This window comes from Haplochromis burtoni, unplaced genomic scaffold, assembly GCF_018398535.1.
Source record: "Haplochromis burtoni strain Fernald_Lab_line unplaced genomic scaffold, NCSU_Asbu1 Contig_30, whole genome shotgun sequence".
Lineage (NCBI taxonomy): Eukaryota > Metazoa > Chordata > Actinopteri > Cichliformes > Cichlidae > Haplochromis > Haplochromis burtoni.
In genome coordinates, this window is record NW_024582391.1 from 2,849,216 (window position 1) to 2,920,770 (window position 71,555).

Here is a 71,555-nt window from a genome sequence, read left to right on the forward strand (position 1 = left end):
AAGCTTTACCAAAAAAAGCAAAAAGAAAAGCCCGAGCCTAATCGTCTCTCTCTGCTTTTAGGAGCCTAATCTTAAAAGTAGACAGGGTATCAGTCCCAAATCCAAACTGGGAGCTGGTTCCACAGCAGAGGCCTCTGCCTCCCATTCTACTTTTAGAGACTCTAAGGACCACAAAAAACCCACAGCCTGAAAGCAAAGTGCTCTATTAGAGTAATATGCTGCAAGATATTTAAAATACTGTATGATGAGGATGATTATTTAGGAATTTGTATGTGAGAAGAAGGATTTTAAATCGAATTCTCAATCTAAGAGGAGGCCAAACGTAAGGTAAATATGACCTTGTTTCCTAGTTCCTCTCAGTACAATTGATGGCATCAATTCAATTTCCAGCTGCAGCATGTTCTAAAAGTGTCACAACCTGCCAAAGACCAAACAATAGTAAAAAATAAATAAATAAATTAAAAACTAGCACATCAACTTAGTGAAACATTCAGCATCTTAAAATCCAGATGTTTCCCTCAAGAGTTGGTCACAATCAAGACAGATTCAATAGATTATGAAAAATAAAGAATGAGCACTGAATTTATCAGAAAATATAACGCAATACTATTGCATAAGATGTGTGTGACAGAACATTAGGCATTCAGGAGTAGACACAGGGTCCTACAACTAGAATAAGATGAGGAGTGGAGGGAAGTCGAAAGTACGCACACTGCAGCCACTAAATGACAATCCTACATAACATGCATTTTTAATGCTAGGAGCAGATCACATTAAAAACTTATGCTCAAGATGAAGCTTTATAAAGTCTTAAAAAATGGACGTCAGCAAGGTGCCCCACTCTGCCCCCTTCCCATCCAATAAAGCTATTTCAGTCTAAAAGTAGGCCATAGTTGATATAGCTTGACTTGCTTGACTTGCTTTTAATGCAGTCTTAAACTAATGTTAAACTAATCTTACACTGATGTATACCTACATAGTTTTCAGGCATCTGTATTAACTGATGGTCCCACTTTGAAACCAGCTCAACCCTGTAGTCAATTGGAATTGACTCTTACAGCAGTACTGCATTTTGTATGTATGCATGTAGATGTTGAAACCAACACCACTGACATTGCATTTTATTTACTAGCAAACGCCTGCCCATAGCATGAGTGATAGGAAACACAGAAATATACTTACATATGCCATGATCATTATAGTATGTGAGTAAACTCAATTGGGTTCTCTTAAAATGTAAATTGGGCCATCCACTGCTTAAATCACTGTGGCTCTTTTGAACTATTATAATTCGTTATTCCCAAGTTGTTCCAAAAGTTCCTTTAAAAGACTTTAATTAGTCCAAAATGCCACAGTGAGAGTACTGTTAGGGACTAGAAAGAGAGAGCAGATTTCTCCCACATTAGCTTTGCTAGAATGGGAGACAGAACCCTCAGCTTTTAGGCCCCCTTACGTGGAACCAGCTTACACAGTTTGGTTTTGAGAGAGAAGACACAGTCTCTACTTTTAAGACTAGGCTTAAAACTTTTCTGTTTGATAAAACTTATAGTTAGAACCATCCCTTAGTTATGCTCCAATAGGCCTCCTGGGGGCTTCCAAGGGTGCAATGAGGGTTCCTTCTTTTCCACAGTGTGTCTTTTATCCTGTCTTTGTCCCTTTACCACCAACTGGTTGTGGCAAATAACTGTCCCTTCCCTGAGCCTGGTTCAGTAGGAGGTTTCTTCCTGTTAAAAGGGATTTTTTTTCCTTCCTTCTGTCACCAAATGGTTGCTCCTGATTGTTGGGGGTTTTCTCTGTAATGTTGTAAGGTCTTCCAACTGCAATTTACCGTAGTTTGAAAACCCTACTATAACTGTTGCCTCAGGTGCCTTGAACTGAAAGTTGTTTCGATTTGGCACTAAATTAAACTGACTGAAACTGACAGGGATAATATACCGAACGGGTGCAGTTCAGCGCAAATGAGCTATTAGCATTGTTTGGATGTTCTTGTTCTACCTATAAAATTTAAGTACACAATTAAACTTTCTCCTCATCAAGAACAGAAAAAGAGCAGGTTTCACACCCACTACCATCACACAAACATCCCCCATCCACTTCTCCTCCAGTGACGTCTAAAGCGGTTATTGATATTGACTGTTGAAGAGGGAGATGGCAGTGTCACCTCCATGTTTCTGAGTTCAGGGAGAGGACACAGACTCTCAATGAGCTGCTAGCTGACCCAGACAACCCGCTGTACCACTGCTCACCTCTCCTTCCTGCAAACAGTATATCAGAAGTCTATTTCTTGACTCATCGAGTTTGTAACTATTTTCCCATTTCCCTTCCTTTCTCACTAACTCTCTCACAGTTTTTTCTTTTCTTTTTGTAGATATCCTCAATTGACAGAAAAGAGATGGCAGTTCTTCCTCTGTTTTCCTCCTACTCCAGCGCACACCCTTTGCTTTCATTTGAAGCACAGGGTGGAGAGCAGGAGTTGGCTAGACTTTATGGGTGGGTTTCATGTAACTGAAACTGGTGCAAAGGGCTCAGAGTTGCACTCGTTTCAGTTCTGCTAATAGCTCATTGCAGCGTAGTCATGCATTTTCCCTGATACAGATGACAGAAAAATATGACTGACTTCCAAAGTTTTGCTGGACCCTGAGGATCCCATTCCTGTTTGTAATATATATATAAAAGCCAGAAAAGTGTTTTTTATAGCTCTGAAATATTTTAGAGCTTTTCCAAGATTATAACCTGGACAAATGGAAACTAGACCAAGGCCTCAGCATAGCCTCTACTTCATATGATACTGATTTGCACAGAGTGAATGCTCTTTTTAGCGGTGCAGCTGGCTTTGTGCCATTAACTGAGAGAGACAAGAAGAAGAAGCTGGTCATTACATTCAATATCAATTAGTGTTTGAAAAGGAGGTTTTCAGATTTTGTGTGCGAGAGAAAAAGAAGCTCTGAAGTCACTTTGGAATAAAGCCTTTTCTGAACATCAGTGTGGTTATTATTCAGGAGAATGGGGATTTTTCTTCCTCTCCTCCCTATTGCAGCACTGAGAATAGGAGACTTGAATGTGTGCTCCCAGTTTTCAAAGTATCAAAGCGTTAGCATAATTACTATTTCAAGTAGAGGAGACCCAACTGTTTCCCCCACTCCTCTCCACAATTTCTCGCGGAAAACTTCAAAGGCCTTTCGTCAGTATTCTTTTTATAACCCAGTTTTTCCTTTGCCAGTTAGACAAAAGGAGCAGACACCAAACCGAGGATGTGAGTACAAAAACAGGCCAGGCGGTCAATCGCCGAGCCACGGATCTAACATATCTGTAAGATCCATCACACTGATTGGGTTACTCAGACCCCACAAATTCCCCCCGAGGAGGCCAAGTGAGACGGAAGAGGAGACGATTTAAAAATGTTGTCTTTTCCGTCTTTTATGTAACGGCGGTCACTACTCTGTCGGGGAGGGTTGGGAAGCGTATTGAAAGCCATGACTCAGTTCAGATTCAGTCCATCATGTGAAGGGTAACATTTTCTGAACGAGTGAGTTGAGAAAGTGAGATAACGAGCTGGGGTCAACGGGGCCAAGATAAATGTTCTTCCTCCCATCTTCTCCCAATTCATTCTCAGAGCACGTGGACTGTTAGTGCCAAGGACAGCAGCGTTTATCCCCCTGTCACCTCCCACCCCCTAATCGTTATCTCTCCATCCTGCCTCTCTCGCTGGCACTGCCCGGTAAACACAGGCCCGAGCAAACAGAAGCAAGTGTTACCTTCGATTTCTCTCACGGACAGCCATCGCCCCCTTCTCCAATCCGATAATAAACCCCACTCCTCCTTTTGCTTAATTGCTTCTGGGCTCATGTCAGAGGCAAGAGTGGAAAATTCCACAGCGGTAAGATAACTTCACTCCTGAGCTGCGTCATTCCAAATTAAAGGCATGTGTGGAATTTTGTGCCAGAGCCCTGGGAAAGAAGTAGATGATGGAAGCAGAGGGTGAAGATGTCACAGCGAATAAAGGAGAAGGAGTGACAAAAAGAAGCAGTTCACCGCCACTTGTCCCTGCGCTCCTGCTTTCCCTCCCTGACTCCTCTCTCACCTCGCCTTCCACCGCTTTCAATCCCCCGGCAAGTTCCTGGAGAATAAAGGCATTATAGAGTCTCAAACCCAACTGCACATGCCCCAAATGCCTATTTAATCAAAAGAAAATAAACGCAGCCAAACGCACACACTGGTGTCTGCATAAGTGAACCTGCCTCGCCGGTCGAAAAATTAAAACCTGCTGTTGGCGTGTGGAGGTTTCTGGCTCGTATCTCTTTACCCTTACGTCTGCTACCTAAACACAGCAGAGGAAGGCACGCCCTGCTCCGACTTCAACTTTGAGAAAAATGGAACCAAAAGTAAATATCTCCCTCGAATCGAATTTTTATCATTTAAAATTTCGATTGTGTTACATAATGCCGCCTTGTTTCGCATATTGAAATGTGATTTTAAAAAATCATCTGTTTTGGCTGCCTAAAATATGCTAAATGTTTCTCAGCACACTTCAGCTTCCCAGCACAAACTGATTTTCCAAAGATTCCTGACTGCTACATTTGTACAAACCCTCCATCTCTGGCAACAATGACTTCTGGGGCATTCTTTGAACCACAGTGTGCCTCTTGATCCAGAGTTTTTGGGGCTAAATTTTTGTGGAGAACAGCCTCCATCGAGGAAAAAAGCATTAACATCGTGCTGCTCTCTGCCCATATGGCTTCTTCTTCTACTTTGCATTATCCCAGACAGGGCTATCATTTTACCAAATGAATCCCCTTAGAGGAAGGGTCTGTCTCTTGCGGCCCCTAGTCAAGCTCAAGTCCCTCCTCTTACTTCTTTTCCAAGCCTGTCTCTCCTTTTTTTTTTTTCCAGCCACAGTAAACTCATAATTAACCTTCTTCATACAAATGGGAAGATGTGTCTTCATTTAAAAGACTCCTGGGTCAGAAAGTATAATATTAGATATGCAAAGCGTAAACATCATTACGCTTAAGACTGAAATGACAAATTATAGGAGCTTGACCCTTTGTTGCAGCCTATTGACATTGCTATAGGGCAGGATACAAGAGCAAATCATGCATAAGCTTGATCACTGCTAATAAACCGAGACATGAAAGTATATTGACTTTATTGCAATTTTTAAGCGTTTAGAGTTATTACTCTTATTGCAATAAAGTCAATGATTATGTCGTAGTAATGAATCACTCCATGTTTTAGGTGCCTCAGTGTTATTGCACTGAGGCACCTAAAACATGGAGTGATTCATTACTACGACATAATCATTAAACAGCAATGAGCCTACGCAACACATTTTAAAACTGCTCGTTATTGCGTCGCATCTTTCCCTAAAGACACTTAAAATGTTCAAAATTGTAAAAAAAAAAAAAAAAAAAAGAAAGAAAGAAAGAAATGCAGTTAGGCTGCAGAGTGTTACACTGCAGGGCCGCACTGTAGGTTGTAGTTTCTCAAGGGATGCTCATCAGTATTTTGTCACAGAAAGCCAAAGACAATAATGACAAGACTGATGAAAGTTTGCGTTCACGCTTCTGCATGGGACTGTTTAAAGTGTAGCTTATAGGTAGTTTCTGATACTTAGTTCTGATTGGAATGGATATCAATAAATGTGCACAGAAATATCACCAAATCTGTGTGTTAATGTGCGCCCCTCCTCCTGCACACAAAATATCTGTAACTGAACTTTTTTTTCTATCAAATTTGACAGAATTTACTGTCATTTTTAAAAACATGAAATACCAATAAAATTAGAAAAGTAGACTGCGAATTAACATGTCAAATGTATGTCTGCATTATTGTAGGGTCTACCTTACAATATAAAGAGCCTCAAGGTGACCGTTGTTGTGATTTGGCACTGTATAAATAAAACTGAATTGAATTGAAATGTAAAATAAAACCTCAGAAAGCCAGGCCGTCATCAAACTTGGAACATTTGCAGCTGAGAATTTAGTAAAGATTTATTTACCAAATATTTGGAACCATTAGAAATGCAACAGGAATGTATAACTTTAAAAAAAAGAAAGATAGAATGCCAAAGGCCCATCCTGCATGAGTTAATATCATCGTTGATATATAATGTTAACTGTTCAAAATATTTTTTCTGTTATTTGTAAAGTTTTCTCTACCTCATACATAGGCTTGTGATGGGTAGGCACTCCTAAATGTGATTTTGAGCAGTGTTCAACATTTAGCGCTGTTCTCAGTCTGTTTCCTAGAATACTTTAAGACTTTAAGAAGTTTGACCCTGTGGAAAAAAACAATATTCCATCTGCTCTGTGATATAAAGGATTTTCAGCCCATTTCTGTACTTTTGAATATATTGCAAAGCAATCGATTGTAGGCGAAATTAAGCAGAACTTTAGATTAGGAACAGATACGGCTTTGAGAAATGGGTTAAAAATCCTTTTCATCACAAAGCCTGCAGACTATTTTATTATCCAGATGGCAGAGAAGGCTTGAGATATCTGGAAATAAGTGTTGACTAAGTTTCAATATGTAACATATTTCAAGAAAGACCCTGTTTAACCCTGCTATCATCAAGGCTTTTCATTCTGTCCAAAAAATAATTCAAGATACAAGTTCATAAGCTGCCTAAGGCCGACACTTTTTCCCCCTCAGAGTCTTCTTTAATTTATTTCCAACTAAGTGTGAGTTCTTATCTGGTCCTGTCCTCTGGATTCTTACTAATGTTTAAATGTTTTAATTTACCGTCTAGGATCAAGAACCTTTGATTTTCCATATCAGGCCCTTAATTTCATGTCACAGAGGAAGTTCTTAGCTACCAAAATACCGTTGATCAAATAGGATAATTTTAATCAAACATGATAGGCCGGATCATCTTATTGTACTTCTCTAAACTTGCTGAATAACAGAGAGCTTAATAACTTCACACCGTTCTGCGAAAACAAATTAGAAAAATGAGAACTGTTTGCTTTTTTTGTTTTGTTTTGTTTTTAACAAAAAAATACAAGACTTCATCTCATCCTCAAATTCCCTCCATGTGGCGTTCTCCAGGATTCACTTCTTGGTACTATTTTATTCTTTATTCATACTCCCTGTTGGTCAGATGACCAGTGGGTAAAATACATATTTCCTCCATTTATCTGGCTTATCTTTCTCATATTAAATGCTGTGTATTGTACAGTTTTGACTTATTGAGTCCAAATTTTAGATCTTTTTATTCAGATACCCAAACATGAGTCAACGCTTGGACAAAAGTCTTAATAACCTGTGCCACAGTGTCAGCTTTATGTTGGCATACAAATCACCAGCGTGGTACATGATGCTTTCTCCGGCTCAGGAAATCAAAAAACCTTAAAATGTGTCAAAAAATTAAAGTGTGCCTGTAAAAGGCCTCTGGAGAACTTGGCTTAGCCAAAAGGACATCTCCTTCCAGCTTGTTCAAAACTATAATACATGAGATACTTTGTGTAGGATTTGAGTCTAATTTTGCTAAATAGCAGTAGGATCAACACCTCTAGATCAGTCCACTGATCCAAACAGGGACATTAGGAAATTACATTTCTGATTATTAACTGATTATAAAGATTGTGTGGTCTGCAAAATGTTTATCGTAATGGTTCTTTAATGCATTAACATCAGCGTTATCTGGTTGTTGACCTTCTGCCTGACAAAACTATTATTAGGATCCATCCCTCCATCCATCCCTGGTCACAGTCCACTAAAGGAATCAAAATTAAACAAAATACGTCAAAACAAAGTGGACAGATTAAACAAAGCATAGGTCAATCATTCTGGTCAGCCAGCCAGACTATCACCCAATCAGCCAGCCAGTCTCCCATGTCAGTGGGCTGTTACAGATGCTCACTAATGAGCTGGGAGTCTGTGATCCAGTGGGCCTTACTGCATTCCACTAGCTCTAATAAGACCTCGTCCTGCTTTGAGAGCTGATAGCGGCTTTATTAACCACACCATGAACCTGCACAGGAAGCCGATGGGGGGTTTTATTTGGATTTTATTACGCAATAGGAACTAGGGCCAGTTTAATTGGAGCCAACGAGGAAAGTGGGAGGAGGGGGAGAGGAGAGGCAGCAGTCCGTGTTTCATCTCTGTCTTTTTCCGCTGTTGCTCCTGATTTTGAGGAAATCAGAGGTGGAGGCGAATGGAGAGATGAATAAAAATATGCCTCAAAAATAGGATAATACTCCCGAGGATGACTTTCTGTTTGTTCCGTTTCTCTCATTCCTGCACAGCAAACCTCAATCTTGCTGTGCCGATGGCAGACATCACGAGCTGTTTCAGGCAAAAAGACTTGATGTGTGACACAAGCGGGCTCCTGTGATACTTTTCAGATGTTTTAGGAATTTGGGTTGATTCTAAGTATGGATACCTCCAAAGTTAGTCAGGGCCTATATTTATCCAACCTCTTGGAGTAGACTTTTCATCACCTCAGAGTGCAAGAGGTGATACAAGATCTGCAGTTCTAATTTTAGCAGCAGAGATAAATGTGAGGTGACGGCTCTGTATCCAGATGCTAGCATTGATGCTGCGATGACAAAGATACAGTATTATTGTCCTAGTTTTGTACTCTCTCAGAATAAAAGATTGATTTCTGTCTCTTGATGCACACTCAACACATCTGGATAGGTTCATGTGACACTGTGGGGGTGTGACTTTTTATTCTGGATTCCCTTTGGACAATCCATAGACACAATACTGGTCTATGTGTAGCTGCCAGCAGAGCCACTCGGCGCTAAAGCTGAAATACAAAGCTGTCTTTGTGGCTTTCGCCCTCACATATTGTCCTGAACTGAGCCCACCGAGTTAAGTGCTTGTTTCCGTCTTTTTCTCGGAGCTTCTCCACCTTCCAGGGAAAATACTCTGATTTACAAAGTCACAATGTAGCAATTAGTCAAAATGTGATTAAGAACAGAAACTGATTTGGCATGCTGTATAAATATACAATTTCAATGAAATTACAAATCAGCAAAATACAGTGAAGCTAACGTAAGAGAGCATTTTGGATGGAATTATCTGACAAATATTAAGACTTGTTGTGTGTTCAACAAGTTTGTGCTTCAGTTTTGGTGAGTACAAATCTCTGGCTCTTCCACAGTGTGGCTTTTGTTCTGTCTCTCTCCCCTCTCCTCCCACTGGTCACGGCACATGGATGCCTCTCCCCAAAGCAAGTTCTGCCAGAGGTTTCTTCCTGTGAAAAGGGAGTTTTTCCTTCCCACTGTCACCAAAGTGCTTGCTCATAGGGGGTCGTCTGATTGTTGGGGTTTCTCTGTATTATTGTAGGGTCTTTACCTTACAATACTGACACCTTTGAGGTGACTGTTGTTGTGATTTGGCACTATATAAATAAATAATAACTATTCATAACTACTACTGCTAGTTTGCAATAATTAGCAGATATCTGTTTCAGTTTGTCCAACTATTGCTTCCTAGTATTAGCTGATACTCCAACTTAACATAACACTCCACCCGCTTGTCCAAATATGGTATCTTCTGCCAACATCCCAAATTGATGGCCAGAACAATAACATTGAAGCGTAAAGATTCAGAATCCAAAAAGCAAGGTGAAAGGTTAGAGTTGGAATTTTGTTTTTGCTCAGGTTTTAAGTTAAAAAACAGTGTGCCTGCTTTCCTGTTTAATCCCCTATTTTCTGTACTTGAAATCTTTAAGTGTTTTTCAAAGAGACCACAAAATCCAAATTTTTCAGTACATTTTGTAGCTTTATAAACCACAAACGGGGATTTTTCTTAGCATAAATAAAGATATGTGCCAAGTTAAATGTAAGTTTTCAAGCTTTCTGAAGATAAGATTGCATGGACCTCCAATCATGAATGGGAAAGCAACCTTAAAACGTCAAATGTAGCCTTAAATAGTCATTAGGTTCCGTGTGGCATCCGCATGGTTATCCTTCCTCTAATACCGGGGCCCTTCCCTACTCACAGCTCCTACCAGCAGCCTGATGGTGAGTTTGAACAAGCCTTTCTCTGTGGGGTGCTGGGACAAGCCTTGTTTTTAGTCTGTCTCATTTCATTTCCGTTGCTTTTTCTTAAGCACAGATCTCCAATTTGTTCTTACTGAAATACAGTGAGGCAGAAAGAAAAAAAAAACACTCCAGTATTTCAAGAATTTACTAGCCACCTACCAGGGACATCTGAAGTTAATTGTGCATGAAGGAGTAGAATTTTAAAATGTTTTCCATAGAAGTGAGACACGCAGAAGCCTCGTGGTCTGCACTGCCAGAGTAATACCGCTTAAGGAAAACAATCTTTTTACAGTAAGAATGAATGAAATACAGAGCCTTTGATTGGAAAAACAATCGAAGAAAGAGGAGCCCCCAGTTTGAGATTATAAAAACAGAGCTGCTGAATTGTATCTTTATGATTTCCTGGAATGAATGCCATTATGTCTGAAGGTCTAGAATCCAGAGGAACCAAAAAAGGTTGAGAGTTTGACATGAAAAGCTTTTTTAAGGGTTATAATATACTGTCTATTTAGGATTGTACATACAGATTTCTTTGTGTTCAGATTATTAAATTGTACTTTTGTGAATACACCCATTTGCTTCCAGATTTTTTTCCCCTCACCTCCCTAAAAGGTAGCAGCAGCTTTGTTCCAAAGCTGAAAGCAAATATTTCAAGAACAATACTGCTGCCCAGAAGTTAAGCCCAACCAATTTGTCTCCAAATCTGTCACACAATCTGTTACTTACATCTAATGTTGCACCAAACAGTTAGCCTCAAGTAATAAGCAGTATCAATCGTGTGCTTTTATATGATTTTGTGCAGCTCCCTTTGGAGCCACGAGTCTTTATATAACTTTGTTCACACATATGCAACAGTCCTCCCAGCACCTGTAAACAGACTTTGATGTGTAAAATACGTTGCATTCCCCTTTATTGTTGATGCTGAGCATAGCTAAGCTGCTTCCATATTTTTAAATGCCCAAAAACAAAGCTATTAAAAAGACGTGTGATTATTAGGCTATAAAGAATCACAAGCCTTAAACTGATCATGTTTCTTGAACTGATGCTGCAAATCGTTAAAGTGAAACTGATATAGTTTTGTTCTACAGCCTCATACTCGTAAGCTTTATAGACTGCTATTTAGATACTGCTATTGCTCTCAGAGTAAACCATGAGCTTGAACTTGTGACTGTATCTGTATGGAGTGTGTATCTATTCAGCCAGGTTTGACCAGTGAAACGGAGCCAAGGCCGAAGCGAACATGCCGGCCCTCTGATAAGGCCCTCGCTGGCTGTGGTACAGACTGTAGATTAAGCTCTTATAGGAAAGGAGGAGAAATGTGGCTCATGAGGACAAAACGGGGGGCTCTGTGATCACAGCAGCGGTCCAACATTATTATCTCCACAACCCCACCACTGTACTCTCAGTCCCATCTCCACACCCACTATCTTTGGAATAGCTGTGTCTATACCCTCCTCTGGGGGCCACCCATAGCTGGCCAAACTATCTGGACAGAGTCCCAATGTTCAGTTCAGAGGAAATATCCCACACCAGGCTCTGCTGATGTGAAGATCCAGCATATTAATATATTTAGATTAAAACTGACAATTTATTTCACTTTGAATTTGTTTGTTTTTATTCAAACCACTAATAATTATTTCTTACAAGCTGTAGGCTAGTGATTGAAGAGACTTCAATATGGGTGTAAAGGATGTTAAAGCTAGACTGATGATGTTGATAATTAAGACATAATCACAAAAAAATATTTAAATTGTTAAACTAGCATTTGGAATTCCCTGTTTTCTTTATAACTACAATAATATAGGGGACAGAAACAGCTATTACACATTGTTGCCACTCTTGGTAAATCTAAGAGCTACACGCCAGAGCAACACCACCCAGGTGTTTTATTCTGTATGCAGCAGCTCAACTGAAGATGAAAAACCTAAGGAAATATGACAGCCAAGTATTCCCATCACATCCAAGTCACTGACCTCATGTGCTCGTCTACAGTTGAGGCATATCTACAAGCCACTTTGCAACCCACCTCCATGCTTCTGAGTATAAAATACTGCAGCTCAGTATTATGAATGCTGCAGGAATAACTAAAGTATATACCTCTAAATACAATTCTGCATTTAGTAACTTCTGCTCGAGCTTTTTCCTGACACAACAGCAAACATCATGTGATAAGCTCTGGGAACTTCACTGATCACATGTATTTTATGTGGCATCTCACACGCATTCTCCAGTCATGGGGCAAAGGCACCCAGGAGAGCCTAGTGGGTTGTGTTTCCATGGATGCCCGCCTATGTCCTGTTGCCATGCATGCATTGTGTGTTTTGTGTACCCGCGCAACAATTCATTTTTGGTCATAGCATGCAGCCACTGATCCGACCACTGCTGAATGGATGTAGCCACTCTACTGTCCAGTGAGAGAAAGAATGTGCAAACAACCACGGTCTCTGACACTCAGAGGCTTCGACTGCCAGAAACTCTGTGCCAGGCTCCAATTAGGCAGCCCTGTGTCCTGCACTCAAACAATGGTTGTGTTGGTGGGTACAGTAAGTCCCAGCCATTCCCATACACCGTAACGACCAAACGTAAGTTACTCAGTTGGTGGCCAGTATTTTAACTCATATTATCAGTGTGGGTGATAGCCAGAGTGTACAGACAAAGTAGCAAAGTGCATTCCAGTGCTCCTTGCTCGCTCTCACCGTGTCCCATATGCAAAGCCATTCGTAGGGGTGCTGAGGAGTGCAAAAGCTGGGAGTAAAAGGGGGCTGCTAGAACACTCGTTCCTCGAACACGGAAACTGGTGTAATGGCTTCTCACAATGTTGCAGGGACAATTCATGGAACTGCGAGGGGAAGTGGTCTGGAGAGTACTTTCTCCACGAGTCTCCAAAGGCCCTTTGTGCAGACCGTGGAGGTAAGGGGAAGGAGTGGTGCAGTGACTCTGATGGCTTGATAAAATAACTTCTGAAAGTGCTCCGAGCGATAAGACTTCCACATCAAACAGCTTGCAGTAGCACTGTGTGTTTTGGGCCTTTTCCTCTTCCAGAACTCACTGGAAGGGGCTGCTCGAGATGTTTGAGGGGTATATATTAACCCTCCTCCTCACACAAGCATGTACACAACATACTTACTTACACTTGTATTTTTTAAACCCTCAAGACACTGTTTTACATTCTTTCAGGCCCTGAAGGTGCATTAGGAGCCAAGAAAAAGGCAGCAACATAAACCCTGGCCAGCGCCCCGAGTACCTCAGGACTTCTTGTGACGGGGCCAATCCATCTTTGATTTTTCACAAGTTATCCTATTAAAGCAAAGCCCACCATGTGCCACTTGCAAAAGCCTCAGAGGAAGGTCACTGCTGGGCAGGTTACCCAAACACAGTCTCAGTCCTTTACAAGCCAAAGCAGTCTATTACAGGGAGATGGTCACATAAAACCTGTATTTTTTTGCTGGTTGGGATGAGAAAAAAATATGATTAACCTTGACAATGGCCCGTTACAACCTTTTGGCTAGTACCCACACCTTCTATCTATCCGTGTAATTACCTCATAAAGTGTTCAATAAATGGAGGGAGTGCCATCAAAGAGAGATCTATAAATTTGAAAAAACAGTACTGTGGGTTTTATACCACCATCTGCAAATCAGAATATCCATGGCACTGACATCACACTCCTTTAAAATGAACCCCACAACACCCAGCAGTCACATTTCATCAGATTCCCCCAAGCTGTTGATTTCCCCACCCCATGCTTTTCTGACTACCACATTTCATAACCACTCTGTTGCTCCACTAGAGCACATCCATCAGTCAGAAACTCACTCATGGAAATAAACAAACTCCTCAAACCTCAAAGAACTCTGCTAGTCTGTGAGGAGAGGAAAACAGATGACCGAGATAGAGAGAGGGAGGCGTGCTGAATTTGAAAGAGGAGGCAGGGACAATGAGTGGAGTTCAAAGCAGCTTTGCTCCTTTCCTCCTGTCCATCCCGTGCCCCCCAATGGTAAAAGGGTGGACTGGTGGCAGAAGGGGAGGGGGAGGTAGTTAAAAGTCCATCCGCTCACCCCTCCGACCTCAGACGGCAATGAGCAGAAAAACAGCTGTGGGCCACTCACTCCCCACTCCTCCAACCTTGTCCCATGGGCCCGAGACACACATATACAAACACAGTCAGGCACTCTCATAGGATGTGAACCTGTAGATGCACTCCTAACACATGCACCCTACAGCGTTTTCTCTTTCCTCAAACTCACTTACACACACTCAGGTTATATAATAAGAAAGAAATATATAAATTGTGAATAACATTTACCAATTCAAGCTTAGAAAACATTTCAAGGGATGTGATTGGCAGACGTGGCACTGTAAATGGAAAACCAAAGGAAATGTTTAAGTTTTATGTCTCTTTTTGGATATTTAGTATGACAAATCAGTCAGTGGGGTTTTAATCAAGGTCAATCTATTCAGCAGACCTCACCACAGAGCTGGCTGAGTTTAGCTCCAGTAAACTGGGGAACCAAGCTGGTGGGCTGTCTTGGACATCCCACGCTAGCACCACTATGCCACCGTTTTCATCTAAAATCTTTAATTTTGACAAACGTTTTAAGAAAAATGTGGTATTCTTTGTTCAATCGCAACCATAATTTCTATCTAAATAAACAGCTATATAGAGAGAACTAAAGTGAAACTTGGAATTTTCTGCGAGTATGAAAAAAAAATACTCCCAAATTGCCACTGGCTGTCTTAACTAAAATCAAAGCCTAAAAGTATGTATGCAATTCTTCAGCGGTATGTATTGTCTTTCACTTTATCTTTACATTTATTTAGATTCTAAATACATTTTCCAATAGTTTTTCATTTTCATTTTCAAATTAGTTTCTAGCATTAATTTATTACCTTTGTGCTTCCCATTAACTATGTATGGATGCTGATTCCACATCTCAAAAGTGAAGACAATGTTAAAGTGGCTCAAAGCTACTTCTTTCCAATGACCAGCAAGGGCCAGCTTCATTGTGTGCAGAAAAGTCTGATTATATAAATGCCCATGGGAAAAACAACTCTTCAGTTCCTGTGATCTATGACCTGAGTGAACACTCAGCGTCACTTCCATGTTTTTTTAAATAAAGTATAGCCCCTATTCGAGTTAAAATGCACAAGAAAGCAGGGGATGTTTCAGGGTGGGCCAAACTTGTCATTAATAAGTCACAATATGAGCCTATGGTATCAGTCAAAGCCAACCGCAGACTTTGAAACTGGGACCTCACTAATCATTGGGTGATGGGATTTTAGCCTAACCCCCAAGAACAAGGCTAATTTCTTCCCACACAGAAAAAGATACAGATAGAATAAAAGAAATTACTCTGACCAAATCAAGCCAGTGGTAATGACAATGGTGATTTTATTTATATAGCACACTTTGTTATATATAAACTCAATCTTCTTAACACAGATGACCAAATCATAAAAAGCTGTGTAGGTTCATTGCCTTAAGATAGCAGAATAAAAAAAATTCAACATGTGAAACACAGGAACTGAAAATTTTATTACATGTCTCTATATATTTCATCCCAAACACAAAAAAGTACAACTTGTTCAATTTAATCAGATCTCTGTGGGATAAAACGAAGTGTAAAAATAAATATATATAGCCACCTATTATCCTTTAACCTCTGTTTAGTTGGTTAAAAATATCTATTACATTAACTGCTAGCAAGATGGATAAAAAAAAAAGATCAACCACTCAATGTTCTCCAAATTATTTTACTTCCCAGATGTTTTGGTTTTAGCATAACTTTAGCTTACTGCAGCTGACTAGCTTGATGCTATCAATGGCAGCCATTGATAGCATTCAAGCTAACCAGCAATAAAGGCAATCACTGTACAGTCATTGATTAAAGCTATTAAATAATGCAGGTTATTGTAATCAATACATAAACTATACTACTTAGCTTCCCTGTGTGATCTCTCACAGCAGTAGATACTATGTTTTATCCAGCTAGCTTCCACAAAACTGTAGATAGCTATTGAGAAAATGCCCAAGTCAAGAAAAAACTCAACTAAATGCACATCACTACAAAATTGCAAAGATATCATATTAGAGTTCCATCGTAGTCTGTTATACATATGGAAAATGCATCCCATTTTTGTAGTTGTTTTACAATTCAGTTTTTAGCACTTCAAATCAAGTTGTGTAAAATCAAAAAATAAGTGAAAGAAAGACATAAAAGTTTTATAGAGGATTATGTTTTTATAGGTTAAGAACTGGTTAACTTACAGCTTTCCTGAAGTGGAAGTAGATTCAGGTTCCCCAACTTTTGCTGATTATGAAATTCTCTGTATGAAAGTGAGATCAAACTGTCCCTGAACTTCTTGTATAAACCACTCCAAAAGATGAAGGGAACCGTAGATAATCACAGTATTGAACAAAGGCCAAAGTTATCTGGCGATGCTCTTCCTGTTCTTTCTCACAAAAAGCAGAAGATACTGGTTCTGCCAAGTTGACCTTGAATCCATCTTGCCTTATGCAACAGTCCATCTCTTGGTATGTTTTTCACACTCACACACTAAAATACCTGTTCCACCTGAATGGACTACAGGTATCGGGTCTTGCTAATAGAACTTCATCAATCACATGAGACAAGGACAGCTGTCATCTGTGTGTGTGGGAAGATGCCATCCGGCAAACACGGCCCTTATTACCAAACAGAAACAGAAAAATTAGTCAGGAGGGATAAGAAGACAGCAATGGTCTGTAGTCACCACTTGCAGAACCATTCCCTTTTGGGGGATTGCCTTGTTGTTGCCTCTCGAGTGCACCTGTTGTCACTGTCACTTGCACCAAAGCAGATGAAACTGATTCACAGTGGGTTATGCTTCCTAACAGAACAGATTGATATCCCTTAAGTTTAAGTGACTTTGTGTTATACTGTGATAATTGAGGGTTCCTTTATATTTAAGCTGGGTGTCTTACAACAATACTGTCCTAAAAGTTGTGCTTTATGTTGCTGTCAGAATGACATAAAGTACACTTCAGTAACAACTCAAAGTTGAAGTGTTCCAAAATTGTGTTTACTGGTTATGTAGTGTTAGAGAAAGAATAGCATGAACTTTTTTTAGCATTACCTGCAGTTACAAAGTAAATAGGAAGAAGAGCTATTATTACTCAAGGGTTATTAGCTGTAATACAATATTTGCAGTAAAAGCACACAAAGTAGATCAAATTTTACTGTTATAACTCTGTATCAGATAAATCGGATAGTTTTTACCACTAAACCTGTAAAAATCAGATATAAAAGCTGTTTATATAAAGTTTATTCTTTCTCCAACTACCAATGGTACTACTTCTGTAACAGTTCTAACAGAGTCAAGTTTTTGTCCCACTTTGCTGCTTTAATTACACTTGAAATGATATATTTTCAGATAAAAACACACACACAAACACACACACACCTCTTCTCATGTCTCAAAAAAAAAAAAAAAAAAAAAGATCATACTGCCTGGAAAAACTGAAATTTTAGAATTTATTTTATCAGACAATGATAATTTTAAAAAGTATGAAATTTCTTTCCATGGTTATTTAGTATTTATGATTCTGATGTATTTTGCTACACTTCTGCTGCCTTTACTCGTGTTGGGGCTCCATAAGTGTAACAAGTGTATACAGTTTTCAGTAAAACCTTAATTATTCCGTCCATATTGTAACTGTATGCATAATGATTTAGCCTGAAGTGTAAACAGATGGTGTCTGTGCTGATGCTGTTAACAGTGATGCACATGATAATGAATCAAATTAACCTGTTAAACACTGAGCTACGAAACAAGCATCAGGCCAGACTGAATTACACAGTATTGTCTTTAATCACAACAGAGTGGGAAAGTCTACAGCCTACATGGCCAAGACTCCCTTATTTCAGGTCCCAAAACATATGCACTTATAGGTCTCACTAACACCCTCCAGTGTCCATGTTTGGAACTACAGTCTAGTTCCTGGAGCCTCTTCTCTCACCTTCACAGTGAAGCATCACAAAGCAACACTGAGGAGGTTGAAGTCCTGACAAGAGAGTGGAGACATGGAAGAGTCCTTCTAGCTCTTCTTTAGTTGATTTTTATTTTTTAATGATTCTAGCAAGCCCTTGATCCTTTCACTGGCCGGCTCCCTCCTCCTTTTCTTGCGACTTTTGATCCCTGCGACCTGCGAAGGCAGAAGGAGGGTAGCGAGTCCCCAAGGTGTGGGTGCACCTTCGCCTCCCGCACCACCACCTCTTGGTGTGCTGGTTTCACTCTGCTGGAGCAGCCAGGCGCTCTCCTGACACAAAGCCACGAATCGGTCGAGTTGGCTGGCGTTGACGTTCTTGCTGACGTTTAAAGAGGTTTCAAACGGGTTCTGGATGTGCAGCGGGGCCACCTCTGGTTTGTTCTGCTCCTTGCCCTGGAGGGAGAGGGAAGGGGACAAGGCAGGTTGAAAACACATTCGTGAGCAGCAGCAGCTGTAAGTGTAGACCTTCGTTTCCTGTGCGTCATGGTCCATCAATTTCGTTGGTCATGGACTCAGCCCTTTGCTGCTCTATCTGGGGCACACATAGCTGAGTAGAACACCTCTCTGCAGGGTAGCAGATAAAGAAGGGAAATGGACATGTCTTTTTTGACTTGGGGAAATGAGCAGGGTTTTTTGAATTTACCCAAAAAAAGAAGGAAAAAAATTAGCTTAGCCTGAAATAAAAAAAAAACATATATGGTCTGTATCTGTCCAAATGCCGTGGCCATCAAATAAAGTATCAAAATGTGGGTCAGAGGGAAGTCAAGAAGCTTCCGTGGTACTTTGCATGCTGTATCCTGCATAATGCCTGACAGTAAAGGCACAGGGGGATAAAGGACGGGCAGGAAGGATTAAAGATGGCAACATAAAGCCATCAGTCAGAAAAGGGGAGTGAAGCGGTGAATTGTAGCACAGTAAAGCAGATTTATGGTGGTTGCTCCACTGTTGAAAGCCGATAGGCAAGGGTCACAACCACAGTCTACCTGAAAGCTTCCTGTGCTGTAGGGAGGCTATGTCAAACTTCACATTAGTCTCATTTATTAAGCTGGGGTCTCTCTTTCCCACGGGTATCGATTCATTAAACTCTAAGCTCTAGCAAAATCCCTGCATCTCATATACTGTGCCATCAAAGCATGAAGAGCTACTTTATCAACAAAATTTCTACTGGGAAGAGTAATAGGGAGTAAGAGGCATATTATTCAGCACTGAACATTTTAAGCAGTAGGTTAATTAACTATCGCGTATAGACAGAGAGGAAAAATTAGCCCCAAAAACTCCCAACGATGAAACACTGTGACTTCCATCGAGGATGTTCCCTGGTTGCCAGTAGAAAGTATTACGCAGGCATAAACAGCCACATCAGGATAAATGTGGGTATAAAAAGAACAAATATGCATTTGTTTGCAGTTAATGTGACAGACCTCCTAATTGGGATCTAAAGCTCAAGGGCGCCAGGCTCCTGTGGGGCCGGCATCAATCACATGAGACGAGGACAGCTGTCATCTGTGTGTGTGGGAAGACGCCATCCAGCAAACACGGTCTTTATTACCAACAGATTTCCCTGCCGGAGCTCAGCTGGGTGAAAGAGTTGAAAGAAGGCTGAACTTCTCTCTGTGTGCGTTTTAAGTTTTATTCCAGTTCCTTAGGTGTGAGGATTTGGACTAACACAGACACTGGACTGACTTTAAAACCATATTAATTTTTTGTCACATTAGCATGTAGATGTGGGAATCCCCCGACATCACATGATATGATATTGTCAAAATACTTCACACACAATATTATTGTATTGCAATAACTACAAATGATGCCCTTAAAGCTAAACTTTGTCACTATCTATTTTATCCACTAAGATACTCCTCTGCTTGGAGAATGCACTCCTACTGTGGTAATAACTACCCACTGACATGGTTTTTATGCTTTTGTGTTGAGAAAGAAGATAAAGAAGGACTCTGTAGCATAGTAGTAGAGATGAGGACTGCTGAAGGAGCATAGCCGTCTGTCTGATGGATGCATGCGTAGTGCATCAGTTGCTAAAACAAAACAAAAAAAACCCCAAAACCCGGCAGATGCTACAGAATTTACATCACAATCAGAAACTGACAAAATCACGGAAACTGTAACACTGGAATAAATGACTGCGAGGATGCACAGCTCAATTAAACGATGTTAAAACTACCTGCATACAGTTGTGCCAAATGTTTATGTATGTGTGTGCCCCACCATAACTCTGCAACGACTATGCAGTACTGCAGAGGTCAGATCCACTAATAAATCCAAGCCCACACTGAAGGACCCCAGTTGAGCCTTTTTACGACATATGCAGCAATGCTGACAGTATATCAGAACACTCGGAGCCATCGCGGCTGTTTTTCAGTTTAACAGTCCAGCTCCGTTCAAACGTTCCTTTAGACAGGAGCCTCAGTGTGTTTAGAAAACTTGATTTGAAGTCTAAATGGCAGCTTTGAAGTAGAGGGCTATTTGCCTTGTCCGAAATGTTTTACAAGCGTTTGTCAGTCTAAAAGTTTTGCTGTAGCTTTGGCTGCTCGTTGCCGATTTTAGATTTTAAACTGGAGCTCCCACTTAATTCACATTTGCTCCCTTTTGAATGTGAGGAATTTTCGGGATATCTATTTATTTATTCATGCAGTTGGCATGGAGAGAAAAAAAAGCACAGGAAGCGATTGTTGGTCTCATTATTATTTCATTAGCAGAGGGAGAAATCCTTTGTACTGACTGATACAACATGAGTAGAACTTCCTAAGCAACTCAAAAATCAGCTTGTTTGCAGCACAAAATGATGCTTATGATACTTTTCTCTTTGTAGAATATGGGGGGGGTTTTTTTCCAGCTCTCAGAAGTGGACATATACATGGATCTGTTATGCCTGCTAATCACTGGCCATTGGGGCAGACAAAGATGGATCTTTGTCTGCCCCTCCCAGACAAGAGGTTTAAACATCAGGAGGCGGGGCTTGTTCTCCCAGATGACCATGTCATATCCACTCTCTATAAGACCACACAGACCACACAGCAGAAAATCTGTGGTGCCAGTTGAATCTCCCTTCAACTGGCACCAAACCTGAGGCAGTTCTGGATAATCATGCTCACCTTTCTGATATTTATGGACATCCGGCTGAATGGGAAGGTGGCGTAGAACTCGAAGAACTCACCCAGCAGTTGCTCTAAACCAAAGATAGAAAACTGGAATTAGCACAAAAGCCCGCTAACACAAATGTCACCGACATATCAAACTGTGGGGGGGCGGTCTCTTGTGCTCACCTAGCGTCTCTGTGTTGCTCTGAAGCTGGATCTTGTTGAAGTCACTGACAAATGTGCAGTCGTTCCCCTCAATCACGCTCTTGTCCCCGGGGCCTTGTGGAGACGAGAGCAGGGATACAAGGTAAAACGTCTGCCTTTACACGCCTGCGACAGCCATAAACAACACACAGATGGATGGAGTCACGCGCTCGTGGCCAGAAAACAAGAAAGCAAGGGGAGAGCAGGCGCACGTGATAAACAAAAAAAGAACAAAGACAGCATGTATCATGTCCTTCCTTGGCTGGTTTACATCTTTAACTGTGCCCTTGTCGAGTCTCCTTCACCACCATGAGGCTGGTATGTGTGTGTGTGTGTGTGTTAGTGTGTTATACTGCTGTTTAAATAACTGCCTGGAAGCGCACATGTGTGTGTGTGTGTCTAGAGGAGGTGGGTCATTGACCTTCCCAGAGTGATGGGCCTTTTATTGTCCTGTAAGCACTCTGTGTGATAGAGTCCGCGCTAAATGGTGTGCCGAGGAGGAAGAGGAAGGAGAGGAGGGGAGGAGGTGAGGTTAGATTGCTTTTGGAAGGCAATTATCAGGCAGCCAAGGTGACAGAAAGAGGGGCAGAGGGAGGCGAGTGGACTTGCGGGCAGATTGGTGTGACGGCAGTTCTATTAGAAAAGGACACTGGGTTAAACATTCCTAACACATATATACATGGTAATAAGATGGATGGCTGGAAGGCTTTCCCAGGATGCTGAGTATTAAATAAAACAAGTGAACAGTCTCCAGGGCTGTAGATGAAGGATGTGTGTTGTACTCAGTGTTGCAGGGTCACACCTGACATTGAAATGCTGCTCTTGGCTACAGTTAAATTTGAAAGTCATGGACACAGCAAAGGTGCATTGAACACAATTATGCTGCATGGCAATGGCACCTATGCTCAGGCTGAGGACCCCACAAGGACAACGCCTCTCTTTATCTGAAGTGGGCATAGCAGGTGGACCAATACTTAACAAGTCATCAAGCTTGGTTTACCAGATCAACTTGATTGTGATATGGTTGTGCCCTGTCTGCTAAAGAATACATACATTAGCAGATAACTGGGCTTTGTCTATGACCTGGAAAACGCAAGTGTTTTAGCACATCTTGCAAAGGCAGCTGCTGGTCCCTGCCAGGCCGAGGGGGCCTCTGCCATGGGAGAAGAGGCCCGGAAAGCAATGGGTCTGCATGCTGCAGAATCCAACACACACCTCAGTCACTGAAAGCAGCAGTAACAGGACACCATTAATTATCCCCCCACAAGTTCAAAAGGTCCAATCTAGACCACTGGGTGGCTTCACGAGTGTGAAAGCTGCAATAAAGATATTAGGACCCTCAGTGGTGAGTGGATGCCCGGATTACTACAAAGGCATAAAAACGTGTGGAAAGAAAAAATCGTTTGAATTGTTTGATGTCATTTAAAAGACACTGTTTAAACTGCAGTTGTTTCAACAACATCTCGTGTTGTTCATCACTTCTTTTGTAAATAGATGGTTCATTAGAGGTGAACAAATAGTCACTGGAGATGTTATGAGAGAAGGATCCGGAATTCCATGACAGCAAAAATGGTGCTAGAAGTACAACGTCCGTGAATGAAGTCAGTGAATTTTTCAAGCTGTTTTCATCCAATTTAACTGGAGATTCCATGTATGTATTTCTATAAACAAATAAAGCTCAAAGTGTCCAGAGGTGCTTAAACATGGTTACAGACAGAAAAGACTTTCCCCTTGCTTTCCCAGAGAAAATCACCCCAACCAGCTGTAAATGAGAATTCTTGTTACTTCCAAAATGTGTTATTTGCTTCCTGAATTCAGCAAAATTTTACAATTTGGTGCTTTTCTTGCCTTTATTTGCCAGGAAACACAATATTCATGGAGTGGGGACAGCTGCTCTTACTTTGTTCACCTCCTGCCTGCTGCGTGAATTTTACTCTGACTCAGTTAATTGGAACCTTTTCACACGTGCACTGGGACTGTCCTCAAAGCAGGTATCTTACACTGAAAATCTAACTTCCTTAACACCAAAAGTTTTTGTTGAATCATTTATGACATTTTTCATTTCTAAGTAACTAATTGACCAAGGTATATTTGTGAGTGTGACTACAGCTGTACAGAGAAAACCCCCACCCCACACTGCCACTAGTGTACTCGGTGGTTGCATTTATATTTTAGGGAACAGTTAGTAAGCAACGTGTGAAGAAAAAAAAGGCATTATTAATTTATGAACTTCTTGTTTTTTGCCTGACACTTAAATAAGAAAAATGTTTTCTAGTGAACGCGTGTTTGCTTAAGATTGGAAAGTACACTGTTTTTGAAGCATGAAGAACGAGACTGTTGTGTTGGGCTGTGAAATGCTACACTTAGAGTGATTGTTAAGAATAGAAAAAAGCAAAACTCTTAATGTTATTAACTAAAACACTACTGAAACTTTGAAACTTATTAACAAATTCTCAGAGGTCCGCTGTGTGAGTGCTGGATGGTACCTGCGAGGTCCCGCAGGTGGTCCAGTGTGGGGATGATGGGAGGAGTCCTCTTCTGCAGGAAGAACAGCACCATGACAGTGAGGGAGAAGTTGGTGATCCAGGCCCCGGGGATGCTGCTGGTGACTCCGTGAGCTCGGGCCCAGCAGCGTACAGTGAACACCAGGCTGCGCACCCGAGGGTCCAGCTCTCCATACAGGTAGAGCAACTCTGTGCTCTTCATCGCCACCCTGTGGAGAACACAAAGAGTGACATCTGAGCATACGGTGCATCCAGATAGATGCAGTTTTCACAATCTGAGGTTCGGAGCGCTAGAGTAGGTTATCATCAAGGATGTGTCTGTGTATTTCTGCATTCATCCCTCCTTGGACCCAGATGAGTATCCCAGTTCCTGATGCTGGGAAACATTCCCACAATGATGCAGCCACCATCGTGCTTCACTGTAGGGGTGATTTTGACTACTTTTGTTTACTCCAGACATGACGCTCGGTATTCAGGCCAGAGAGTCAGAGATCTGAGAGTCCTTTAGCTGATTTCTGGCAAACTCCAGGCGGGCTGTTATGTACCTTTCACTGTCTGATTTTGGAGATTTCAAATGGAAATTTAGTAATATGGAATGGCTTTTGAAAATAAATGACACTATGTTCAATTATAAAATGCCTGCATTTTGCCTTAAATATAGAACTTGGAGATGTGTTAACAGCATTAACAGTTCAGAGAAATGGTGCAAGGGCCGACCATTACAGGTCAGAGAAACTAAATGTACCGCTGGAGAGCAGCATTCAGCTGACTCGGCTGCTGTTCGTCTGTTTTTCTTGAATGCACGCATTCACACCTCAGGCAGGAAGGTGCTATGCTTCAATGATCTGTGAGCACGATTTAAGAAAAGTCCCCCCTCTCACAGCCACCCACAGATGCTGGTTCAACTCCATTTCCTTAGAAACTGCAGAGTGGTTTTCTGTACGTTAGCAGGTGTGTGTGTGTGTGTGTGTGTGTGTGTGTGTGTGTGTGTGTGTGTGTGTGTGTGTGTGTGTGTGTGTGTGCGTGCGTACTTGTGTCACACACCAGCAGAGACCACAAGTCAATAACGTTGGAAGGAAAAGAAGTGAAACACAAACAAGCCCACACTTCGTGTTCAGTTTCACAGCGGAAAAATGCAAGACTGACCCATCGTAGCACTTCCTGCCAGAGTCTGGTTTCTGTCTGGGAGCTTTTATAATGCAAGCGTGGTCAAAAATGGTATTATGGGTAACGTAAAAAGAGCATTTACTGTGAAGCAAGAGAACTGTGACCAAGTCAAATCTGACATTTTACTCGTTCCACTGACGTCAGAACATCTGCGCTGACTGAGTACCTGTTGTTGGCTGTGAGGTCACACTGAAAGCCAGACGGCTGGTGGGCGAAACGGACCAGAGGGCACCGTGCGTTGAGAATTTTCTGTACCCCCACGCAGCCGGGCCCAAACTGGTCGACGCACTCCCCGATCACAGACAGGATGCTCTGAGTAACGGCTCGCTCTGAATTGGCCCGCTTCATCTGGTACTCCAGGGAGAGGCCTGACTTAGGCTGCACACACAGGGAGGAATATACAGAATAACAGATATATTTACACTTTAATTTTTCAATTGTTTTGTCCTAAGAAACCATGAGGCATACAGTGGTTATTTTCCATTTGATCCTATAGTATCTCCACACCTTTCTGTCTTATGACATGTAAATAAAATATTCACCTAATACATGTTTCAGGGTGACTCTCTTCTATGTCAAGTTGATATCTGTGGTCATTCTAGTTGAGCTGCCAGTTAACCGTTACATTACTGCAAGTGCATTCATAGCTTTCAAACAAACTAAAGACAGACACATGCACATCAGCTGTCTGAAAGTCAGACCAACACATCAGCATTTTTAGTTTGGAGATAGTGGGGATCTAGCAGATGGCAAAAAGAAAGAAGCAACCACTTTTGCACCACTTTGTTTGGTTTTATGCAAAGGATTTCTGGGTAGTGCGTCGCTGTGGGGTGATATCAGGAGATAAATCAATATGTGAGGGCAATTTTTATATACATGTATAGGTGGTTTCAAACATATGTGCCATGAGCCAAACATACCCTGCAAAAGGGTTCAATGCAGGCCACTGGATGCATTTCTAAGTAAGACCTACACAACAAGAACCCCTGCTGCACAGAAGCATTCTTCTGGAATAAAAACAACCATAAAGAGGATAAACTGCGGCATATTTTTCAAATTGCTCCTACTTTTTATGAGCCATCTGTGATGTTTCATTATATGAATATACTTCAAAAAGTGCTTCACGGGAATTTTTTTATATGCCGCTATTTAATGGGTTTACTGGTCTAGCTCATTTGAGATCAACTTGGACAGCATGTTGCCCATTAACTTAAATAAGTTTGATAACTCTGTCACATGTTTTATTGCTCCCTCAGTGCCACTGGATAATAAAATGAAATTGGTTCATATGTGATTGTGGTGGAAAATCCGCAATTGCTGGCAGAGGCACTTAAAAAAGTCTAAAAATACTAACCTAATTTCCTATAACGGTGAAGGTAGACAAGTGCAAATGCCTGCAGCCAAGCATTCAAAGCAATGGAAAGTGAACAAGAGAGGTGAAGAGCAGAGTACAGGCAGGGTGAGTGGGTGGAAATGAGTGTCAGGGGCGACTTATGACAGTAAGAAAGCAAGACTGAAAGGGAAGGTTTATGAGCGGGTCGTGAAACCATCTATGTGTGGCTTGAAGACAGTAGCACTGACAATAAACACAGAAGGCAGAGCTTACAGGTGGTGGAGATGGTGATGCTAAGATTTTCAATATATTAGAAATGAGTACATCAGAGAGACAGCTATGATTAAGCATTTTAGAGACAAAGTCAACAGAAAAAGAGAAAGACCACAGACAGGATTCATGGATGACAGAGGAGGACGTTAAGGTCACAAAGAAGCGGATGATCTGCTGTGTCGACCCCCAAAGGGAGCCGAAAGAAGCAAAAGAAGAACGTGGTTCTTTCATATGCCTTTTTTTGTGTCAGAGACAACAAAACAAACCAAAGGAGTAGTTAGTTTAGATGCAGATAAAATGCTTAAAAGGAAAGCTACCTCACAACTCACAAGGAAATCACTGCAAACTGTTTGCCAATAAATCTAATATTTTCTAAAGAAACCTAGAAAGCCTCATTACCAGTTTCACATTGCGTCCAGTGATGCTGTCCAGATCCAGCAACATGTCCAGGTCACAGCCAAGCTTTCCAAAGCCATTCACTGATGAGCCAAAGGGTTTGATGGTGCATTCTGGAAAATAAGCGGTAGCAATATCCTTGAGCAGGGAACAGACGAGGAAACGCAGCCTGCTGTTCTCCTCTGTGAGTTGATAGGCTTCAGTCAAGGAGCTTATCTGCTTGTCTATCTGAGGGAAACCAGGAAATGGGAAACATCCAAATCAATCAACTTCAAACAAGACTTAAAATGTAAGTATAACTTTTGATGTGATAAGTCAACGTACACTCTCTTCTCTGGAAAGTCTCTTTATTAGCTCATTGATGGGAATAGTGGTCTGAGGTTGGCACTGCCGGCCTGACAGTTGGTTTGATGAGTCCACTGAGCCGAGGTTTCTGAGTGACAACAGTCTGGATTTGAAAGGCACTGCGGATTCGTGGCTGCCACCAGGAATTGCCACCCCTTCAAGTAAAGACGTAACACTTTCCTGGTTGGCAAACTCCACTACAGCATACACTCCCTGGAGAATTACACAATATCATAATTGTAACATAATTCCAACAGGGTGGTGAGGTAGCAGTACTTGCTTATCAGAAGAGGTTGGTCTTTTACTCACATAGCTTTCATAAAAGAAGTATTTATTGATTTCTCCATGTTTTGATAAATACTTGAGGAACTTTTTCTCATTGGTACTGGACTGACAGCTGATGAGAACGGACCTCTCTGCTTGTTCTTGTCTCTCCATGTGGAGAGTGTGCAGAGACTTCCTTCCATTCTTTTCATCTGACAACAGAGAAGAAGCCATCCAACAAGTCAAGTTTTTTTCTCTGAGAGTAAGACATTTAAAACTGTGTAATAAGCACACTGTTGTTAACAGACAGACGGGACAATATTAGCTGTATAAGACCTTTGGGACGGGTTGGGGGTGCACAAATATATGGGCCTAACATTAGTTTCAACTTGGGTGAGTGATATCAGCTTACTGGGAAATAATATGACATTTACCGGTGACAGCAGGCAATAATTCTGTGGTGTGTCACGTCAGTTTTGCACTGATAAACGTTCAAAGACTGGGATGCACCAAATTGATAATAAAATGCAAAAAATGTGATGTATCGTCGGTTAAGTTCTAGTTTTCATTGTTCAATTGTCCCAGAACATGTCAACAAACCTCATTTACAAAACTGTCAGTTTTACAGTGGGGCTTTCTATGTAAATATACAAGTCCCACAAATGACAGGTACAAGTTCTATATAATAAAATTTTAGCCGTAAAAGAGTTATCGCGTTGTTATCGTTAACAGCCACAGTGCCGAATTTTACGTATGACCCAGTGATTTCTTACAGGTCACATATTGTGTAAAACGCACAACGCAATCATAGTTACGGCCTTCACCAACAAAAATATAACGTTTCTCAGGGGAGTTTGGAATGGTGCACACTCGACATCACACGGCGGTGTATTAAGGCTAGCCTAAAGGCCAGCTTCTTTTCTAGGCTTAATTACTAACCACTTTCGTCACTTCGAGTGGCCTCAGCTCGGGCAATAACGACGTCTGTTCCTATACTTCTGTGAAGAAACGCGTCGGTTTTCTGTAGGCACTTCGCCAGGCTGGCCCTTCCTCTCATATGTAACCTGCACACAGCAAAGGAGGACGCCATTGTTTTTCGGAATGAAGCGCAAATGCGCATGCGGCTGGTCCTGTCTACGGCAACCTAGAGATACCAGAAAAGACACTTTCTAGTGTTTAAAAAACTATCATCCGATTTCTTTGGGCTGACTCTGTAACGTCTTTTAAAGGTATCAAATTTGAAATTGAATTGAAATTTGTTTTTATTTTATTTACTACGAATAAGCTTCAGTGTTGGTGATATATTATGCATCGTACATTAAACGAGACACGTCTCCCGATAGGAAAGCACCCAACAGTCCTGAAAGCTTTTCGTTTTTTTTATTTTTTATTTTTTATTTTTTTGTTGTGTTTTTTCATTTGAGGAAACAAGAAAAGGGAAAACGAAACCTACAAAGACAGCGAGAGAGAGCTGCTGGCAGCTGACACTAAAGAGGTACTCCACCTCCACAGCCACGCCACACTTCCTGTGTTTACTTCGTTCTAAACACAATCCACGAAGCTTCATACATCAGACAGTCTGCGGGGCGCCGCAATGAAGACACGACGGTGCGCTTAAGCTTCCGACTCAATTTCATAAGGCAGGTAACGCGTGGTTTCTGTCACTCAAAGAAGTAACTCCTGTTATTCAGCGAAACTCTATTTTTCTTTAAGCAGCGGAATATTTGGCAGATAGCTAGTTATAGTTCTACAGCTACTGTTTTTTGTTTGTTTGTTTGTTTGTTTTATTTTTCTAGGCACCTATTCTAAGTTTGCATGTTTGGATCGTAATACGGTTTATTTTTTATGTATTTATTTCAAATGTTGCATGGGGTTTGCATTAATGCACATGTGTATGATTTGCATCGAATAATGTGAGCTGAACTCTTTATCGCAGCATCATAATGCTAATAATAGTTATAATAATGGGCAGTTGTTGTTTTATAAATGTATAATAAGGTTCAAGCTTTCCTGGGGGGGCTTCCCAGCTTTACTGCGAAACTCCCTTCTTTTGCTTGGAAAACAGCCCTGTGAAGCCCCTCCCAGCTGTGTGTTCAGCCAGCTGTATCAAAGCTTCACTTCTTAAGTGTAGTTTCACTGCACGTCCTGCTCCCCACGTGAAACTTCCCAGTCATGAACGATCCGCTTGCTTATACAATTCAAGTCAGCACGGAAACAGTCCCCACACTGACCTCCTGATGTTTGATTTTAGATGGAGCTGGACAAACGGAGCATTAACATGGATTACAAATATGACTCGGGAATAGAACTGCTCTTGACTCACATGAATTTAGAGGACATTATTAACGCTGCAGAGACTCTATATCGGCTCGAGGAAGAGGAGGAAGAAGAAATCTTGTCGTTAGAAGACGAAGAAGGACTTTCCCAGGAGGAGATGGATGAGAATGAGGAGGCAGGGGAGGTGGTGGTTTTGGGGAGTGAGCAGAAGGACTACGCTAATGGAGTTCGATATGGGACTGTGACAGAGGTCCTGTCCTTTGTCAACCTCCTGTCCAGCATGCAGACGGCAGCCTTGCCAAACCTGCCAGAGGAAATGGGAGTCCTCCTAAATAAGGTGAGAATCTTGTTGTTTTTTCTTTTTTAAATCTTCAACACAACCTGAATGTTTAGTTGATGTGGTCAGCCTAGAAAAACTTGCATAATTTTCTTTCTTTTTTTTCCTTCCTAAAAACAAATAGAAGGACATGGCTGTGAAAAAAGGCCGCTACCAGATTAACATGGACGTTCTCCTGTTTCCATGGAAATTGACCTACAAGAATCATGGGTCTGGCCTCGTGCCTAAGGGCTCATTTGGGAAAGTCCACTTGGCTCAGGACACCACCACCAGGAAGAGAATGGCCTGCAAACTGGTGAGTCTTCCTGATCGGTGACTAGAAATCCCGCCTGTGCTTGACTTCTCGACAGCTCTTGACCTGCGTGCCAAATATTTAACCTGCCAAATACTGCTTGTTCACAGTCCAATTACTCCTCTGTTTGTACAAAGATTGTTGGTGCCAGCGTGACATTTGCTATGTTTACTGAGTGAAAGAGGAACAGGGTTGCTGAACGAAGAACTATTTGTTCTTGTAACAAACTTACAACATGGGCTGGGATTAATGTAAGACTGGAATTTCAACAATAACTTCCCACAGCTCCTCTGGATGTTTGTGACAGGGTCAGATTCATTAAAGACACATGTAAAAACCACACATGCTGCTTCTATCTGGGCAGATCTATGCTTGAGAAAGAGGAGGGAGGGAGGCAGCGTGCTTACGCTGTTGTATGGAAAATATTGACAAATGAGGAAGGAGTACTTTCCTCTCTAGTCAGGTGTTATCGTCAGAATACTATGTTGACACAGTGCTGTTTTTTTCACGCTGCTGTGAAGGATTTACTGGAAATAGTTTGCAATAAGGGCTTGGAGTTAGGATGTCCTTATCTGCTTAAAACAATGCCATCATCAGATAATAATTACTGAGAAATTATTTCTTTAAAGAAACAACTTTAAAATTATCACTGACAAACTAATAACAATAGATTTCTTAAAGCACAAAAAACAGGATAACAGTATCTATATCTATTACTATGTCAGCTAATCTGTTAAATACAGAAAGAGTCAGTGTCCTTGTGAAGTATTTATTAAATGTATATTTTATTTGCAGAACTAACTGAGCTGAACTACCCGATTAGGCTGTCAGGGTAAAAAAAACAATAATTATAATAAAAATGAACCATTAATTGTAGTTCCTTAAATCGCCACTTGAGGCAGGGTCCAAAACTTCAGCATTTTATATGTAAGTAGCACATTTTGCTCTCACACTGTGTGGTGGTTAGCACTGTGGATTCCTGGGTTCAAATCCACCGGCCGGCTGGGGCCTTTCTGTGTAGAGTTGGGATAGGCTCCAGATAAACCACAATACAGAAGTGGAAGAAAATATATGGACAGATCTAAGTATGCATTTTCCCGAGCTAGCTAGCTCTACCAATAACTGATAAATCCTCTGTGCACTGTTAAATAAAGCCACCCTTGCCAATAAAAATGCAAAATGTGAAAAGTCAGTTTGTTGTCACTGTAAGCAAACACGGATCCATTTGGCCAGCAGTCCCCAGGATGTCTCATTTAGCTCATTGGCTTCATATTTAACAGTCAAATGCAATGGTGTCACCGAGCCTTTTAACTCACTCCAAGAAATAAGATGAACATGTTTCCCAAAACGGTGGGCTATTTGTGATCATGCGTCTTATCTCCCTCGCTAGATCCCCATGGAGAACTTCAAAGCCGCTGATGTAGAGTTTCAGGCCCGCTTTCGCCATGAGAACATCGCCGAGCTGTACGGCGTTCTGCTCTGGAACCAGAGCATCCACCTGTTCATGGAGGCCGGCGAAGGCGGCTCTGTGCTGGAGAAACTGGACAGCTGCGGACCGATGAGAGAGTTCGAAATCATCTGGGTGACCAAGCAAGTCCTGCGGGGCTTGGAGTACCTGCACTCACACAACGTCATTCACCATGACATCAAACGTAAGCATAAAAGATGTGTGTCACTTACTCTTGATGGATGTGCTCCATGGTATTGAACAAGTACATAGGTTACAGGAAATTATGCAATTACAGTTTGTATCTTCTATGCGTCAAATTCAAGCCACAGACGGATATTGCTCTTGTAAATAACCCAATTCGCTGAAAAGAATGAATCAGTGAACAGCCACAAACCAAGCAGATCATAGGAATCTGATAGATTGACTAATGCTTTTTCAGTAATTCTTCAAAGGTAGCCTGGTCACAGTGACTGGTAGCTATCATGACAGATCAGACAAATACGCCCTGGTTACTGCAGGTGGAGCTCAGCTGAGGAACCACAGCAGTGCTGCTGGGATCAAAGCATTCTGCAGAGCTGTCTGTCAGCCTCACTGCTTAAAGGCTCGCTGGCAGTCTGGAAATTCCAGCCTGCTTCTCATGCTCAGTCAGGGTTACAATTATGGTCCAGAGAGGCAAGTGACTTATTAAAATGACCATTCAGGCCCTCTGACAAGCTGTGGTTCTTAGCATTTCCTGCCTGCAGTCAAAATATGTAATTAAACCTTGGTGACATTTTAGGGACAAGGATGAGTCTCTTCGTGGCAATTTCCTTTGTCAAAGCCTGTGACCTACTTATCGTTTTCATGCTTAAGATCAATACAGACTCAGTGGACCTGAAACTGAAATCTTATCAGTTCAAGCACCAACTTGAATCACACCTCCTTCCTTTTCATCTCTCCACAGCCAGCAACATTGTCCTGATGTCAGACAAAGCAGTCCTAGTGGACTTTGGGCTGACAGTGCAGATGACAGATGATGTATACATTCCCAGAGATCTGAGAGGAACAGAGGTAAGGAAATAAGCCGCTCCGCCTTAAAAGATGTAAGTGTAGCCCTGTAATGAATGCGGGCCTTCTGTTTTGAGTAATTGCTCTCTCCGATCAATGCTTGCTTTTCTTTTGCTGATCTGGAGCGTGTGTTGACACGTGACTCACACTAGACTTCCCTAGGGATTTTAGCAAATTAGTCCCACGACTTGTCAGCACTTGTGTGCTTTTCCAAAATGATTACAGAGTCAGTGACTGGCAAGCATTAATTTAGAGCAGTCAGTGCACTCATTGGCCTCACAGCCACTATTAATAGCTTGCTGATGCTCAGGGCTTTCAGCTCTTTAAGTTGTTTTGTTTTTTAGGATGAAGATTTTGCACACACCTTCTCACCCACTGGTCCTTGCTTTCCCAGGCTTGTGTGACAGTCTATATAGTTCTGTGTACATGCACCCCCGGGCCTCTCAAGTGCTTGTGGAAAGTCCCAGGGCAGACACCCAGGAGTAATAATAAGAGAGGCACAGCCTGTGCGTATTTACAGGCACAGCCTGTAAATATGCTGGGCTGCTCAGGGTTACATGAACATGGGAGTGCAAGCTGGAATTTCCAGCAGAAAGACACAAAGAGATGAACTCTGGTGTGTTTACCTTTCACCCTCCAAAGGCCAACACACTTCTGCACTTCCCTTACCTTTTTTCATGCGCAGCGTGGGTCTGCAGGTTGCTTGTTTGGTTGCAGGCAGAAAACCCCTTTTACACTAACAACAGGTCACTTCCTGTTTGTTGTGTCTCGCTGACACGGAGAATTTGACTGTCGCACTGAATAAAAAGGGAACTTGTTTCTCTCTCTCTCTCTCTGCCATTCTGATCTGCAGCCATGTTAAAAGTCACCCACTAAACATCCCCCGTCTTTCTTTCAGATGTATATGAGTCCAGAGTTGGTTCTGTGTCGAGGACACAGCACCAAGACAGACATCTACAGCCTGGGCACCACCATCATTCACATGCAGACCGGTAGTCCTCCCTGGGTCAGGAGATACCCACGCACTGCATATCCATCCTACCTGTACATTGTAAGTACTGCACATGAAAATCACATCATAGGGAAATGAACGCAACCAGAATGGTTGGTGCAGATATTTGTGGTCCTCACAGGATGAATTTGTGATATTGGGAGGAAAAGGGCATGTTTGAATTTGCGCACCAGAGACGTCTGATGACCCTAAAGTTGGATGCTGATGTTTGCCTTATTTGGGAACGTCGGTATCTCTTAAGTTTCAGTGCTCTGATTTATGACCAAGTACTTTCCCATCAGCATGAGCTGACCTTTATGCTTAATGCTAGATTGCATGATAGTAAATCAGTTTGTAGATAAACTGTGAAAGGTTTCCCATGAAATAGTTATTACACAGCAAATTAGTACATCACTTAATTTTGTTTTTGTTTGTTTTCATTTCTTGATTTTTCTTTTTTCCTAAAATTGTTCTTAAAAAACAACAACAACCCCACTGTATGCTACCTGCACCTCAGTGGCTGGTGCACACTGAATAGCATGAAAGCACTGAGTATGTTGGGCCAACACAGACCTAAAAGGAAAGAGACAATTAGGAAAAACAAGTCCTTTAGTGTTAATGTTGCTCTTTCCTAGCTGCAGGTATAAATCCTCCTTGGTTACCAATTACCATTGGAGACATATGCCTCTGTTACATGCCTCAGCAGAGACAGTCCTGTGTTGTTAGTATCCTGCGAGTCAAATAGTGACACAGTTACCGCACACAACATGCTCACGCCCTTCGCAGTCAAGATTGCCAGGCGATAAAGAGGATGTTTGCAGTGGGTGACCTGTGGCTTATTTAGTCATTCAGCACTGTTTCGTCTAAAAGCGTTCCATTACATGGGCTCTTTCCATTTTAGCTAGTCCCATTTCTGTTTTTAAAATGATTATCAGCTTCTTTGCTCTGGCCGTTTACTCACTTCCACTTGAAACTGCCGTCATGGAGAAGTAGCATTACAGGGCCAAGTCACTTGTACGGGCTGAGCTTTGCAGCTGCTCCTTGTTCCTGTTTATTGTAACCATACTGCTTTTACAAACCACTGCTCACATGGCCACTGAAAAAAAAAAGGGCAGCTTCGGTTCTGCATAGCTGTTTTTTTCTTGAGTTATTTGGAAGTACTAGCTTTGTTTTTCTCTTCTTTAATGACTGTCTTGTATTATCTGTCTCCAAACAGATCCACAAGCAGGCCCCTCCTATGGAGGACATTGCAGAGGACTGCAGCCCAGTTATGCGGTCCTTCCTGGAGCGAGCCCTAGAGAGGAACCCTGCGCTGCGGAGCTCGGCATCTGAGCTACTAAAGGATGACGCCATCAACCCTCCTAGAGAGGATCAGCCGCGTTGCTGGAGTCTTGACTCGGCCCTGGAAGAGGCCACCCACACCTTGCTACGGCAGCAGAGCCAGCACCACGACACCACGCAGGGTAAAGCCTTTAGTGCCGAGCTCAGTTTGTTCTTTGTTATTAATAATAAGCTGGCTACTTAACGTTAACATGTACCTCGTCTTCTCTGCAGAATCCTCTCTGTACTCTGAAGGTTCTGGACACATCAGGAGGAAGGGCTCGCTTTACATTGACCTAGGGGCCTTGTCGGGTTACTCTAAACTGGTGACGGGACCGCCTTCCTCAGAGTATGGCTAACAAATGACCAGACAACACCATTTATAAGGCTGAACTGTTCTTAAAGCCACATAAATGGCTGAGACTCGTGGACAGCTATAGCCAACATGACTCGTAATGATGTAAAACAGCAAGTGTGACTTGGAATGAATGGGTCCAGTTCGGCCTGAAATAGAAAACGCTGCAGGACAGTGTTTGGATGCATTGTGAATAAATAAGCATTATACTCTACATATAATTTCCCACACTTCTTTTGTGGGATGTTTGTACTTTATTTCAGTTTGGGTTCATGGTGATAGATGCACGCTGTTTTCTTTTCTCCTAAAACCTTCTGAAAAAAGTTATTGTATCATTTGAGTTACTTAAAGTGTAAGCTGTGTCTTAAAGTATGTGTGTAAACATGTATGATGTGTAGTTCTTTTCGAACGTCCTCCTGTTAATTCCTGTGGAATATTCTTGGCAACACTGTGCTTTGCAAAATGAAGCTTCTGTGGAATGAATGCGATGAGTGATTTTGTTTTATGTTCTGTACATCCACTGAGATGAAGCATGCGCTGCTTTATACTGAAAGGAAAAAAAAGCAAGTGATTTATTTCTGTTTTCTTTTGTAATAAGTGTAAAAGTTACCCAGAGTTTTTTAAGTGTCATTCTGCAATAAATGCAATAAACTCAAAAATCCTATGGTCTGTGTGTATGTCACTGCAGCCTTAGCTTTAGCAGCTATTCGTTTTTGAAATTGCTTGGGGAGATTCCTGGAAAGGAAACTGAAAACTTGAGTATATCACTATGTTTCACAAACATGCAATAAATTATACAGTTAAACATTCAACAATATGTGCAATACTAGTCCAGCCTTTTCAGTCTGGACCAAAATTGAGGTCAGGACTCTGTGCAGACCAGTCAAGTTCTTCCACACCAACCCTTCTCATACATGTCTTTATGGAGCTTGCTGTGTGCACTGAAACAGTCATGTTGGAACAGGAAGCAGCCATCCCCAAACTGTTCCCACAAAGTTGGGAAATTCTCCAAAATGTCTCAGTATGCTGAAGTATTAATAGTTCCTTTCACTGGAAGTAAGGGACTGAGCCCAACTCCTTAAAAACAACCCAACACCATTATTCCCCTCCACCAAACTCTACACTTGGTGTTCTCCTGGCAATTGCCAAATCCAGGCCAAACCCAGGTTGGATTGCCAGATGAAGAAGTACGATTCATCACTCCAGAGAACACATCTCCGCTGTTCGAGTGGCAGCGTGCTTTACACCAATGTATTGCTTTGCATTGCTTGGTGATATAAGGCTTGGATGCAGCTTCACTTCTCTTTTGAGTTCCCAACTCTCAGAGAAAGCCCATATTTCATGCCTCGCTAAAACAAAAACATTATGCACCCTCAATGAACATGAAGCAGTCATTTTAAGTAAAATGCAACTGAAATTTGTCAAATCAAAGAATTATTTAATTTAATAATTCATCATAAAGGAAAATGTGATCAGTGCAAATCAAAAATATATAAACCAGACCAGATTCCACTGAATTTAATATTTTACATTGTAATTATGAAACAAAATTTACATGTAATTAAATAAGATAAACTCAGCATTTTGGGCACTTTGCGAGTGTGTGTTTCTGCTGAAAGCAACAATAATTTACTTCTGTTTTCTTTAGTATTAAGTGTAGAAATTACCAAGAGTTTTCAAAATGTCATTCTGCAATAAATGCAATGAACTCAAAAATCCCAAATTGTCTGTGTATATGTCACTGCAGCCATAACTAGTTAGCTGCTATTCATTTTTGAACTCACTAAGGGAGATTCCTGGAAAGGTGAATGAAATTCAAAACTTGAGTATGTCAGTATGTTTCACATTCAGTCAGCTGACTGCCTCTACTTTCTTTTTCTTACAACCGTTAACCGTCACCACTCCCACGTCTGCAGGAGCTCCTGGCGCTGGGCTGACAGTTTTTTTTAGAATGAGCAACAGACGGGAGGCATTACTGAGAATCAGTTTATTAAAATCATGACTGTTAGCGCCAACATTTGATACCTGAATGTTACCTGTATGTTACATCTGTACTAATGGAAAAATGCAAATAATGTGCAGAAAAAACACAAGCATTTCATCAGAGATGCAACAAATGATACAATGAAACATTTAACATCCAATGACATATATCCTTAGATCACTGTAATTAGTTCAGATATCAAGGTGGTCTACTGGAATCATGAATGTAATTCTGTTGCAACTTTTCTATTTGGCTTTTTGGGGTAAGACAACCCATTTACCAGTGAAACCTAGATTCTGATTATACAACAGAGTTTAAATGGGCTCTAACAAACACTTCCCTCTCTTCTGCCATAGATTCTTCATGACGTTAGCAAAGTTTCGAATAATGACATCAGCATAAGAACACATAACCCACGTGCAGAGAAGGGTAGTAACTGATTACATTTACGTAGCTACATTTACTTGTAACGTTTTAGAAAAAATAACTTTTAGGAGTAATTTTACTACACTGTGCTTTTAACTGTTACTTGAGTAATATTCTTACTTGAGAAAAAATTCTGACGACTCTACTCAGTGTGAGTAACTCCAGGGAATGAATGATAAACACGTTTTAACCAAAAATGCATGAGACACAGACACAAACCTACAATCGTACATAAGGTTTGTTGTTTTAATGTTATTCTATCTGCTGAGCCTATTGTGCCATTTGGAGAGGTAAAGTAGCACCATAGGTAATACCTACTCTAAATATTAGTTTAATAAGGATTTGGAAAAGTGTTTCCTCTGCTTAGATTTATTATTTTGTAATCATGTTATTTATAGTATTTAATAGTATTTTTTTTGTTTTTAAAATACCCAAACTTGCACGAAACTACATTTTTGTCTGTCTGATTATCTCATTTTTAAACATTAAATCAGATGCTATGATCAGTTACTCAAGTAGCCTTTTTTACAAAAAACGTTTTTACTCTTACTTAAGTAATTTCTTGGATGGCTGCTTTTTACTTTTACCTGAGTAAAACTACCATGAAGTAGTGCCACTATTACTTGATTACAATTTTGGCTACTCTACCCCCCTCTGCTCACGTGAGATGAAAGGTCAGAGTTCATACTGCTCTTGTTGAGGTTCCTGTTTATTATCCTTAGCTTTTGCTTTTTCTGTGCCTTTATTGTGAATCGTACATTTTTCTTGTAAATCCTCAGTTCTTGTTTTTCTGAGTGTTAGTCTTTATTCATGTGCCTCCTTTGTTCCCCGCTATCTGCTTCTTTCATTTTGAGTTTGCTCTTGGTCCCCCTTTAGGTTTACTTCCTGTTTTATTTTGAAGGTTATGTGGAGATATTACTACCTTTTCACCTGCCTTAGCAGAACGGCATTGAAAGACTGCCGACTCTACAGAACTCCCCGACCAGGCCTCTAACTAGAACAATTCCCGTTTCTGCATTTTGCACCAACTTCCAGCAAGTTTTAGACCAGATTTTAAGATCTTTTAAAATTACTTTGATGGTCCTTAATCACCTTGTTTCTAACTACAACTCTGCACTATCATTATCATTATTATGGCTTTTACACATTAGAAGGGTAGAGATTGATGGGGACTGCAAACCAGGAGGAGAGAGAAAATCCACCTGCAATTACAGACATGAGTGCAAATATGAACTTGCTGGACTTTATGAATGTCCAAATGCACAACAATCCATGCAATAGAGGTGGCTGGATCAATCCAAATATCAACACTTCTAACGTTTCTGTACTCTAAGTTCAGTATGTAGCCCTCTGAAGTGTGTTCACTAAATTATCCTTTTATAAAAAGAAAAAACGAAATATGTAATACGCAATATGAAAAATGTCTGAACCTTTTTTGGTTGACTGTCGTGTCTATTTTATTTATCCCTCATGACTCATTTAAACAACAGAAGTGAAGCCGAAGGTCTTTATGAAGTCCCATGTTTGAAACACATGAACAACAAAACTCGGCTGGAAGGTGTGTTTTGTTCTATTACCTTATTATTGTGGAAAATAAAAACCAAAGTGATTTAGTGCTCTTTAAAATGTGTTCAGAATTAGCAAATTGGTGATCCCATAAATCACGACACAACGCTCTCCCTTATAAACACTACCTCTGTAGATCATCAGTATGGGTATCAGTGTTGGTATCAGCAATACTGACCTAGTATTTACTGGTTATCGGCTTGATACCAACATTTGCACTATCCCACAGCACTAACATGCAAAACTTGTCCAAACCTTTCAGTCTGGACCAAAATTAAAAGGTGATTACAGAGTATGAAACATCAGCTTTCTCTCACTGAAACAACTCTTTTGAATTCCCAGTTGACTTTCTAACTATCAGTTTTCCCACATTTCAGCAAATCTGATCAGATTTACCCAGCACTAATCACTCTACATGAATCACAACTGCATGACTAGAAATGCTCATGCCGCATTTTCTACAATATTTCAGCAGTAAACAGCGATAAAAAAAAAAAAAGTTTAAAAAAACCCAAACTAGCTTTTTCATTGGAAGCCTCTTCATGTGGGTTTTCCTGAATTCCCCAATCTAGCAGCTAGATCACAGAGATCAAACGTGAATCAAGCTGTAGCAAAGTTCGCCACTAGACAACTTTTATTTGTTCATATTTAGTCATGGGCAGTATCTGCTACTGAATTTGCATCAGGGAAACCCGTGTGGTGTGAAGTGTTGTGTCCTATCTGCAGCCCGGGCCCACTCTTCCTCTTTCTATAAGCGTCACATGTGAGTGGGCGGTGAACTCAGCCCAGAGACGTGCCTGTCAAGCCGAAATGAAAGTTGCAGTATTTACTGTCACGGTCACGGTTTCCACTGAGCGTTGCAGACAGATACTGCCACCTGCCGGCAGCCTTCATAAGTACTAGAACGAGATCTCGACATGTGCTGCTGTAGGCTCACTGAACACTTAAAAAACTGAGGATTTCTTTCTCTCTGGTGCCCTCGTGTGCCTCCTGGTCTCGAGAACGTGTAATGCTGCAAGAAAGAAGCATAGACTTGATTTGCTGCCCTCTCCACGTCTGTTCCTCATGTAAACTGCAAAGCTTGCAGACTTATTAGAGTTCAGCGAGGGAGGAAAACTAGTCAGGACATGAAGTGGCAAAAAATATTATTGATCTGCACATAAGCATGGAAGCTTTTATGGCTTCTTCAAAGTTTTTAGAGAAAATGAAAACAAAAAGACTTTAAAAAGTAGTTAAGACTCTGATTAGATCTAATGTTTGTCTTCAAATATTTTACCTACCAGCGTACAAAGACGGCAGCACGACTGACTGTGGATACGTTGTTTTTACCTCCACACACCACACGTTTCACGTCTACGTGTACTACCTTACTGAGAATCCGACATGCTGCAAAGCGGCACCAGGCTGATTCAGCACTTCAAAAGTCTGGAGATGCCGGGGATTGAACCCGGGGCCTCATACATGCAAAGCATGCGCTCTACCACTGAGCTACATCCCCTATAGCAAAATGACCGTGAGGCCAGCTGTTGAACGCATCCTGTGTATTAAAGAAATAATCATTAAAGTATACTTAAAGTGTGTTTTACACCAGCAGATATTTAACTTCATGTAATATGCTGTAACCGACTGTAATCTGCCACAGCGCTCTTCTTTTCAACGTCCTGTTTTGTGCCTTGCTCTTTTGAATAGTAACATAAACATATTTTACATATTTTAGTCACAGAACGTGAATCACTCTCAATCAGTGGCTGCTGCCTTGTCAGTTTTACCAGTGACAACGAGGGGTCGTAATATTATAAGCACAGTAACGGGCACTTAAATATGGAAATATATTTATAAATAAAAATAGTTTTAAGAATAAATTATCGAATAACTGCTTGAAATGACTCGACGGTGACATCTGTTAGTAAGATGAGGCAGTGCAACGAGTGTGAGTGTTACGGGGCTCCACGGCAGTCAGAACACTTTAGGTTTGTCATGCTCTACCGTAATTGGCTAAGACATTTAAACGATTTAAAAAGCAGTACGGCCTCCATTCCCAATCAAAGTATATATATCATTTAAAATGACATTTCATTTTTTTGTATTTGTCAAAAGTGTCCACATATATTTTTGATAACATGTCCATGTTTTGTTTGTTTTGTTTTTAACTTAAGCAGTAATGTTACTTGTTTCAGTTCATGCTGACAACATTTAGCCTCTAGTGGCTCTAAATTGCTTTTATGATGCATTCCTGAATAAGTCAGGAGTTCCCAGTCAGAATTTGATTCTGGAATGTCCCTTCAACTCAGATTTCCCACTCAGAAAGTTGTCAGCAACCCCCAGCAATAGTAAACAATAATAAAACTGTAAAATTTTAACCTATACTGCCACTGTTGTGTATTGGGGACTCACTAAACAAGCCGCACACAGAGGACTGACCAGGCTCTCTCCATGAATGTGCTGCATGGAGAAAGATAAGAAAGAAAGGAGAGGAAGAAGAGAGGTTAGATTTAAGGTAAGGATGTTCAGTGGGATTTGATCAAAGGAAAGTGGGGTGTGCTTAGTTGTTGAAATGTTGCCTGAAGATCCTCTGCAGATTAGTGCAGGATAAACAGGTTAGCTTACTGTACTGTGATGGATTTAAAGTAAAGCACTGTGTTGAACTGGTGCACAGCAGCTGTGGTGTTCATGGTCATGGTTCATGTGATTCCAGATGTGCATCAAGCGATGGTGGTATAGTGGTAAGCATAGCTGCCTTCCAAGCAGTTGACCCGGGTTCGATTCCCGGCCATCGCAGTTTCCTTTTTTCCAAAGAACAGAGATAAGACAATATATAGTGTGGAGTAAGTGGCTGTTACTTAGATCTCATTTACTACAGTTCTCATGTTATGTTGTTATTCTTTTGCTTACATGTGCACTCAAAGTTACCCTTTACAAACAACTCCCTTTCTGTAGGCAAAACTAAACACTCTGCAAATTGACTGTTGAAAGAGTGGACTACAGCTTTGGAAGCAGGTATTTTCAGATTATAATAATATTAATAGTGGATTAAATGTTTGGAAAAGGGGGCTCAGTTGTCATCACAACGGAGAGAAAGAAACACGTATTAACTGATGCACTCTTCTCCTTCTCCTACCTTCTTTTAAACTCTCCTCTCTGCCCAGATGTAGTCACACGTGGAGGCCACACTGCTGAGTCAGCAGGCAAGTTTTAGATGTATTCAAAGCGGTGCCTGTATAGTGGCGAGCATAGCTGCCTTTTCAGTGTGTGATGTGGGTTTGTTTCCCAGCGAAGGAGAGAGCTTTGGAGAGAGCACACCAAAATCATTAAGGGGATGTGTGGTAAGATGCACAATCTAGTGGATTTTAATAAAACTAGTTTTCATCTTTTCTTTTCTTGATGTAAACATCACTCAACACTTCACTTCTCTTCTCTTGCCTCGTTGGCTACTTTGCTCCTCCTATTTTCCAGTCTCCTCCTGTCTCAGCTATTTAAAGACCTGGCTGAAACGCTGGCTGAAGAGAAGCCTGATTCCAGATGCTCATCAGGCGATGGTGGTATAGTGGTAAGCATAGCTGCCTTCCAAGCAGTTGACCCGGGTTCGATTCCCGGCCATCGCAGCTCTCTTTATCACACCTTGGCTCATGTAACAACTCAAGACCATCTCCAAAGGGCAAAGCGCCCCACTAGGAATTAAATACCTGGAACGTCCACAGACAACACAAGCAAAGTATAAAGACAGCATAATCAGTGTACTGTCAGTGTGGAGAACAGAAAGCAGTCAAGACATATTTTTACTTTTTACTTTGAGTACATTTCAGAGGTGGTACATTTTCACTTTTACTTGAGTAAAGAAGTTCAATAGATACAATAGATTCAACTTTTAGAAGAGTGTTTTAACACAGGTTACTGTACTTCTCCTAAGTAAAGAAAGACTACTTTTTCCACCTAGGCAGCTACTTTGGTGAGTAAACACTTCAGGATTAGTAGGATGTGAGAGAAGATTTTGGTTTCTAACTGAAGCAAGCATCACTCAACACTTCACTTCTCTTCTCTTGCTGTGTTGGCTCCTTTGTTCCTCCTTTTTTCCACTCCCCTCCTCTCTCAGCTGTGTAAAGCCCCGGCTGAAATGCTGATTGATGCACATCTGATTCCAGATGTGCATCAGGCGATGGTGGTATAGTGGTAAGCATAGCTGCCTTCCAAGCAGTTGACCCGGGTTCGATTCCCGGCCATCGCAGCTCTCTTTTTGTCGCAGAACAATAATGGAAGAAAGTCATTTTATATCAAAGATAACACAATATGTGTAATAAGGGGATATTCCTTAGATCTAATTTCATAATCTTCTCCCATCATTACTACAGTGCGTCATTACAGACCTTTATTACTTCAGAAATGCTTTTATTCTGATCACTCAAGCATGCTTATATGTCCCAGCCCCTCAAACAAGTTAAAGCTATGGCAGTCTGAATGTAACTCACCTGTATGAAGCTTTAGAGCTGCATATATATGATGCCAGAGAGAGCAGAACAGTTACTCTTATGCAAAACATTAAGTCACATGTCAGTCTGCAGTGGTCACAATCTACGAAAAGTGGTCCAAGGAAGGAACAGTGGTGAACCAGCAACAGGGTCATGGGTGGACAAAGCTTACTGATGCTCATGGGGACCCAAGGCTGGCCTCTGTGCTGTGATCCAACAAACAAGCTGCTAAAGGTCAAATTGCAGAAAAGTGTCATGGTAATTCTGATAGAAAAGAGTCAGAATACACAGTGCATCACAGTTTGTTAGTATGGGGCTGCATAGCTGCACAGCAGTCAGGGTTCCCATGGTGACTCATGTCCACCATCAGTAGCGCCAAAAATGGGCATGTGAATATGAGAACTGGACCACAGAGAAACGATGGACCAGGTGGCCTGGTCTAAAGAATCACTTTCTTTTTTACATCAACCTGGATGGTTGCATTGCTTACCTGGGGAACCCCTGGCACCATGATGCACTAAAGGAGGCCAGCCATCAGGAGGCCAGCCTTGGGTCCTGTCAACCATATGGATTTTACTTTGACACCTACCAAACCATTGTTGCAGAGCACCTTGCCATGGACACAGTATTCCCTGATGGCTGTGGTTTGAGGAGCACCACAATGAGTTTGAGGTGTTGACTCAGCCTCCAAATTCTCCACAGTTGAAATCGAATTGAGCATCTGTGGGATGTGCTGGACAAACAAGTCTGATCCACATAGGTCAGTGATCCCACCTCTCTTATTTGTTGTGCATCTTAAACTGCAGAAATTATGTGGCAGCTTATATGTTGGGTTCCTTTGACCCATGAACATAAGGAGAGTATCTAGTGCAATACAATAAAAGATGAGAGGAAAACAGCAAGTGACATGATTACATTTCTCATTTGAGGCATAAGAAATGCATTGTGTTAGCTCTCATAACAGGAAGAAACTCTGAATCCAGCACACTGCTGTCATGAGAAAACTTGAGCACTTTATCAGCAGATCCCTTTGAGAAAGGATAGCCTCGACTGTATTCAGCAGATCTCAGGGACACATGGATGACCCATGTGTCCCTGAGATCGACTGTATTCAGCAGATCTCAGGGACACATGGATGACCCATGTGTCCCTGAGATCTGCTGAATAATTTAACATTTCAGAATTCTGCTCCTTTGTAAATAGGAATTTTAGTGTCATGATTTCAAATAGTAAATAAATACTTTACACCTACTATGTACTGACACAACAACCTGAAATATGATTTAAAGAACAGGGTGTGCCATTAAGAAGAAAGCTAGCCTAGACCTTCTAAACAGATGACACATGCCACCATGTAGCCCAAATTTACGAATGAGTGTTCATTTAATGTTTCAGCAGTGCTGCCCTAATGCCCTTGCTGTTTTCTGATGTTCTCCTTCAAAGAAAAATAATTTCACTAAAAGACTCCTTCTCCTCAGGGCTGTGGACAATAAATGTTTTTAGGTATGTGGGAATCTACACAAAATGAATCCAGCTGGAATGATTTGCAGCTCTACCTAATCTTGTGGCTGCCATTCAGGAACTTACCTGATGTAACCATAATACTGTGCAGCACCATTCAAGATATTTAGCACAGTAGCACAGGGAAAGTTCTGAATGTAGCTTTTTGCAACAGACATGGCCGCCACCATAACGTAGTTTATGTAGATTCAGTCTCGATAAAGATCGGACAAAAACAGAGTCACGTTGTCGGCAGGATTCGAACCTGCGCGGGGAGACCCCAATGGATTTCTAGTCCATCGCCTTAACCACTCGGCCACGACAACTCACACTACGTCACCGTCCTGCATCGCTTGTTACCTCAGCCGAGCATTAGTTGCTAAGCCTCCGTGTATCCTCTGTATATTTATTGAACGTCTAATACTTTTTTAGATGAACATCATAAACAAACATATAATGAAATGATAATGGAAGATTAACTCCAGAGTTACTAACAAAAGTCTATATTTGTTTTCTTTTTGCTCCAAAGGTAAAACCTGATGGTTGCGGGGTTGTAACATTTTGTTAAAAGTATTTTTAATGCCGATATTTCGATTTATTTGACAACATTGTCGACTATGTATGTAGATAAATACGAAATAAAGAAAGCGCAGATTCCTTTGACTTCCAATACCACAAGATGGCAGTAATTCACATTTCTTAAAAGGTTCCTTTGAAGTACACACAGAACGTCAGATCAAGTATTTACACGTCTTCCAGAAATGTAAACCGGAGAGCTTTACAGTGTGAACATCTCTCTCATAAATACTACACATCAAGTCTACAGTCACTGTCCAAAAGTGTGTCAGTTAACTCTGAGATCACTTACCTGTTAGTTCTTTAAACGGATGTTTCAAGTTCTCCAGGAAGAACTTGTAGGATTTGTATAGTCCAGTGTCACATATAGAAGTTCAAAGGCTTCACAACCTTGATTTTGGTATCTAAACTGTCATTATATAATGCTGATTATTTTACACAGGTTGCGCTTCTTCTTACGTGTTGCTTTTGTCTATGTTGCCTGTTTTAATAAGTACACTGAGAACAATCCCAGTTCCTTGCATGTGTACACAGACAGGATTCTGGTTTTCATTCTGTTCTTATGTGTTTATACAACACTCTGCATTTAATCATTACTTTTTATTCATTTCTGGCTGTCTTCCACAGGGTGTCGTTTGTTCTGTCCTCGTGCCCTCACTCGCAACTGAATTCCACATTAGATAAGAGTAAGACCTTGAGGTGTGTAGAGTAGATGGTAAAGTGATTAATAATGCTGGCTGGCTGCTCAGAGCTGAGATTGGCAGTGTCAGATTTGAGTCCTAGTCCTGGATATCGGTGTTGAGTAAATGTCATAGGATTACGAGATGAGAGGGCATATGTGGGCTGTTTCAGTTGGGGATAGATTGCAAAAATGTATCCCCAACTTAAACCTCAGTAAAAGGTTTCAGAACAGAGATGTGTGAGCCTGCAGGTAAAGCTGAGCTCGGATTGCTGTTTCACATGGTTCAGTAATTACCACAATTTAGCAAGAATTCTGCCCAATAATTTTAATTTATGATCCACTTTTAAGAACTCGAAACACTGAGGTGGAAATGATCTTACCCTCTAATAGTGCAATCAAGCTCCATTCAGTCTCCAATAGGTGTAGAATGATAGCCTCCACCCTTCTAACTACACTGACATTTGTGGGGATGTTATTCCAGATGTAAATACAGCGCCTGGGAGGGTTGTGAAAATTAGCCATGGCAAGATGTGAGGATACACCATTTTCCTCCAAACCACGTGGACAGCAAACAGCTGGCTGCAAGCTCTGTTTTTACCGGGGGGAGCGGTGATGTGGAGGCTACCACAGGAAATCTGTATTCATGTTGACAAAAGGATGATAGTTTTTATCCAGCTTTAATGAGCTAAGTGTCTCTTTGGTTTTTACACAATATGTGTCTGTCTGCACAGCGTTTCAGCTCCAGTGTGCGTCACTTGACCAAAAAGATCCAGCTGTTGTTAAACCGCTGCGGTCTATCCACAGAGGAATTTTACTGAATGTTTCCAGCGTCTCAGTAAGAAAGCTCAAAGATCCACTGCTCTAACTAACATCCTCCTCCTCCTCTACACCCTCTGTCTCTCCATTGTGACCAAAAATCAGAGAAAAAAAGTAAGCATTGCAACACTAAGACTGTCGCTGTGGCAAGCAGTATTTTTTTATTTGCCGGACTGAAAGAGTAGAAAATCAAGGGTGAGAGGAACATCTGGCACAGATCAAGCGAAGAAACTGAAGAAAGGCTCTGTGTGGATTTTCTGGAATGAAAACTTCCAGAACAGCCTCACTTGAAATGACATTGCAAAATTATTTGAGAGTTTTGGGAGCACACAGTGAAAAACATGACCTCACTTTGGGGAAGGTACGCCCAGATGAGCATCATGAATGCTTGGCCAGCTGAGAGACTTTGTGCTTTGTACCATCACCAGCTGCTGCATTCATAAGTCCTGCATAACAGGCCATTATTTAGTAGGAAGCCTCCTTTTGCATCTGACCAATTATGTAAATTACCAAAGTATATACTGTATGGCAGTGGAAAGGAAAACTGCTTTTAATTATTCAGCCTGGATAACAGTTGGCCATAAACATTACAAGGCCTAACCATCAATTATGGATGAAGGTTAGAGACCTGAGTGGCACCAGAGCTGCTTTGAGGAGACGGAGTGCTGAAGGTTTATCCTGTCAAAACAACAGATAAACCTGTTATATATATACACATGTAAAGGCCCATGTATTATGTTGAAAAGATATCAGCCTAAGTTTAACTGGACTGAGTTTTACTTTTGTCGTTATACAGATATATACCATGATGGTGCAGCGATTCAGTGTAACCTTTGAAGTGAGGAAGATTTGTCTATTCCTGTGACAGAGGTGGCAAAAAGGACCCAAACACAGGACTCGCAGACAAAAACAAAGTAAATGAAAACTAACATGTAATTAGGGTTGAAAATGAATGAATAAAAGTTGCAAAATCCACAGTGGCACATACAATATACTGCCAAAAGTATTGACTCATCCATCCGAATCTTTGAATTCAGGTGTTCCAGTCACTTCTGTGGCCACAGGTGTATAAAGCAAACAAGTCCAGACAAAGCTGATGAGTGTTCAGTGAGTCGACCTGGTCATGGGGCAATGCACAGGAGCATTTCTGTGGGTCAGCCTGAGCCAGGGAGCACTGAAGACCAGTTCAGAAGTTTGACCCAGAGGATGAGCTAGGTTGAAAAACCCTTCAGGCAGCAACCCACAGGCTGAGCATAGCAAACAGACCTCTCTGGAGGGCAAAGACCTCTGGGGCTGGCCCTGTTTCCAGGCAGCATCATTTCTGTCAGGCCAGGCAGCTGCAAGGTTTGGTACTGAGTTACTGCTGCTCAGACGAGGCTTCGGTGCTGGACTGCCACAGCAACAAAGAGGAAAGTGGAATTTGCACAAAAAATAATAGAGCAGGGATGTAAAACTAATTTTACATCGTGGGCCACATGTGGGGCAGACTCCAATTTCTGTCAGGGTAAAGTTTAAATACACATTTAATCTCTGCAAAATTTTAATATAAGACAAAGAATTGCAACATCAATAGTATGTCTCAGTTTTTCTGCATGATAAAGAAATGGTAGTGTAGTAAATGAAAGAAAGCTGTCAGCACAGCTGACTGGGCTTAACTTGTATGTAAATGTGCAAAATGACAGAAATCTATCATTAGATTACTTTTTGATTGTTGTGGATGACCACAGGGGAGCGCTGTATCTATAGGAAAAGCTGGAAAACGTGAAAATACAGCTAAAAGTCCACAATTTATGTCTCCATTACATTTTCCAAAGCCATCCAGTTGGCTGGACTGGAGTCTTTGCAGGGCTGATTATGGCTCCAGGCCTTTTGTTGCTACCAGAATATAAAAATAAATAGGAAGCAACAAACAGGATGCAAATACTAGAGACCACTGGGGAAGAGAAATAAATACAAACCAGTACTCCAAATGTGAACAGAACCAAGAGAAGAAAAGGATCCAAAGCTAAAGGCTAAAAATCCAAACAACTAAACTGAGAATACAAAACTCAAAACCCTGAGTCCAAGACACAGGACCATGACAACTCCTCAGGTATTGTTAATGAATAAGCTTTGAGGTAAAAGGTTAAAGAATTCATCCAGGCCTGCTGCGCGGCTACTGAATTCATTCAAATGAATTCATCTTGACAGTGTCCACATTTTTGCACGTACAGTATGTCCAGTGTGCACAGTAAGCTACTGTTGATGTGTATCATGTGTTCGTGTGGGCTGAACGCACTGGAAACTGAGCTCGACTGACCACAAGCAAATCCTTCAAGTTGTTGCCATGTGGTGATTAAACCTGGTCTTCTTTTCCACATAACTGGCCGATTACAGTCATCAGCAGGTTCATCGCATGTCCTGAGTCTGCCTGCTGCACTCCAGAAGTCCTGTTCCTCTGAATCTACGAGGGCCGTGCGTATGAAACTGAAAATGCTGACTTTAGAAAATAACTTTTATGGGGACATGAAGATCAGAGCAGGCAAAGAATTTATCTGAAAGCTTTCTAGCCGGCCTGCAGAGGACTGAAATGTTGTCTGTGCTGACCACAAAGTTAGTTTAATTAAGTTGCCATGACAACTGCGACCTCCCCCAGTATCCTCTTTGCCCAGGGAACAGAGAAACCACAAGTTTGTAATCTTTTCCCCAAAGCCAAACCTTTCATTTACTTAAAATAATTTGTGTTCCCATTCCAGCCAGCTCACATTCCCAGGGTGTCAAATACTGCTGTTCTGGCTGTATCTCTGCTGTTTCTGAGGCATGTATTTGTATCTACATGTATCTGTTTTGACACCTGTGCCATAACTCACCAGATTATGGCACTCCAATCCAATGACTTGGCTTCTCGTGTAAACACGCTGGGTAGCTTTACGCATCATTTTTTCACATCAGGGAAAAATTTTCCATTTGTTGAACAAGGACAACTGTGACACACGACAGCACGTCGGCATTAGAAATTCCAATTGTACAGAAGATAAACGATAAACTTCTTGAAAACCAAATGCCAAGCAAAGCCTGCCTTGTGTTACAGTTGATGGAGATAAATATTCAGTCCAGCAACAACAGGCATCTGCATCCTTCAACATCAAAAGAGCCACTTTAGTTCCTCCTACCAAACAACGGGAGAAAAAGAGCAGCACACGCAGGTGACAGGGGACATATAGCATGTATTACCCTAGTTCTAACTCATGGCAGGTTGCTGACCACTGAACTAGGACAATGTGTAAAAGCAATACCTGGAATCAAGTTACAATAAGATTTTCAGAGTTCGAGAGTGACTGTAGCTCAGAAGGTAGAGCATGTTGTCTGCTAATCAGAAGCATGCATCCACCTGTGTGTAAATGTTAGATAGAAACCACTAAGGCATTGCAAAATGAGGTAAGCTAAGTAAAGTGCTTTTCTACTCAGAGTAGAAAAGCAGTAAAAAGAACACATAAAGCTACCAACAACTCAACAATCTGGTCTCCTTTCAAAAAAAATTAGAGACAATAACTCTATGAATTACGGCTTCAGCAGCTTCCAGCATCAGGCAGATTTTACACTTAAGTTAAAAACCTTTCCACTTGTGCAGACGTTTATTTGCCTCTATTTGCATGTCCCAGTGTGCATCAATTCATGATTCACATTTGGTTTGAAAAAAAAAAAAAAACACTTCCAAAGAACACTTGGCTGTCTGATAGCTGTGATACACATGCAAAATAAGTACTCTGGTATATTTACATTGACTATAAATAGGTTGTGATCAGTTGCACCACTCAAAGTCTACTACAAGTCTATGAAAATGTTTCTAAAGTACTTAGCCACATTTAAACTTATTATTCTTACAGTGTGGACACTGCTGTGTGTCATGACCAGAGAAGCTTTGTTATAAATGTATGGCAGCAGTGGGGTTGAGAAGAGGAGAGGATGGATGTACTGAGAGGTGGGAAGGAGTGAGGTAGTACTAGTAAATCAACATAATCACGCTGACAACAGGGGCGGATGAGTTGGATGACTGCGGTTGTAGAGACCACCCTGGATCTGGCAACCCAACAGACAGAGTCAGTGACCGAGAGGCCGGGCTACTGCTGTGTCGCTGACAGAATCTGACAGTGACCGAGCAGCTGTGGTGCCACAGAGGTTGGGTTTCTGTTGAGACAAACACTCACGCGCATAGAAGCCGGGGAGACATAAACTAGGTCACACAAACAGGCAAAATAAGACACAAACAAAGGCACAAAATAGCTCCAGGCAAATAGATTAGTGCAACTATACACTATGTCTATGACTCTTTCATTTATACGAAAAAACACAAGAGCCAATCGGGGCTTGGGAAGCAGCAGATGATATTTCACTGTAAGGAGGTAACTGAGATTTATGTTTCTCCACAAAGTGTCACAAGTACAGACATGGTACTTCTTAATTCTCAGTTAGATACAGGCTAAACACTCTACATTACATTCCACCTTTAGTAGCATGTTCCCAAACATTTGGTCTGTTAGTTTGTCTCATTCAGGAATAATGCAGCACTTGTACAGTTTAATCAGTTATGCCAGATTTGTAACTGTTTATTTTGGGTACAATGCTTTACACTTGTGCCATATTTGACTATTTCAGACATCACAAGCTCTAAAAAGTATTTTATAAACACATTACGAACTCGGGATTTTTCATAATTATTTTAACTTGAGGAGAGGTGTAGATTGAAGTGATGATATGTTGCCTGGGGTTTAAAATTACACAGAAACATTTAAAGCATTTTGGAATTTTCAGTGAAGTAATCATGAAGAAGGAAATCAGTCATGAAACCAAAAGCATTTTTGTGCCAGGCTGCTGACATGTCTATTACCTCCGCCAAGGAGGTTGTGTTTTTGCTAGCATTTGTGTGCAGGCGTGTTATTCTTTCTGTCTGTAAACACAATAAAGTTATGAATAAATTCTGATAAAATTTTGTGGGGGTGTAGAGTCGGCGTCACATTAACAATGTTGCCTTATATACACCAAGGTCCTCAAAAACTGAAAGGAAAAGCCTGATAACTTGGGAACTCTGAAACTCTAAAAGTGTGGTGTGTATTGTCAACATATTTAAAATACTATAAGTATTTAAATATCATGTCACACTTGACCTCTGACCTTTCCTTCAGGGTCTAGATTGGAGGTCAAAGTACTAATAATGCTAGAAAGAGCAATTTAAAAATCTATTTCAATTCAATTTTATTTACATAGCGCCAAATCACAACAACAGTCGCCTCAAAGCGCTTTATGACAATAATAAAATGACAATAAGTTTTCACACTGACAAGAACATGCTGGCCTTGGATACTTTTCTCATTTGTATGAGTTTATGTGCGTTACAGTGATACTTCAAAACCATACAGTAAAATGTGTTTCTGAATATTTATTTATGAAAAAAAACAAACTTGTGATCAAAAACCTTTTTCATTTATTATTTATTACTAAACATTTAAATGAATTATGCTAAACAATGAAATGAATGCTAAACATGTACAGTATCCACAAGAATGAAAAAATGAAGTATAATAAAATGGGTTTCAACAAAGCAAACAAAAAAGCCTGCCTCAAGTGGTCATTTGAGGAACTGCACTCATGTTATTAGCTCCATGTTGCGATACTGTATGTTATCTTGTCTTGGAGTTTGCTGCGAATTCTGCAAGACTGATGTTACAGTTTATTTACTAGGAACATTTGATGTTTCTTCTTAATTTCTGGTCATTTTCTGACTTAACACCTGCCTTACCTTTAGGCCCGCAAAAGAGAAAACAAAGCCTCTCATTTCACAGGCTTGGTCTTCACAACCATAGAAATACTGGATTACACACATGCAAACACGTTGTTTTGATAATCAGCTCATGCAGCTGTCTTTCACTTGTGTTTCCTCCCCGTTTTCCTGTTCTCATCTTGTTATCCTCTCCATTCCGTCATGTTTTCTGTTGTCCTCTGTCTCTTGCGTGCAAAGATTTGCATCAACACAAGTCTCACTTGTAAGCAACAGGAAAATTGTTTTCTGTTCCCTCTTTAATCTGCACAGCCCGCTGAGCTGTTGCATTATTTATATGTTTGTCATTATTCTCCCTTTGAGCCCCAGAGGCACACGCTTTTCTCAAATATTGTTCATTTTTCCATGTGACTCTGGCAAGAGAAGAATACCAGGCGTGGTTACACAGATACTGATTGACTGTGGCATGGAGAGTTACAAAGGCTGAAAAGGTTGTGTACAATGTAGCAACGGGACAGCTAATTAATGCCATCCACCCATTTGAATAGATCAGGCTGAGAGTGTATCCAGCTGCTACTCGTTAGTCTCCAAAAATTTACTTTAAAGGTAAAAACAAACACACTTTCTCATAACTTCTGTGCTTATGAAATCGATTGTACTCTATTTGAGAATGGGCCTAATATAGTAGTTTTAACCGTGTATTGGTTAAACAAGGTCTTCTGCCGCAATCACCTCTCAAAAGTCTGTGATTATCCGTGAACCACGACCTTACTTAAAGTGACTGCACATTATATCATCCGCTCCTTCCAGCCCACATCCCAGCCATCTCACATAGTTTGTTGTTACTTCACAGTAATCAGCTGCAGATGTGAAATTCTCATGGCCTGGCCTCATCGCAGGGTTGTAATCTTAGAAAAACACAACCTTAAGAAAAGCCTTATGACATAAAGTTTCCTTAATTCGCTAGCACGTAGGACTCACAGTTTTTACACCTGTTTTTCATTTGTACCCACACTAAAGGATGACATATGCACTATGATTCGTCATGCTAACTCTGACGCAATACATAAAAGGGCTAACAATCATGTTTAACATAGTACAGGGTCTGTTATTAGCCAACTAAATAACTGTGAAAATCACAGTACTAGAGCAGCATTCAAAGCTGAATCAGTTTATTATTAATGCACACATGAAAAAACACAGTTATGTATCCGTTCTGTTTAAGTCTTGGTCTTCACGTAATGCGTACAAAATGTAATCCAACAAATGCTATCGTATCAAATTCTTTCCTGTTTGAGTCAAATATTCCACACACAATTAGTTCAAATAGGACTATTTTAATGCCACTCAAACTTTTGATCTCACAGATTAACGTGAAATAACCGCAACCTCTTTCAAACGCGTTATGTGCTGGTGGCATGTATTGTTTTACAATTATGTTGGTACACCACAGAATAAAAGGCAGTCAGTTCACAGCATTGTTGTGGTGGATGCATGAATTCCCTGGTGGTGATGCAACATAATAAAAAACAGTTGTCAGTAAGAGGTGCAGCATGCAAATGCACGACTCACACCTTGGAGAACTGGGTCAAAATCCCTTCTGGGGACGTAATAATTAGGTGGAAGCAGTTTTTACTGTTGGGTTTGTAGAGGTTTGGGAAACAGAACAATTAAAGTGTGGTCATGTGAGTGAACGGATTGCCACAGCGCAGGCATGGAAGTGTGGTCTTTTCATGTATTTCTGAGAAAACAAAACATTTTTAGCAGATACTGCACATACTTATGCAGCTAGCAGCTAGTTAGCCTATAGTACTTTACCCTCTTGGCTGACTGGCCTCTTGATTGCGTCACATGCTTTCATAATTTCTGAGCCTAATTTAATAAGGAGAAATGTGCTACAGGAATAGCTAACAAGGATTGATACATAATTTTTTCACCATCAGCCTGTAACAGTGACAAACTGATTGATTAAAGACTAGGCTACCTAGCCTAAAGATCAAGCAGGTTTAGCTATCCAACAACTTTTTCTACATATCAAGTCAGAGTCATGAATGGTCTGGAGCCTACCCAGTATATCATAGGCTGAGATGAAGGGCACAGCCTGGACACTGCATCTTTACCAGTCAATCACAGGACTAATTGAGAAAAAGAAAAGTTTTCATGCATAGATTTAGACTTAGACAGATTTAGGCCTTGAGAGAGCCTTCACAGGCACAGGAAGAAGAACATCACACAGAAACACCACAGCCACCTGGATTCAAACCCAAGACCTTGATATGAGGCATTAGTGCTAACCACCACTCTGCCATGCTGCCCAAAGTTAAACACTTTGCCTTAATCTGTCAAAGACGCATGACTCTTTCTTCAGCCGGCTGGTTGCTATCTCCTTTTTCCACAAGGCTATGCTAACATAGCCCTGTGATATCTCCAGCTTCACATTAAAAGCACAGATACTATATAAGAAAGTTTGTGAGCTCCTATTAAAATCTCTACAGGAAAGTCATTTAAAGACTAAAAGTTAAAGGCCCAGAAAATCAAAATGATAGATGTTAAAAATATTTAGTAAAAGTTACTTTGGTGTAAGGGCCTCTTGCTTACACCAAAGTAACGAATGCTCTCTCAGTCAGATTAATACCCGATCAACTGAACCATCTCTTTCAATATATATGTTAAACAGTTATGAAAACATGTTGGGAAATAAAGCATTTATGTTATAGTATTGGGTCAGTTTGATGCACTTTTATGTTTCAGTGCCACATTATTTACCTAATTTACCATTAAAACAATTCTGAAAGTGACAAGTTGAATTGGATTTTTTTTTTCCTGCACCATCACCTCGAACCAGTACTGTTACCAAAGGCCATTGAAAGCATGCAGATGTAATTTGTAGGGCTTAATAAGTGGAACAAATTTATGGGGTCAGTCTGGAATTAAATCCTAACAGCCAGTGACTTACAATAGGTCACTTCCACCCCCTGCCTTTATCCTCCAGTCAGTGATATAAAGTGGGTACATTCAGAACCTTCATGGAAACAGTTAAGGAATCTAACAACATCCACATGTATTCCAAAACTGTAAGTATTTTCAGGCTTAAATAATGTCAGATATGCAGGTTATTGGCTTTGATTTGATTAATGAGATTAGATTAGAGCTTTATGTTAAACTCTCTTTCTGTCCCAATTATTCTGCATAGTTCAGAGAACATAGTGAGTTCTCTAATCACTAGAATCACTGTTTACAAGATCTGGGTCAACATCATGATAGGGTCATGACATTGTAAGGTCATAGTTTTAAAGCAAGTTCTCATGGAATTGCTAAACACATAAAGTATCTTTATGAATAAATTATAAATTCACACAAATTTAAACATTATGCCATACACAACTTTACACTGCTGACCAAAATATTATTATTATTATTATTAATAATAATAATAATAATAATAATAATAATAATAATAATAATAATAATAATAATAATCTCTCTTCATCACAGGGCCAGAGATTGTTAGTTTTGTTGCTGTTGTACATTTGAAGGTCTAAACTCCAAAAATGGAAATGGTTTGCTGACAGCATTTTGGCTGGAGTCCATTAAACAAGCGCATCATTTATGTGAGAACTTATCGTCATATTAGCAACCAAGCTATCAAGCTAGCTGCAACCTAGATGGCCGTGTGTTAGCTTATCTGTATGTTATAAATATATAAATAAGTACATCACTTGAATAAATTGTGTGAACCAGTTAGAATGTAAACTTGCTATAATGTTAGAGCCAGGTTACTTACTAGTGGGCTAGCCATTGGGAGCTAAAAGTCCATCCATTAAAAAAAAGACTTCCATTTTCACCATAGGAATTTCATATATAGGAAGATTTATAGTACTGCTAAAGTCTTAAGGCACATAGATGTAATGATTTTTTGGTATATGAACCAAATAAGCTCAATAAGAACTTTTGCCACTGATTTTGTGACTTGCAGAGCTTCCAAAGCAATGTGGTGCCTTTTGCAAGCTCAGGGCAAACAAGTTACATACAAAACCTTTTGCTTATTTTTATGTTTTAAAACACAATAAACATCTTAACTGTGGCAGATTCAAACCTTTTGATGGTTTTTTAGGCACGTATCAAAGTTAGGCTAAGTTCAGCTTGCTCAGTGTGTTTGTTCAGAGTTACACTATACTGCATACAGGCTGTGGCTGAGAGCTTGATATATTATTGCTGCGCAAAACTAAACTGTGAAAATGTGTTGTTCTTCTTCTAAAACATAAAGAAGGTCAACTGGAAGACAAAGTTCTGAGCTACACAATGTGGTGTGCAAACAAAGCTCTTCTAAAGTCCAAGATGACACTCATTAGAGTACATCATCGGCCTTGAATAACATCTCATTTAGCCAACTTAGGCATCCACTATAATTTAAATGCAGAACATAGATTGCACTGGGTGAATTTGTTTAGCTTGAAAAAGGCAAAATGTTGTACCTAATGGTGGGGTTTTTTCTCTCGTTAGGCCATTGCCTGCTCTCATGCCGATGGAGGTCCATCATCAGGCATACTGATGATGAAGAAAGTTTTCTTGAAATCTATTCCTTATATAATTTCTCTGTGATAACCATTATGAGTCCTAAATGCTGCATTTTTCTCCACAATAGGCACAAAAGCTTCTGCTCTCAATCGATATTGTCGGTGGAAATTAAAAGCAATAAAGGGTTAAGGCCTTTGAAAAAACATGGCTATAAGGTAAACAACACTGAGTCTAGTCCATCCAAAGATACAACAAAAGGGAATAAAAGAGGTCTTGTTAGTGTTTCTGAAGCTGCCAGAGTACATTGCTACTTTGGCCTCATTACTGGGGGCTTACTAGTCACGGGGTTGATGAGGGGCAGAGCGGCACAGTTAAATGCCCAAGAATGCATACTCATTTACAATGCAGCAATGAGACAGACCCACGCAAACCCAGCTCGACCATTGCTCTGAAACCTCCCAAACATGACTGTACACAGCAAGGGCCTGAAACATTACTGAATAACATGCAAGGCTATGAACATAAGAGCAAATACAGTCTTTGTATTTCAGGTGACTTGTTCAGATAAACTTTCAAACTATAAAGTGGCTGTTTAACTCATCACAGAGTTTTTACTGGTGGAAAAATGCACAGTGTTGGTGCATTAAGTCTGTAACCACATGTTATCATCAACATGATGGGAAAGACATCTCCTAACTGTGTCTCTGGAGTCACATTTGAAAACCTCGCATTACTCTACTCTTTGAAGCCTTCCCAGTTTGGTTGGATGTCCTGACATACATTCCAAGAGCCCAGTCTTATCATTTTTTCCATCGTAGCCCATGGTGGGCCTTTTTGAATTGGACTTATGCTTTCTGGTATTACATTAGGTGCAAAACTGTTTTTGTGTTTTTGCTTTTTTCACTTCTTTGAACCAATGGTCTGGAGGGCTTCAACCATGCACCCAAGCCTGCTTTGAACCATGAAGATGCAGAAGCCTGCTAGTGGAACCCTGCCTCTGCCCAAAAAGCAAGAAAATACCCTGTTGTTCAAAAAAAATCTATTTTTTCCTTAAATCCAAAAATAAAAGTGTTGCATCTTGTTCAGTGGTGCTTGTGTTTCAGCCTTCCTTACTTCGGCCATGTCCCTGGGTACTGAGCATCTTTGCTTCTGGAAGCTATTAGCTACTTCAAAAGACTGTTACAATCTTTGAGCTATCTGTGTCCATTATGTCCCCTTTTTGACCCATTTTGCCTGAAGTAAAGAAGCTGCCTAATAACAGTGCACACTTTGATATAAGATGTTCAGCATTCTGGGCCACCTTACACAAATAAATATCACCAGAGAATGTTTAAATCCAACAAGTATTACGGTTTATGTAGCTTGGAGTGAAAAAATATGCATAGAAATAAAGATAAGGTCAAAATACTCACTTAATAATTTTGCACAAAGTGTATATGCCATAAAAGCATTATGGCCCTGCCTTGCCTACTGTAATAACACAGAAATAGGTTATAGCCTCCATTAGCAACTTGGAGTTAGCGAGAATAGCCTTGAGGTACCTGCAGTATCAGAGACAGTGTAAGCCACCTGCAACAGATCAGATGTTTCTGTACAAGTGCAGTTATACAGCGTTTTTTTTAAGATATTGCATCTAAGCAAATTTTTGAACCATTTCCTGATATTGCATTTCCCGGGAAATGGTCACAGTTGTATTTTCAGAGGATTACATTTTCCAGGATTAATCCATATTGTGTCCAACTTGAAAAGCTCTGAAAGTTTCCTGTGAATTTGTGAACTTCTTAAGCATATCAATCTTTTCGACTGAAGGTATTTCCTTCAGTGACACTCTCAGGAAAGACGTATTTTAAACTCCGTTGCTTGTAACACTCTAAGAATCGACAGAAAAAGATCATTGTTCTCTGCATCCGTTCATCCAACGCATGACAAATTTCAGGATGTAAAGAAATGACAGCCTGCAGGGACCACTAGAGGTGCTTTTGACTTTTAATTTTACTTAAGTTTACTTAAGTAACATCATGTCCGTTTGGTTTGTCTGATCTTTACAAAACCATAGAAAACTTCTTTGGTGGTAATTTTTTTTAAATCATAAATTGTTTCTTAATTCTTTTGCTTTGACAAGATTTTGACAAGATGTACAAGATGATGATGTTTTTCAGATGGCTTCTACTCAGCATGTCTCTGTTTTATGTAAAGGCTGAGAACATCGAGGTTACTCAGGCTGTTCAACAGATGTCAGAATCATGTGTGCAACATGACAGCCTCAAAGGTCAGCTGGAGCCACATGTGGATCTTGTGGAGTGAGTGCCAAATGGAATTGCCATCAAACCAGTCCTGAAGTGCTGGAGAACCTGGTTTTGCTTATAGACCATAACACTCTGTATTTCTGTCAGACTAAAGGGTTACAGTTAGAACAAAAATATGGATCTCGTGATATGCTTTCCCACCATTAAAAAAGGTAAAATTAGTATTACTGGCCTTCATCTTTTTCCAAGAAACAGTGCTGGTAGAGTGCACACACATGCACACAAAGGTGCTCGCTTGAAATGCAATATGGCAAAAGGGAAAAGGGGTGGAAGCATTACTGTAACCTAGATGTACTGTGATAATGTTTTGTGAAAACAGCTTCAAACCCTGGTGTAAACCTGGGGAGCTGGGGAAGGGGGAGAAAGAATTCCCGTGATGGTTGGTGGTCCTCTTACAGACAAAAATGGACCCAGTGGGTTGTTTTTCCCCTGAAGCTCTACTGACAGAAGGTAGGATTCTCATATTTGAACGACTTTGGTTTGTTAAAATTAAAAGTAAATACATTATTTAAAAAAGCAGAAGTTTACACTGAATATTTCACTGAGAATATTTCACTTAATTTGCTGTGGCTAATTATTTCCCCACCCTCAGAAGTAGTAACACAAGCTTCTAACTTAAACTTTCTTACTTTCTTACATTTTTTAAGGATTTTTTCAACAAGTGGAACCGATAAAGTACATAAATCATCTTCAGATTGTTTGATTTGATTTTAATCCAAGTTTATAATTAATGTTAGTTTAGAATTTTGATTGCTGCACCATTTATACCAATTTGGTATGTTTCTAAAGTCCCATCTAGTCTGACATCAGGCTTAAGTATTGCTATAACTACCAGCTGGACTGACATAAAATATCCACCAATAAATGCTTTGCTGCTTTTAAAATGTTTGAACTAATGTTTTTTAGAGACCTCAGAGAATAAAATCCCAGGCCCTTCATTTAGCAGCATTGTTTGGTCTAAATTTTAACCCTTTTGCCATCCAAATACCTGTTTTCCATTAAGTTATTGCTAATTAGCATGTTAGTATAGCGCACATAACATGATATTTACATGTTATCATTGTTCTAAGCTTGTTAGCATTTAGCTAATAGCTGTGCGTACGAGTGAAAGCTGTTTGCTGGTCTAAAGTCTTGTGTCTTCTTTACCTTTTTAGGCCATTTTGAATACAAGACAGTAGTTCTTCTACAGTGTTGGGTCCCTGGCACCCCCTTCAGGATAATATCACACTGTTTATGAAAGGTACTGGGTATAAATACTCGGTCTTTGCCGAGTCTTACAAAGAATTTAAATTTATTACTAACCTAATCTGACACAGGAGCCATCTAACCAGACAAAATATATTATATCTTCTGAACAAGATATTAGAAATAAGGCATAGTCAGCATGAAGCATGTCCAGCTTATTAAGTTACATAACCATTTGCACAACTGCTTGATGGACCCTAGTCAACCTGTTTTGATTATCAGGTAAATGGCCTGTATTTGTATAGCGCTTTTACTAGTCCCCCCCTAGGGACCCCAAAGCGCTTTACACACCCAGTCATCCACCCATTCACACACTGGTGGAGGCAAGCTACAGTTGTAGCCACAGCTGCCCTGGGGCAGACTGACAGAAGTGAGGCTGCCATATCGCACCATCGGCCCTTCTGGCCAACACCAGTAAGCGGTAGGTGAAGTGCCCAAGGACACAACGACCGAGACAGTCCAAGCCGGGGCTCGAACCGGCAACTTTCCGATTACAAGGCGAATTCCCAACTCTTGAGCCACTCATTCTTTCATCAATAATTAGAGAAATCATATAGGAACAGGTGCATGTACACAGACTTGCCTTACTGAATAAATAAATATCACAGCTTCACTAAAAGCTTTAAATTATATAATATTAATAAACGGTTTCCTAATAGTTTTTATATGGATGATACTGTAATATTAATATGTTTAATGTGTCCTTTCGCTCTTTCTCTCTCACACACACACACACACACAGTTGTTGTTGTCCTCCTTTCCTTTTTTCCTTTTTTAAGCACCTCTTGTACCGTTTCTCTCTCGCTGTCTGTTACTCATATGTAACTCACGCTCATGATAAAAATGACTCTTTTGTTATCTGTCCACTTCAAAAAGGAATGAACACTTTTATGTTTGTATTTTTGTCAGGAAAATGAAAAATAAATAAATAAATAAATAAATAAATAAATAAATAAATAATAATAATAATAATAATAATAATAATAATAATAATAATAATAATAATAATAATAATAATAAAGGCAAATAAACTTCCTCTACACTTGTTTTTCTTTTTTTTGCGAGGGCCAGCACTGATGACTGTCTTCATTTCGGTCCGGCCAGAGTTTGGGCTGATTGTGAGCTGTTGTTACAGCTGACCTCTGGATTAGCTCACATGTTGTCTTGTCTCAGCAAGTTTAACGTTAACTGCTTCATGTCTATCTGAATTGAATGGATTTTAAAAAGTCAATTTTCAAAAAGGTTTCGCATTCGTCCTTGGCTAACCTCATCTCTACCTGGTTCATTCTTTTTGGAAGTAGTCAATCAGCGATAGCTAGATGAGATTGAGAAAAACTACTAACCTCAGCATTGCAGGGCAGGAAGGGGCAGGTGAAATATGTGAAATAACAAATATACCCAAGATTTTCTTTGCTTCTTTCCCCCTTTTGCCTCTTGGATGAGTCCCAGACTATGCGTGAGCCCCTGAGCATGTTTCTTGAATGTGCATTACATAATCTGGCCAATGCAGAAAGTCACCCTTCAAACTGAACAGTAAACTCTTTAACTGTCTTTTAGTACAACTGAACTCCAGGGAAGACAAAACTGGATCCACTTGGACTCTCACTAAGAATGACATTTCTCCTCATACATGAAAGCCGTTAATGTAAAAATTCACACAAGCTGATATCTTTCGTGAACTGAAGAATGAGCCAGAGACCAAAACGGTTTTAAAAATGTCCACGTTTGCCCTCACACTGGATGCTTTAACATGAGCACAATTTTAAGAGCTGCAGGTCCTGGCACTTTGAGCAAGCTGCCATAGGAGCACATCATGGCATTGATCTTGATTCACCACCTGCTGGGACCCACTGGAACAGATTTCAACATAAGAAGCCTTTTGAAAAAACCAAAACACAAAAAGGCTATATCAGATGCCTTGTGTTCAGATCCATCCAGTGTTTACTGAAAGCAACCTGTTTCTAATCAGAGAGAACTAAGAAATCATCTGATATCAGCAGTGACAGCAGAAGGTCACTTGGCAGCCTTTGCTCTGTCTGTCTTCTGTGTGTCTGATTTACAGCTTTTATATAGCTGGTGGCATTTATGGAATGCTCCATTGAACATCATAACTGTAGTCCTTTTCAGCAGCGTGAAACATCTTTGGTAGCGTTTCAGCATCAACAGAAGCTTTATGTATGAGTCCTCCTTTCTAAACAAAGAATCTTTTCTCTTTCATGGTTAGCACATAACTGCAACAATAAGACAGAGAACTGCAACCACAATTCTGCATAACTGGGAATATTATCCTACACTGCAACCAGCAGCTCAGTGTTTTCCATATGGCTGCTGGAGAGTTTCATGTTTACTACAGGCTCATCAGCAATTCTGACTGCGGTTGGGGATCATTTGTTTGCCATTGGCCTGTTTCCCGTAGCAACGTGTCTCAAAACCTGCTGCTGCGCAGACCATTCAAAGAAGGCAACGCGAACAAAGAGCAGAGGTGACAAGTCAGTCAAACAAAGTCACATGGTTATCTTTCCACCTCAGCAACTCACATCTGATGGAACACCTTAAACCTCCAAATAATGTATCCTCTCTTTCAGTGACAGCAAGTAAAAAAAAAACCCACACAGACCTATTCACCTTCAGAACTTTGCATTTTACAAGGCTGTTAAAGGATGGAGTCACAGAGATAGCAACGGCTCAAACTGTGGTCACGCTGAATGTTGATCTGGCCTTGTTTTTAATGGAGGGGACATGTGGACAGTTAACTCTGCCATTAGAGCAGAATGGTAATTGATTGTCCTTTGATCTCTTAAGTGCTTTGCTTTGTGTTTCTGTGCATGTGTGTGTATTAGAGAGATTGCTGGCATACAGGCCAAGCAATGCTTCATGGAGAATGAGGAGGAAGTAGCGGCTTCACTTTTAAACACAGGCGCACCAGCGACAGATGGCATGCACTTTCACATTGATTCTGAAGAGAAAAGTAAATGTGCTGTTTGAAAAAGAACATTCAGAGTCAAGTCATACTGTAGAGCTTAACCAAGATACTGAGTTCAGCGCTAATGGGATGTTGCCTTCAGAATAAAGTCCAAAATGCATTGTTTATACTGTTGTGCTAAGAGTGACAATAAGTGACAGTATAACAGTGAAAACAAATACAAAAGAAAATAGAAGTCAAGAATTAAATATTTTTTGTGTGTTGCTTATTTATTTCATGTACAAAATACATTTACTACACAAGGGAAAATATGCTTTGTACCAGATTCAGCTAGTAGCTAAATTCCACCTGTAGTCTCTGGATATGACCCCCCTGTGAGATACGGCTTAAATCTATTAACAGAGACACACGTGCACACAAGTACACAGACACAACTAATTGAAAAAATACAAATATGAAAATTTGTATCTTATATATAGAAAATTATATTCAAATTCAGCTTATTGCATAGCACAAAGCACTTATCAGAATTAAATGAATGCCAACAAAACTACTAAACCACTAAACCCCCTTTTTTTCACGTTCCGAGGCGTTTTCAAATTACTTGAAAACATATTTCAGGCAATAATTGCTTTAATCGGTAAAAGCGGTGCTACAGTCTGCCTTTTATGGTTCCTATCAACAAAATATTTGAGTACAATACCTAAACGCTAATCAAATCGCGAGAATGTCCAGAAGAAGAACTGTTTTAGAAGAACTGAAATATGAAAGCAAACAGACGCTTTGTTATAAGTGTATGTTTGGTTGGCCAGTGTTGGCTTTTCCTAGTTTCAACTATTTCAATTAAGCTTTTATTTTGAAAATCTCCTGCCGGCAGCTCTCCTTGTAGATGCAGTGGGCTTGAAGTGAAGGCGTTTACAGAGGGCGGCGGATTTATGCGTGTGAGTGACAGTCTGTGCGCGTGCGCGTCTCCGGGATATTAACAGAGTTTGCGTTTGGTGGTGCTCTCACAGCCCTTTAGAAACAAGCTCTTCCACCCGGGACAGCGTCGGTAAGTGAATGCGACTGAGTGTTTGTGCGTGTAAACTGAGCTCGTGCGGCTTTCTAGCTCGACGAAGAACTTAAAACATCGTTTGAACTTGGCCGTTTTTTCTCAGAGCTGCAGAATAAGTGGAGTTTAAGAAGTTTGGAGGCTGGCATAACTTGTATCAAGACGCGATTGGAGCTAACGTTTGATATGAGTTCTTGAGCGTCGGTGCTTTAGTTATTATTGTGGCTCTTTATATAATGTATTTAAATGTGGGTGTATTTTAAACATAAAGCGATGTGGCATTTATCACGTGAGCCTTGAAACACTGGGTCGCGCGCGGTACGTACATCCAGGTGAGCCCATCCTCTCTACAGGTGGAGGAGGCTGCTTACATTAGGCGTCACCATCCACACATCATTACAGGACGGCAACGAGGCTTGGTTTAGACAGCTAGTGAAACTAAAGACCCGAAGCTTATGTCACGGTAGACATTTTTCTTTTATGTTGCCATGTACTATGACACATAGATCGCTGCAGGGAGGCCGACACTTCTGTATGGAAGGACAGCAAAGCCAAGCTGCGTTGAAAACTCGTATACTTCTGTGTTGGTAACTTGTACATAGCCTGCTGGATGGACCTTTAGGTTTTGCACCAACCAGTACACCCCTGACTTTCATGCAGCATGTATGTGCTTACATTTAGAGAAATGGAAAAAGAAACATTTTCTCTTCTAAACAGTGTCATCCATCATTGGACTGCAGGGTAGTAACAAATGTGCTTACACACTTGGATAAATGCACATTTAGTCAAATTATATTACACACTTTAGACAAACCCACACCCACATGCATACACAGAGTAGCGTCCAAGTGTATTTTATCCTTTCCTCCTTCTTTGGCCCATAGTCTGCTGCTAGGAGTCTGCCAAAATAAATAACCTGCAGGTAATTAGGAAGGCTACTTCTGTGTTCTGTTTTCACTGTTGGAAATGGAAGTTAATCAGCAGCATTTCCACTTCACCAAACTGATGTGAGATCAGCAAACGCAGAGGGATCGTGACAACCCTGTGCTTACTCTAATAGCCACAGAGTGGACTGACTGTAGACTGAGGTGTGAATTTTGAGCTTTCCCTGTGCCAAATTTTGGTGCTTCCCTCCCTCTGTGGATCACATTTAATGTGACCTTTTGTTGATCCTTTTAAACAACAAAAGAGTTTGTTGTTTGTTCCTGAACAGGAAGCTTTCCCCTTTGTTCATGTTGCCCTGTCTACATATTGATGTGTAGCTTGAAGAAGGTAAGATCCATCTCAGTTTTGTTGCTGTTTTTTGGGTCACTGGCTTCATAATCTTATGTATAAGTGGTGGCTCATAGCTTTTGTACATGCTTCTGTTAAACTGGCTCTAAGTCCACTTAAAAGCTCGGCCTTCAGGGCCCCTTGCCTTTAGCCTGCAAAAGAAACAATGTCCTAAAAGTATAAGGAGAAAGAACTCTTGATCGCTGGTGACGATACCTGGGCATGTGTAGCTAGTGATTATTATCCAGAGACTTTTAGAGAGACTCATATCAATGAGTGATCACGGGGGTGATGATTAAGCCTCCAACCTGTTGGAGGACTTAATAATAATCTGTGGTGATTAGCTGTGTAACCAAGGTGTTAATGCATGGGTCCTGTCTCCACCTCAGACTGCTATTCAGGTGACTCTTGTCACCATAAGACGTTAGAGTTTAACTTTTATTATTGTTGTTGGGTAATATTGTATGTGTTGAACTATTTGTTCAATTATTTGAAGAAGTCATTGTACAATTAATGCACAATATATTTCCAATTTAGATATTGGAGTGGATCTGCAAAGGCATAAATCCTCTGCATGGAGTCTATCCTGGATCTAAACTAGTCTTTTTTTATTAGTCAAACAAATTTTAAAGATTTAGAAATCTTTTTATTTTTGTGGTCTTTTCTATTCCATGTTAATAGTGCTGACATCACTACACCAGCTATAAAAGTGTTTTTTTTTTTTCTTTTGAAACATTGGAACTAGTAATAACTTTACTGCAGTGGTAACACTTTGCAAATCCATCCAGGGGAATAAAATGCACCCTTTGGTGGCCATGATGTAGGCCAGTGGTGTTAAACATTACATCTAGGTTAGATCTGAGTGAGTGTACAACCCAGTTTGGCCTAGATCTTACCTGGATGTGTGGACTGTGAGTTTCACAAGCCTGATCTAATGTTTGTTTTTTTTTTTTTACCCATCCTCTAAGATTTCACGCAACTGTATTACACCAGTTGTTCTAAATCCATGATCCATTTGTTTTAGCTAGTGAAGTCTGTGGTGTTGTGTGTATGGGATAGTCTGAAAACCTTAAACAATGTAAACATCATCTGTTGGAAAGGTCACAATGTTTTAACTTTTTTATTGGTAATCCTAATTTCTTAAAAAAAGTTTGTGTGATATTCATGACTAATATTAAAAAGAGAGAAACAGAATGCATGTTTGAACAGCTTTATGATGACCTATAATTATGTTTGGTTGTCACTTCACCCTCTAGTGGCCTTAGTTATGTCGGAAACGAAGGAGGAAGTAAAAGCCGTGGAATTGAGTATATGTGTGGGGAAGAGTTTGGGTTGGATGGACTGATGATGATGGTCCTTTCAAGCTTTGACTCGTGACTTGTGGTCAGTCTCTGGCATAAACAGTGTTTTTATGTTCACAACCATGCCTTTCCTACTGACTTTCCAAGTTTGTGCTAATTGCAGCCTTGACTACGTTTCTGTTATTGTTATCTTGATCGTGAAATTCCTTCTTTTTCTCTTCTTTTTTTTTTTTAAATCCCAAACCCATTCCCCTCCCATCAGACTTGCAGATGTTTGGGAGTGGTTATTGCAGCCTAGCGAGTTATCAGCTCAAGTTACGCCATCTTCTCTTCTCCAATGTGGTTTACTTGTGGAACAGCTATGTTTGACTCTTGATGCTGATCAGGAGGATGGTGTGGTTTTTCTCCTCACAGCTCAGTTGGGTCATGTAGGCATTTTGGAAGGGCAGTGTACCTTGCTTTGCTCATTTTTCCTCCTCATAATAACTGAGCTCTAGCATGAGAACTAGTTTTTGCAGTGCAGCTTTATTTATTTACACAGTTAAGTGCAAATGATGACCTATGTGAACTTGCTTTTAGGCTAAGTTTTAATTTCCAAATAGCTGGTATGACTGGGCTCCAAAGGAGATGTGGTTGAGAAGAACGCTCCTCTGGGTCATTGTATGCAAGCACAAGCGCATGTGTGCTCTCAATTACAGTGTAGTGTTCCCAGGGTCTCCACCTTCTGTGTTTCAGAGTGAGAAGCTGCTAGAGGAGGTTAGTTACATAAGCCTGTTGGGTGTTGCGTCATTGTTTTGGGGGCCCCAGTTCAGAGAGCTGGGGCTGAGACTTCAGTTGGGTCTGATGGACCACTGCCTCCCACAAATCCAACCACCCCCCTCCATTGAAAGCAGATGCTCAATGACTCTCCTGCTGGGAGACATGGCTCAGTATTGGCAATGAAATGAGGCTCCACCTGTAGCATGGATGGACCTTATGCATTTGTCTATCAGTGTCTGTTGATTAGCTGATGTGGAAATCTGTTTCGGGTGGGCTCGGTTGCCATGACATCAAAGAGGAAAACATGCAAAACAGCAATGATTTATAGATCTACAATCCTCCAAACATCCCCACCTCTTTAGCCTCGGTACCAATAAATCAACCTCCCAAACTCTCATAATTATTCATAAAAACGTTGCGGGTCTGAGTTAGTTTCTAGTTAAATACAGTGGTGTTTGAAAAACAAAACCAAAAGCAATACCCTCTGATTGCCCTCATCAAACGATCGGGAGTGGACGTTTTTGCCTTTTTAGTGTTTCTGTGAACTGGATCTTGGGAACAAACTGCACAGAAAACCCAAAAAGAAAAAGTCTGGAATTGTGTGTTTTTAAGTGGCTGAGTGACCTTTTGGGTCTGCACGCATATTATGTTCCACATCAGTGCTCTTTGAAAACAAGCTTGTAAGTAACCCAGAGTTTCCCTCTGCGTGCTAGAAATTCCCCAGACCTGCAAATGTAAGAGCCTCAGGTGTGTCCCAAGTAAGTGAACTGTACTGCAGAGTCTTTGGTGTCCCTCTCCTGCTTTATCTTGTAGTCTGGTTAATTTCTCTCGTCATAAAAATCAGTTCTAAAAGCTGGCTCTCATTACAGTACCCACACCCTGTCTGCCGCCAAGTAACAAATGTAGAGCGTTGAGCAAGAAAAAATGAGCATGGCCGCCTTTATTGGGTGGAAATGTAAATGGTTTGGGAGGATAACGTGTTAGCTGAGTCAGTTTTTAGCAAATTCATGCAAAACACAAATTAACCAAAGTGCTGCAAATGTTTGATTAAAGGCATCATTTAAACCATTCTAAGAAGTGACATTGAATAACGGAGAGGGGTGGATGACCTGATCTGGAGGGCGAGGATGGTCCAGAGTTCCAGAACTGAGAATCCCAGCAGGCTGTAAGAGCCAGTCTGAAAGCTCGCAACTATTAAAAACTGCTGGACAGCAAAGCTAAGCCGAAAGTGTGGCTGATTTAAAAATGGATGGATAACCTGAGGAAAGCTCCTGCAAGTGAGCATTTTTATTTTAAACATAATCATACACTTCCCAGGAAGGTAAGGAACAATGCAGAGAGAGATGAAATGTGTCAGTGTTTGCAGTTTAATAGTCCAAAAATGATGCAGCGTGCACTCACATTAGACTGCTTTACAGTGTAATGGCAGATAGTGATGTTGTATATCTGCCCTGTTGAAACTACAGCGTCCTAAAGATCAACTACAAAAAGTGCCTCTTAGACACTTATCGTTTGTTTGTGGGAATAAAACGTTGTTAACTTGATAATATGCAGATATATTTTATCAGATAAGATGGGAAGTGCAGCAGAAAATAACCTGGTGATCTGTGTCCCTCCTCACTTCTGTTGACTGTTTACTAATGGGGGTAATAATAAAGGAACTACTGAAGCACCTTTCCTTAATATTTAGCTTTCATTTTTGCTGCCACTCAACCGTGCCGCATCACTCAATTAGGAACTTTCTAAAGTAAAACTGACTGCGACCTGCGTTCATGTCTACTAATCAGAAGTCCAGCTGTGGCAGTTTGATCTGAATGCAACGCTGAAAGGTGCTTCATTGAATCAAGCATTTAAAATAAAAAAACAACAACAAAACTGCAGGAATCGTGTCTTGATACGATGAAAGCATAAATGGCCTTCTCAAGACCATTAAAAGGAAGAATGTATTGGGCTGTTCAGGCTGGACGGTGTCTGCTTTGATCCTGACAAATCTTGAAACAACATAAATTTCATGGCATTACCCATTGTCTACTGGAAACTGCTGAGATGCTGTCATTAAGTGCTGTCAGGCACCGAAGCCTGTTCCTCCATATTGGCTGATGTAGGTCATGGAGACAGTGTTGCACAGGCATGTCAGTAGCTTTTGTAATAGTTCATCAGTTCATCTCTTCAAATTCATACTTTTTCTTTTGTCCACAGCATTATGACCTGTTATGTTGTGGAGAATAACCAGATATTTTCACACTTTGTTATAAATATGAAGCTATACTACTTGTTTTCATTTATGTCCGTACAGTCATAAGAACAGAACACAATGTTAATTTGTATTTGTTCTCTGTACTTGCTCTGATATAAAGTTGAAATTTCCAGCATGCCTAGTGACCGAGTTAATGATTTGTTGTTTCAGGATCAAGTGGCATTGAGAGGTGTGGACGGTAGAGGAAGAAAATTGAACTCTTAAGTCTTCATCCTGTAAGTATTTAAGTTGGGTCCATTTGCACTTCTTGTAAAAAGCAACTCCTCTCTGAAACTTTGAATGTTTTGTACGATAGAAAGAAAGAAGAGGACAATCATGTCCTATATTTCCTGCGATCACCCATGCATGAACCTCTGTGTGTTTGGCTGACCAGTTATTGGTAACCATTCGTCAGGGACATAATAATGTGCAGCGATAATGAGGCGAATGAACGTTGGGCCCTGGCTGTGCATACAATAGACAACTTCTCACTGGTGGCTGC

The 71,555-nt window shown here is 40.7% G+C and overlaps 3 protein-coding genes and 5 non-coding genes across 10 annotated transcripts in view; 5 read left to right on the forward strand and 3 right to left on the reverse strand.

Annotated features, from left to right (window-relative positions):
• Positions 1-15,387: 15,387 nt before the first annotated feature.
• LOC102305747 (mitochondrial poly(A) polymerase) lies at positions 15,388-28,752 on the reverse strand. Of its 2 annotated transcripts, XM_014332446.2 has the most exons (9): positions 28,545-28,752; positions 27,651-27,817; positions 27,321-27,554; positions 27,000-27,224; positions 25,161-25,372; positions 23,810-24,036; positions 21,306-21,398; positions 21,135-21,208; positions 15,392-18,417 (listed from the first exon to the last, which is right to left on the reverse strand). In XM_014332446.2, exons 1-9 carry the CDS (start codon positions 28,723-28,725, stop codon positions 18,073-18,075), a joined length of 1,758 nt encoding a protein of 585 aa, XP_014187932.1. In that variant the 5' UTR covers positions 28,726-28,752; the 3' UTR covers positions 15,392-18,072. The 2 variants fall into 2 exon arrangements, with proteins under 2 accessions (XP_014187933.1, XP_014187932.1); XM_014332447.2 differs by lacking the exon at positions 28,545-28,752 and having other exon boundaries at positions 15,388-18,417; positions 27,651-27,854.
• Positions 28,753-29,114: 362 nt separating this feature from the next.
• Positions 29,115-36,333, forward strand: map3k8 (mitogen-activated protein kinase kinase kinase 8). 2 transcript variants are annotated; one of them, XM_005918462.3, is made up of 8 exons: positions 29,115-29,245; positions 29,857-30,219; positions 30,344-30,514; positions 31,902-32,163; positions 32,905-33,011; positions 33,907-34,059; positions 35,216-35,462; positions 35,554-36,333. In XM_005918462.3, exons 2-8 carry the CDS (start codon positions 29,857-29,859, stop codon positions 35,676-35,678), a joined length of 1,428 nt encoding a protein of 475 aa, XP_005918524.1. In that variant the 5' UTR covers positions 29,115-29,245; the 3' UTR covers positions 35,679-36,333. The 2 variants fall into 2 exon arrangements, with proteins under 2 accessions (XP_005918524.1, XP_005918525.1); XM_005918463.3 differs by having other exon boundaries at positions 29,123-29,249.
• Positions 36,334-41,076: 4,743 nt separating this feature from the next.
• On the reverse strand, positions 41,077-41,148 carry trnaa-ugc. The gene has a single exon. It is a non-coding gene; the product is annotated as a tRNA-Ala (tRNA).
• A 1,208-nt stretch (positions 41,149-42,356) lies between these two features.
• trnag-ucc lies at positions 42,357-42,428 on the forward strand. The gene has a single exon. It is a non-coding gene; the product is annotated as a tRNA-Gly (tRNA).
• A 752-nt stretch (positions 42,429-43,180) lies between these two features.
• On the forward strand, positions 43,181-43,252 carry trnag-ucc. Its single transcript has one exon. It is a non-coding gene; the product is annotated as a tRNA-Gly (tRNA).
• Positions 43,253-43,800: 548 nt separating this feature from the next.
• On the forward strand, positions 43,801-43,872 carry trnag-ucc. Its single transcript has one exon. It is a non-coding gene; the product is annotated as a tRNA-Gly (tRNA).
• Positions 43,873-45,857: 1,985 nt separating this feature from the next.
• On the reverse strand, positions 45,858-45,939 carry trnas-aga. The gene has a single exon. It is a non-coding gene; the product is annotated as a tRNA-Ser (tRNA).
• Positions 45,940-65,361: 19,422 nt separating this feature from the next.
• The window catches only part of svila (supervillin a), a 77,196-nt gene continuing 71,002 nt past the window's right edge, over positions 65,362-71,555 (forward strand). Inside the window, exons 1-2 of the mRNA XM_042219266.1 lie at positions 65,362-65,485; positions 71,225-71,289. The gene's annotated coding sequence lies outside the window, so the exon portion shown is untranslated. The remainder of the gene's footprint in view (positions 65,486-71,224; positions 71,290-71,555) is intronic.

What these genes read in the sequence shown, in the direction of transcription:
- LOC102305747 (XM_014332446.2), bottom strand. Translation starts at nt 28,725, where the DNA reads ATGCGCATTTGCGCTTCATTCCGAAAAACAATGGCGTCCTCCTTTGCT. An exon ending in CACTCGAAGTGACGAAAGTG is followed by an intron (nt 27,818 to 28,544) that starts GTTAGTAATTAA and finishes CTCTGTTGTCAG; the next exon opens with ATGAAAAGAATGGAAGGAAG. An exon ending in GACTTTCCAGAGAAGAGAGT is followed by an intron (nt 27,225 to 27,320) that starts GTACGTTGACTT and finishes GGTTTCCCTCAG; the next exon opens with ATAGACAAGCAGATAAGCTC.
- map3k8 (XM_005918462.3), top strand. Translation starts at nt 29,857, where the DNA reads ATGGAGCTGGACAAACGGAGCATTAACATGGATTACAAATATGACTCG. An exon ending in CATTCACCATGACATCAAAC is followed by an intron (nt 32,164 to 32,904) that starts GTAAGCATAAAA and finishes ATCTCTCCACAG; the next exon opens with CCAGCAACATTGTCCTGATG. An exon ending in ATCCATCCTACCTGTACATT is followed by an intron (nt 34,060 to 35,215) that starts GTAAGTACTGCA and finishes GTCTCCAAACAG; the next exon opens with ATCCACAAGCAGGCCCCTCC.